Source organism: Labrus mixtus, chromosome 2 (assembly GCF_963584025.1).
Source record: "Labrus mixtus chromosome 2, fLabMix1.1, whole genome shotgun sequence".
NCBI lineage: Eukaryota > Metazoa > Chordata > Actinopteri > Labriformes > Labridae > Labrus > Labrus mixtus.
Genome location: NC_083613.1, coordinates 27,871,006 through 27,943,094, shown reverse-complemented (window position 1 = coordinate 27,943,094; position 72,089 = coordinate 27,871,006). Strand labels below are relative to the sequence as shown.

At 39.8% G+C, this 72,089-nt stretch overlaps 3 protein-coding genes across 4 annotated transcripts in view; 2 read left to right on the top strand and 1 right to left on the bottom strand.

The window, feature by feature from the left end:
* LOC132991230 (serine/arginine repetitive matrix protein 1-like) overlaps nucleotides 1-4,681 on the top strand; it is a 17,458-nt gene extending 12,777 nt beyond the window's left edge. Inside the window, exons 6-9 of one of the 2 annotated variants that reach the window (XM_061059911.1) lie at nucleotides 1-391; nucleotides 628-1,457; nucleotides 1,946-2,182; nucleotides 2,796-4,681. The exon at nucleotides 1-391 is cut by the window's left edge and continues 769 nt beyond it. In XM_061059911.1, the coding sequence (XP_060915894.1) occupies nucleotides 1-391; nucleotides 628-1,457; nucleotides 1,946-2,182; nucleotides 2,796-3,049 (1,712 nt within the window). In that variant the 3' untranslated portion in view covers nucleotides 3,050-4,681. Of the gene's footprint in view, nucleotides 392-627; nucleotides 1,458-1,945; nucleotides 2,198-2,795 lie in introns of both variants that reach the window. The other variant, XM_061059900.1, reaches the window with a different exon arrangement.
* Nucleotides 4,682-17,739: 13,058 nt separating this feature from the next.
* ankrd49 (ankyrin repeat domain 49) lies at nucleotides 17,740-23,018 on the bottom strand. Its single transcript, XM_061059889.1, has 2 exons — nucleotides 22,474-23,018; nucleotides 17,740-19,331 (listed from the first exon to the last, which is right to left on the bottom strand). Exons 1-2 carry the CDS (start codon nucleotides 22,756-22,758, stop codon nucleotides 18,855-18,857), a joined length of 762 nt encoding a protein of 253 aa, XP_060915872.1. The 5' UTR covers nucleotides 22,759-23,018; the 3' UTR covers nucleotides 17,740-18,854.
* An 11,756-nt stretch (nucleotides 23,019-34,774) lies between these two features.
* On the top strand, nucleotides 34,775-49,802 carry gpr83 (G protein-coupled receptor 83). The gene is made up of 4 exons (XM_061027420.1): nucleotides 34,775-35,331; nucleotides 36,417-36,542; nucleotides 47,242-47,375; nucleotides 48,387-49,802. The coding sequence occupies exons 1-4, from the start codon at nucleotides 34,900-34,902 to the stop codon at nucleotides 49,102-49,104; spliced, it is 1,410 nt and encodes a 469-aa protein (XP_060883403.1). The 5' UTR covers nucleotides 34,775-34,899; the 3' UTR covers nucleotides 49,105-49,802.
* The last annotated feature ends 22,287 nt before the right edge of the window (nucleotides 49,803-72,089 follow it).

Sequence of the window (72,089 nt, the reverse complement as noted above, 5' to 3'; positions counted from 1 at the left end):
GAACCTGCACCCCTCCTTTGCTTACCCCTCCACGAGGACAGAACGCAGTGCCAGTGTCTGTGTTAAAGAGGAGCCCGCCTCCTGTGGCAATGTCACAGTCTAGGAAGGGGGGGATAAGGAGGTTTAAGAAAGAAAGAGCAGAGGATGAGGACGTAGAGTTTGAGGAGGATGAGAATGAAGACGATGTGGAGGTCGTGGAGGTGAAAAGGCTCAAAGAGGAGGAGGAGGATGTTGAGTTGGTGAGCCCTCAGTCCTTCATCAGCAGGGCAGCCAAAGACATGGATCCAACAAAACAGGAGGAAGATGAAGAGGAGGAGGAGGAGGAGGAAAACGGAGTGATGGAGGTGGAGGATGAAAGTGGGGCAGAGGACAAGGAAAAGGACTTGCTGAGGTATGCTGAGTTCTTTGACTGAACGTTTGACAGAGAGATGCTCCTAACTACATTTTTTTATTAAATTAATTCAGGGAAATTGGTCATGAAATCAAGGGCACAAATCAGAGTTGCAACTAAGATGGCTAATTCATCAGTGAAATTACATACTTTCTGTCATATGGAAAATATATCTGTCTGTTTCCTGGAAGAGACAAATGAATGTTCATCTTTTATCTCTTTTTTTTTTCCTACAGTGGTTCAGGGCGTCACCATTTGCTGCCACTCCTCTCGTCCTTGTCCTCCCTTGTTCTGTACCTTCGTCGACTGCAGCACTCGGCCTTCCTGTCTCTGTCTCGGCAGCTGCAGTCGGCTGAGGCATGGCGACTTCTCTGCCACTCCAGCTTGGCGCTCCTAATCCTCTACAACCGACGACGTGAGTGTGAGGTCTCCAAGTTGTCCATTGCTGAGTACCATGCTCGTGTCACTCCACAGTGCCCAGTCCCTGTCCCACCTGGTGCCCCTCCGGCTCTCACCCCACTTGAGGCCTCCCTGTCCCCCTTTGAGCGCCTCGTGCTTCCTCACCTCCCTAGAGTCGGGGTACAGGGTAAGCGTGGACGAGTCCAGCCCCTCATTCTCCCCCCTCACTGCGAGCCCTGCCTGGAGCTCCTCCTGGAGACACGCCAGGACGTTGGTGTTGACCCTGCAAACCCATACGTCTTTGCTCGGCCCTATCACTCCCCTGCCACCCCGCTGCGAGGCACCGACCTCCTCCGCAGTTTGGCCCGTTCAAGCGGTACCCGCAATCCTCGCGCTCTGACCCAGACCAGGGTCCGACGACAAGTAGCTATTCTGACCCAGCTGCTGCTCCTAGGGGAGGGAGAGGACCCTGGGCAGCCTGGAGGAAACGCTGTGGAGAGACTGGAGCACTTCCTGGAGAGAGAGTATCATGTGACACAGAACTGTGCTGGGATTGGTCAAGACCCAGGCCTGATGGGCAGAGTGGGCCGAGTTGTGCTTTGTGGAGAGAGAGATGGAGTGCTGTTCCGAGGGATGAGCCTGAACCACATCTGCCTGGAGCTGGATGGTGAGTTGGATTGCAGTTAAACAAAATCCATATTAATAGTTGCTTTTCCCAACATCAAGCTCCCTGCCGGAAGAAAAGTGTTTATTTTAAAAATCATAATATGATCTTTAACGTGAAACTATGTGAAATTGTGGTATCTGATAGGTGCATTGACTGCAGTATTATTAGATACATAATATCACCTTTCAGGTGTTCGCAAAGGCCAATACCTCTCGGGTAGATCTTTTAGAGAGTCTTTGAAAGGTGAAGTGTCCCAAGTGCACTATTTACTACAGGGGTGCCTCAAGGGTCAGTACTGGGTCCCCCTGTCTTTTTGTCTGTCTTTGTTATTTTTGTTATTCTATACTAGTTTTAAAAAAATCTTTTAGAAATGTTTCATGTGGAAGAATTCGGAGAGAAGCGACAGATTAGACTGATCAAGTTCTCTGCTTCCCTCTTTTGTTGCCTCCTCCCTCATTGCCATCTTCCCTTTCTCACCATCCATCCAGTCATGTCAGGAAATTCTGCAGACTCGTACTCAGAGGGAGAATCTGATGGTGAGCAAATGAAGGAGAAGCCAGATCTGGCCGCCCCTGCTCCTGCTCCGACCCCTACACCCACCCTTTTGTATGTGAGGAAGGGCAAGAACAACGGGAGGGTTGGACGACCAAAGAAGCTCAAGAACGCCCAGCTACCCCCTCTGCCTCTCACTCCTCCTCCACCTGCAAATCGCAAGAGAGGCTCAGGTCAGCCCGCATCAGGTGTGTTTTGGTTTCAAGGTTAAGACTAATACAGGTCTGCAACACTTTGATGGTTAATGATTACACAAATGAAAATGACTAATTCCTAACTACTTAACAAATTGATATAAAATTTCAGTCATTTTTAAAGCAAAAAAAGTCTCTTATACTGGTCCCAGATCTTAAAACTGAGAAATTTGGTGTCAACATTTAAAGACTTGACCATTTTTTGATGAATTGTAAAAAGTGTAGTGTAATTTCACAATTATATCCAAACATTTGAAGATAAATAAATGGATAGAATTGCACATGTAAGAATGCACCTGCATAAAATACATACTGTATATATATGATGTAATTTGAAGGTGAAAATAAGAAGTACTTAAAAGAAAGAATTAACTGATTAGAATTTTTCCTGACTGTGAAGGCTATGAAATAGTTTTCTGACTATTTTTACAACAGTCTTTTTTTAAGTGTCTAGTTTTGAATTTTACTGTTTTCAAAGCACACAGGGTCAGGTTCGGGGAGATAGAGAGTAGGGGTATGGGATCAATTTAAGGTTTAACTACCCTTAAGTTGAACAACACATGTGAATCTCATTCATCCCCCTCTTTTGTAGGCAAGCGAGGCGTCCTGAAACGACCCTGGTCTGAGGCGGAGCGCGCTGCAGTTGAGGAGCACCTGACCCAAAACATCACAGAGCTGCGAGTCCCCGCAAAGGCAGACTGTGAGCGCTGTCTCCAGCAGTGCCCCCTGCTGGTCAGCAACCACCGTGACTGGAGAGCCATCAAGTTCTACTGCCACAATCGCATCCAGCTGCTGAAGAAAAACCAGCGGCGTGATAGTGACCCCCTGCCCCTCGCTGTCTGCTGAGAGGTGGGGGAGGGTGGTGGTGTGCGTGTTGTGTAGCAGCAGATTTTCAAATGGTACCCTGTTGTCCAGGAAATGCACTAATTTTGAGTGATTGGTCCTAAATTTCACAATATTCTTTAGCATATTTTTTTTTATTTTAATTGACTCTAATTTGACACCTGATGGCGTTTTTGCTTTTAGCCATACAAGAACAGAAATTTAAATATTTATTGTTTTGCTGCTCCACTTTAAGGTCTTAAAAATTACACTAGAGTCATTATGGTGCTCCTGGTTTTAGTGTTACAGTTGTTGAAAGCAGTGCACTGGGACAGGTGCTGTCTGAAACCGCTCTGTTTGGCTCTTGCCGTAGCCTGGGTTGTGTTGTATATGGACATTTTTTCTCTCCTACCAAAATGGACACACTAAACTGAAATGTAAACATGGGGAGGCAGTTGAACCTTTCAGTGTTGTTATATGAACGTCGTGAAGTAGCATTAGTGTTGATGCACTTGGAGACGTTAATAGGACAAATGGCCTGCGTGGGCCACACTTTTCTAACTAGTAGTTATATTAAGTTATACTTATTAGTTATAAGTAGAGTAGGAATAACTACTGCTAATAGTAGAAGAAAAGCAAGAGCTTTCCTACAACAAGCTAGTTCATACAGCTAACTGTGCAATTCCGACTACGGTTTCAGTATATTTGGACCTTAATTTACATGTAAGGTACTAGTTGAATGAATAACTTACTCTTTTGCAGTTACTATGAAGTTTTCTTTTCATTAAATGAAAAACAACGTAACGATGGAGATAATTTCCCTGAGTGGGAGTTGTGATTTCATGAGCGAGACAATTAAATGGCCTCTGAATGTTGTGAAGTTACTTTTAGATACCTAAGATGTTTAGTAAATCGCAAAGTCCACAAACATGAAAAGTGTTTGAAAAACTTGTTGGCTCAAAATGTCAACGGTTACCTTATTCCTCCGAGTGATGTGTTCTCATTAACCCATTGTTCATGTTTTTTTGTTTGTTTTTTTACTTTTCAGCCTGTCGCACATTTGTTATTCAAAGCAGAAACAAAATGTGCTAAAGGCCTATAAGCTGGATATCACTTTATGTGTGGAGAGGAGACTTTCCTTAGTTGTGTTAAAAAATTCTTAAAAGTGGGCATTTATCAGAGAAGTGATTGTTCTGTGTTTCCATGTTTGTTGCCCGTGTTGTTGTTACTTTCCCAAATGGCGAAAGCTCCTCTGGACCTTTCCACACCACACTACACGGTTTGCAGCTTGACCGGACTTTTGGGTTTCTCTTCAGTGTTGCTGAAAATCTGAGTCCATAGGACAAAAAACTCCACGAAACCTCAAGACAAGATACTTGAAGTGATTTTAACCTTTTTCTTCATCGTTTGTTCTTTCTTGCTCTAGCCTAGCCAGTTACATTGTACATAAAACAAATATATTATCAATATGCTAACTGGTCGTTTGTGCTTGACTATATGTAGCTTTTTTCCATTTCTGAGTTATTGCTATCTGTACATAAGCCTGTTTGTAAATACTCTTCAGAGAAACAAAGGAAAAACACAATGTATGAAATGCCTTGGTTATTGTGTTATGTTTTTTCTTTTTTTTATAAGTCTTATAAAAATCTGAACTCATTTTTTCTTCTGTGGTTATTTATTTATGTATTCATTCCATTTGATTAAAAAGTGAAATATGTCTTCCACGTGCAGTTCACTGATAAAGACACTAGATGGAGATGTTGGCTCATAAGCCATAAAAAAGGAAAGCAAGCCTTTTTGGATGTAAAGCCATTATAAAGTTCCATGCAAAGATGTTATGATTCTTCCATAGGTTAAATGAGCAGCAGAATATTTTAATCAGCCACTGGCCTTCTTTGTGGTGACTCAGCTAGCTACTCATCACACAGTTCATACATATATAGATCTTCCTCCCTTAATTTATCTGATGCTAAAGTGACTAATTCTTCAGCTCTGGTCACACTGACATGACTGGCTTTCACTAGTAGCGCAAAGGCAGTGAGTGAAGTGGAGCTCAGATGTTTAGAGTTTAAAAGGACTCTCTTTTAATCTGCCTTGGTTCAATAAAATTAATTAATCTAAAAGGAGCTCACTCCAAGCTTTACACAAGGTGAATTAAAAAAAAAAGGTTTGAAGAGCATGTGTGTTAATGAAATAGTTGTCAAGTGTTTTTTGATAAAACTCTTACTAATTACAGACCTCTGGCTAGATAAAAGCATCATTTAAATGTAAAAGCTTTTCAAGTATATTTACATGGAAGAGCTGGTTGTCTGTCTCCTCATTATGAATTAGCACTTTTGAATAGATTGAAACGCCAATGTTCTTACATACATACAATGATTCAGAGTGGATTTAGTAAAATAACGTGTTTTACAACATCATCAGATAATAAATAGAAAACTGTGTTTTTCTTCTTTTATATTTTAGCTATTTTTCCTTTGTCCACAAGATGACAGTAAAGGTCTAAATAACCCGTCAAACATTATTGAAACTAATTACATTTATAAAAGAAAACTAAAGTGCAGGTTGGTATTTTCTGTAGTTCATCTTGGAACTTGACATTTAACAAAAAACGATTGCTGCATCTTGTTGCTGAGGTGGATTCAAGCAAAAATGTCATCATCCTTTTGATTTTCTATAGATCCAAACCATCAAATGTGTAGAAGAAAGAGACAGATGTTTATGAAGATGGCAGGTTTCTTCCTCCGCACAATAAGACAGTCTTTTCAAGTAAAAAACATAAATAATTCACCTCTAGATGAAAAAATAATCTATCTAAGCTATCAGCTCAATCATTCATGTAAATACTATACCACTGTATGGAAGAGTGGGTGTGATTATGACACATCTGCAATGTAAACACAAGATGTTTAATATTATATTTATACCTCAAAGTTGCAAGGTTCTGGGCAGACTCTGTGGGCATGAGTTTGGCTGTTTTTCAAAGCTGGATATTTATCTGTGGTTGCATTGAGGTATTTGCTGGGTTGACAGGGAGCTCAGTCCATGATAGCTTGGGATCTTCAGTATAACAATGGTATGAGAGACCATGGGAGTGGATGTGAGTGTGAGTGAAGTGAGTGTTGAAAACAGAGGGGGATCGAGCATTGACCCTTGAGGCACACCTGTAATAAATTGTAAGCTTTGGACACTTCTTGGACCTTCCGAGAGTCTCTAAAAGTTCTCTCTGAGATGTAGGACACAGACCAGCAGGGTAGATCCTGAGATGCCAACCTCAGAGAGTATGGAGAGAAGGATTTGATGGTTTACTGTGTCAAAGGGCAGCTGACAGATCTAGCAGCAATAGAACTAAGGACTGACCTGCAGCTCGAGCCAAACGCAGCGATTCTGTTACCGACAGTAGTGCAGTCTCGAAATAAGATACATTGTATACATTGTGTCGTATGCATACAACAATATTTTGTTGGTGACAATGAGCCCAACACTATAAGATATAAGATAAAAAAATAGAATATAAAACATAAAACACAAGAGTAAACAATGTACAGTATATACAAAAATAAATGAATAGTGCCCATCGGACATTGTGTCCATGTTGCCGCAGATTAAGTGCAGTGCTACATAAACATCAGTAGAAACGTCCTCCAAAGGGTTATTAAAAAATACTTTTTATACTGAGTTTTACGAAGCCTGTACTTTCCTCAATCACTTTAGTTAGTGATAACATCAGCCCACTCGGAATTGCTGTGGAAAAAATAGTATTGGTCTAGCAGTAGAAACTCCGGTTGAAGACTGAGTGAAAAATTTGGCTGTTCACGCATACAGCTCCTCCTGGAAATATCAGGTATTTTCAGGAGTTTCCTGCAAGTGTGAAGGCCCTATTAGTGAGTCATATGTGATGATTAAGAGGGACTATTTTTGGGTTAATTCGTTCTATTGCCCAATTTGTTTTTATTTTTTTAATGTTGTGTGTAATGAGGTTTCTTTTTCCAGTACTGTGTGTCAGGTAGAAATGAAAAAAATCTCCTTATTTGTATCTCCCTCTATTTTCTTTCCATTTTTATTGAATGAACTATGGCGTGTTTGTTTTCTGTACTGGAATGCTTTTACACAGAAAATTTCTTGTATTATAACAGTTTGTCCTTCAAAAGGTTTTACAAGCAAATTGTTAAATATACGCAATTGTCATCTCCCGTCAGACATTTCTATGCAGCTGTGATAGAACAAGCCTGGCTGAGGTTTTTTGAGCTAGTATCCTATCTATCTGCACAGGGTTGTGTTCACACTGACAATTGTTCTTGGGCAATATTACTATCTGAACCAAGTTTAATGGAAACATACTGTAGCCAATATTTGTTGAGATACTTGAGGCCGAGCCGAAGTAACTGGCTGATAACACTTCAAGCCACTGAACCACAATGTTAGCCTGGCTAAACACATTTTCTGAACACATGAAGAAATGCATTTATTCAATGTTTGCACAAGCTCAAGGTCTGTAAAACATCTCTGCATTACAGAGCTTTTCAAATCGATGACTGTTTTTGATCTTCTAAACCTCTGGTGAAAGAGACACATTCAGAAGTATCTCAGGCATACAGGTTTGACATTTTGTGTTTTGAAGTTTTAAAGAGAAACGTAAGACTAAGTGAGCCAGGCAGAGTCTGGGTGGTAAGAGACCACTCATGATCTGGGGCTGTATTCAACCTGTCAGTCATTGAAAGACAAACATTTCAAAAATAGTCCCTGGCTCTCTAAAGGCCACATGTTGCTGGAAGTGGCCCATTCTGGTGATAAATCCAAACTCTATTATTGAGCACTGTAATTGTTCGAAAGAACATACTAGAACTTAAGACCAAAAGAACCAGGGGGGGCCTTTCTCTGTTGATTGTGTCAGTTTTATCCAACACGTGACTTTCCCAGCAGCACCGTTTAGTGTGAATGTTGTTGATTGTGTTAGATTTGTTCTGAACTTGTGGTGGACCTCTTGACAAAGGCTATCTCTCGTTTTTCTTCTCATGCTGGGACTGGCTTAAGGGCTCGTGATCCTGCAGAAAGGTAGCTGGTTAAGAGTTTCGATTGCTGGTTAACCACAGTCTGGCTACAAAAAGCAGTTCAATCCTCATGAGGCCCTATATTTAAGTACCTGAATGTACAGCAGAAATAAATATTACACAGCCTGGTACAAATAAACCGCTCTGGTCTCTTTTATGCAAGACAACTGTACGGGACGATGAGTTTTTGCAAAGCATGTTAACAATATTATGTATAATTGTGTTGTCTGTGCCTTTTGGAGATCTTTTTCATGCATATAGCGGACACATAATTTGGCTATCCCCATCCCAATTTATACAAAATTTGGGTGTACAGGTAATTAAAGCTAAAAGCCGCCGAAGTTATCGTTTTTTTTTTTCTCTAGTTAAGCTTAGCATAAAGACATGCATGAAACATGGGAAATCAGCATTCTTGGATCTGGGTAACGGAAAACAAAACGCACCCACCACCTCTAAAACACTCTGATTCACATATTGTGTCTCAATTTATTTTAAAATATTCAGTAAAAACAGAAACGCCAAAATAAATGAAACTGTTAGTATATGTCGTTTTGCTGGAGGTTTAGGTCCTTTAAAAAGAGCCAGCGGGGGCGCTGGTGGCGCAGTGGTTAGTGCGCGCGCCCCATGCATGGAGGCTGTGGTCCTCCAAGTGGGCGGCCCAGGCTCAAATCCAGCCTGTGGTTCCTTTCCCGCACTCTATCCACTGTCCTATCTCTCCATTAAAGGCACAAAAAGCCCAAAAAATACATCTTTAAAAAAGAGCCAGCTGCTCTAGCTGTTCCTCCATACTCTCAGACTAAATGCTCAGTTTAACCATAAACGTGATATTTACAGTGCATAATGTTGAAGTCGTATTGATTCAATACCTGGCATGAAGTGAGAAGCACCTCTCTAGAGCTGTTTTCTTACGATGGATTTTATCATTTAATTGAAACCTGCGTGTTAATTAACTACACTGTGTCATCTTCTTCTCTGAACACTCACAACTTTTTTTCTTGTTGCTGGCTGGTTGCCCACGGTTAATCAGATACATTTGAAATTATTTCACCTCAAGCTGGGAAACAAAACAATAATTCAGATAACACCAAGATTAGTTGTGGTGGTGTGTTCAGCCTGGGAAATGTATTGTTTATATCTAAAAGTTTCTTTAACATTAGGGCTGCCCTTAAGCAAAACTTACATGTTATGTTTCCTAGTCTCAGGAGCTTCAGGGCAGCTCTGCTTCACAGACAGTCCTACACACTGAATATATTCCACTTCCACCACAGCATGAGAATCAGCTTTAAAGGGAAATATTTTCAGTATTAATGCATGGTCTTTGCTCCACTCCCTTTCCCCACTTGCAGTTAATTAAGAGATATGAACATGTTTTTGTATTTCTCTTTCTTCTAACATTTGCACTTACTTTCTTTTATAACACATTTACCAACTGACAAGGACTCCTAGGAGGGTAACGAGTGGTGGTAGCTGAGGCACTGTGCCCCCAGAAACCCTCAGACAATTTCTTTTATGCATGCACACACAGTCAAACCATTTTAAATTGCCCTGAAGCTGTGGTAATAACCTATTCTGTTTACCTCAGTATTATACGTGTCCCATCCTTCCCTTGAGACAAACTGTGGCTTAAATTAAATTAACCTCTTCCTTTGCTGTACACTCAAGATTTGGGGAAAATTGTATTTCATAAATCCCAGCATGAACTCTCTGAGGACGGATTTAAGAAGCTGTTTGCTGCAGTGAGGGTTGCAGCAGTCAAAGAGGAGATAAAACAAGAAGCATTAGTGGTATAACATGTCACAGTAGTGCAAACTACACGCTGTATATGATTATTTTTGAGTAAATCAAGAACTTAAATGCTGCTTCCTCACTGTAGCTGTGTTTAGGTCTTACAGACATGACTTCTCCATGGAGATAAAAATCTTCCTTGGGACTTCAAACCCTATTTAATATGCAGTCATGTCACACTTTCACGCAACCATAATTACATATCAATCTCCAAACAATAACTTTGCATGCTGACATGAAACTTTGAGATTATAACTGATTTAAAGTTCAGCAAAAGTTCACACTTTGCTCTCTAAAGTCACATTGAACAGTAACTAACACGACTGCAGCCTTCACACTAGACGTGAATGAGTCAGGCACTTAGTGACTCACAAACAGCGTCTGCGGCACGGTGATGCTTTTAGCTTTTTAAAATAATATTAATATTTGAAAATATGTTCTTATATTTGCATTTAATAAAGCTGCCTCATCCCTATAAAGCAAGGCCTGAGAATTTCATTAAAGTCTAATTAGACCAGTATGAAGTATTATGTCAGATATAGACTGATTCCTTTTGATAGAGCTAACTTACAGTGATAATGAAAAGCATCAACACAAGGGGACAGAACTTTCATGTCCTATAAGAAAAGATCAACACTTAACCATTAAAGATCAGAAAAGACATTATTTTTCATCCAATGCAAGTATTTAACTGAACTGTTTTTATTGCTTTCTTAGAATTTATTTTATTATTTTCTGAAATGTTTGAAATGCTTTTTGTGCCTGTGTGAAGCACTTTGAATAGTGTGTGAAAGTTGCTACTCTATCTAAATAAACTTGTCTTGCCATGTCTACATTTAGTGGAGGGCAATAAGACTGTGACTTTACATATCACTACGTTTGCAATGAACTCTGGGAAAATTAAAAGAAAAGTTTGCAGATATATTGACTCAGAAAGTGAATAATTTGGCATTGTAAAGTCTTCATCAGAGCCCCCAGGCACTTTTTTATATGTCAGTGGAAAAACACTACCCACGCACACAAACTTACCAGAAACCCACCTCGAAGTCTGTTCGCTTTTTTGTTTGTTTGTTTTTTTACTTGAAGAGTTGGATTGGGCCAGAGAGTAACGAACGATTAAATCAAGAAAGCTTTGTAGAAAAGTTGGATTGGCTTTAACACTAACAGCAGTATTCCATGGCTTATAAGAGTAATAAAAAAAAGTAGATTGCACTCGATGATGAATATAAACAGAACTTGACATTGAGTGTAACTGCATGTTTCTCTACCACTACTGCTATGTAGTTAGATTGCCATTCTATACGTGAGTCCTCCAATCAGATCTTCATGTGCAAATGAACAAGATTTGTTTTGTCTAAGTCGTCCATGATAATACAAACATAAACATAGACGTAGGTCATCTCAGTTTATGTGGTCAGTATTGACCAATGTTTCGTAAGAGGCTTGTTATTCTGCCATTATGTAACATTTTAATGGTGGAAAGAAACATTGCTAACAAGCTGAGAAAACAGAGACAAGACAATGAAACAATCTGGCGCTCCACATCTCCACATCTCCTTGACACAAACAAGCTTATTTCCTTCTCTACGCAGATCAATATTGACTGTTTTCTTACAACACAATATTGCATTGATCCCAAGAGGAGATATTCTGTACTTTGGTATTTGGTGTTACTGCACTTTTAGGTAAAAACAAACTTTCTGTTACGGTCGCTTTGATGAAGGACTACTAACAGGGAACAAGGATCAGTGATTCTGGTTCAATAACATGAAGCTGGAATCATTTGTCCCTAAATTAAAAACATGAGAGCCTAAGAACTGTATGGAAGTGTATTGCATTTACAAAAGGAAATACAAATCTGCCCTCAACGGCAAGTTTATTATGAACCTACTATTTTGAAGGTCAAGAATGAAACATCATACCTACCAACCATTATCTTGTATTACCTTTAAACCTAACAATGGCTACTGAGATAAATACACAAACACAATAGGTGCACTCAACTTTCTACAGTGTGAGTTGCTTTGTTTTACAGCATTGACTCCTGCTGCAGAAGGCTTCCATCAAATTTGCTATTTTTACCTTAAAAAGTCTGGACTCCCCATGAAAAATCCCATTTGGCAAACAAAAAAGCATCAACACTGAAGAGTTGACTTTTAATGACTTCCCTAACTTCCCACTGCTATTCATCCGGTTTCATGAGGACAGTCAAATGAACCCACCATGCAGCTCCGTCATCTTGGGAGAGGGGAGATGTTGCAGGAACACGACGTTGTAAGCGTGAGCAAGAGCTGAAGAGATGTTTGGGCATCAATTTGACAGCTGGGTCACTGATTAAATGTCAAAGCATTCACCGAAACGAATAATTATATAAATATAGTTGTCATGCCTCAGCAGACACACATGTTGCAGCTGTGTTTGCAGGCAGGGAAGTTGGGCTTTGAAACTCCATGCATGGGAATCCCAGGTTAGCCCTTTAACAACCCAAATACTTAAATAGTTGGGAGGTTGTGTGAAATATAAATAAACACTGAATATGATGATTTGCAAAACATTCATTTCTGTATTGTGGGGGATGCAGAAACAGGCTGTGGGGTGGAGTGGCATTAAGGGGGTGTAAAAAACAATAATACGTAGTTTGGCTAGTTTGAATCAAACATTTGGTTTCAGTGTTTTTCAAATCCCCACTCTGTTTATATTTACATTTTTTATACAATGTAGTGCAAAGTGCAAAGACACAGTTAAGGATTTCATAACAAGAATTTGGCCAAAATGCTGATTCAAGCTTTGTACAGCATACAATAAAAAATGTGCTGCAAACTGTACATATTATATAAATTTAAACCTGTCAATGTATGCACACTGCTTAATTTGTATACTGTAAAAACTCTACCTCATGTAAATTACCCAATCTGTTACATAATTACATATTTTATTTTTTTTAGCATTTTTGCACTACTCACAACTGCACTGTTGTCTTATTTAGTCTTGTACATATTAGTCTCTGCTTACTGTTGATACTTGATGCTATACTGTTGTACATAGAGAGAACAGTCAGTTCACCGAAGTCCAATACCTCGTGTTTGTAAGGATAGCTGGCCAATAAAGCTGATTCTGACTCCGATTAACACAATGCAAAGACAAGAAACCTATAAACCAACTCATGCTAACAGAAGAGCTCCATGCCTGAAGGGAGCATTAGGTGGAACAGCTTTGTCTTTGGTGAGAAATAGTGAAATCAGGTGCTGACTTTGATGAATTTAGTGACTATCAGCACACAAAGTGATCAACACGATGCAAAAGTCATAAAAAAAAAAGAAAAATGTTAAGGAGGCCAAGTCATGTGTCAACACCATAACCTCTGTGACAGTGTACTCTACCTCCTCAGACAAACTGATTTCCCCTCAAACACAACTCTTACTTAAATAAAAACAACACACACACACACAAAGTATTTCTGTTAATGGGGAAAATGTATCTTATTTTATGCAAATAAAGAGCCAGATAATTTGCTAAAGAGCATCAGCAACAAAGCTACAAGAGAGAGAATATTAGGCCTATTGCAAATCATTCGAGGCACATAAGTCTATGAATAATAATGTTACTGCATGGCTGCTGATTGAGTAGTTTCCTGCAAAGTCATTTGCCATCACAACTTTTGCAGAAGGCTTGTCATTATGATAATTATTGACATAATTATACTTGAGCGTCGGCATGTAAAATGTCAGCTTGTTTCCTCGGCCGGCCCAACATAAACCTACACAAGTTCAAATGTTAACCATTTCCAACTTAAAGTAAAACAAGCCTTTGATAACGAGTAGAAAACGTCACTGTCCTTGCACTTCAGTTCAGTTGATGGGTCCTCACAAAGACATAAAAACACACATACAAACATGTTTGTAGCTCACTAAGAGTACTGCTATTATGTTATGACTCTTCTATTTTATCACACCCTGCCACTCATAGGATAAATCACGAGACATGTCACATAATGAGGTGTACAGAAGCAGCATCCAACTGTTACAATATGTCTATAACCAGGTTGTTTAGTGCCATCTGAAGACACATCAACAGGTTGTCCACAGTTATTATTCATGCTAAAATGAAAAGTCTGAATAAGCTCATGGACACACGAATTGCTTTTTATTTGTTTGACTTGAAAGATTGCATGTAAAGACAAAAGATTAAGCTTGGACAGACGTTCGTGAAATTGGACAAGGGAATAATTGTGCCTCTCTGTTTGAAGGTCTGGATGTTGGACTGAGGTGAACCCATCGTTTAAAAAAAAATAAAAAATACAAAAGAATATTTTACTGAGTTTTGAAAATGCTGTTTTAATCAAAGTTAAATTTGTGTGACTGTATGACCTCGTGTCATCCACCAGCACGCTAGTTTACTTATTGAGTTAAGAATAACTGAAAACCAAAGCCACCATATGAACCTAGAAGACACTTGTAACACATGTAGCCCTTAATTCTCTTCAACTTACTTAAATGATATTCATAGAACACTAAATATCATGTCTCTCTTTGTAGAGTTTGCATGTTCTCCCCGTGCATGCGTGGGTTTTCTCCGGGTACTCTGGCTTCTTCATACCGTCCAAAGACATGTTCGTTACGTTCATTGATGGTGATTGCCTGTAGGTGTGAATGTGATTATGGCTGGTGTCTCTTTATGTCATCTCTGTGATTGACTGGCGACCAGGTTGTACCCCGCCTCCCGCCCAATGACAGCTGGGATTCACTCCAGCACCCCAAGCCCCTGAACAGGAAAAGCCGTATATATAACGGATGGATGGATTTATTATTTTAAAACTCATAAGGAGTTAAATAAATACATATATAAGTGTCACAAAAATATAAATGCTCTCTGATTGTAGGTAATGGGTTATCAAACATGTCCATAGTGAAGGTTAACCCTTTGAATGTAAGGTATAATTCATGTAAACAGTATTTTAAAATCAATCTAATATACAGTACACGACCTCTAATCCAGTTTTGAAACGATTAAATAACCTGCAAGGTACTGTACAGGAACACTACAGCGAATAGAATAAAGCATTTCATTCATTCATACAGTCACCTAATTAGTCACTCCATCTGTCAGCTAAATAGGAGCATTTCATCTGAAAGAGAACATCTGTGTGCGCAGAGCTGCCATTGATAACGGGGATGCAAACAACCTCATGGCCGAGCATTACAAAGAGCCCAACGGATGTTGAGAGATAAACTAATGAAACTAATGAATGATATTGTAGACATAAAGTCTGAGGGCAATGAGCAATCCAGGCCTGAATGAAGAGCGGTACTTCCATATACTGTATGTCAATGAATTCATTGTGATGTGATGTACGGTATGATAGATTAAATATCCTTCAGACACACAGCCTTGTCAGAACCTACCTTATATATGCCAACCACGTTCTTGACAACACTGCTGACATTTATCTGGTGACCCACACTCTTCTCCCAACACTTCCTGTCTCTCTTCAGCTGTCCCATTTAATAAAGGCAAAAATAGCCCGAAATATAGCTTGAAAAATTATATTTATATAATTATTTTGGCTACATCCATGCTCCGCAATCCAAGCAAGTAGAGTGGAACAGAGCCACTGACATTGTATGTGGAGAAGCAGCCTTCTCTATTGTCCTCACCCTGACGGCAAAACAACGCAGCAGGGAGCCTTCGCTGAGGAGCCAGGGCTCTCCAGCAGAGACCGACTTGTCTGCAGACAGCCAGTGAGAAGGAATCAGATGATGTTGTGAAACCTAAATGTTACCCTGACAAAAAGAGTGACAGAAGCATTGGTGGTTTGGGTGTTGACGGATGTTCATATACATCCTGTGATCTGCATAAAAACACAAACAGCATTTTTCTGTAGTCCTTTGGTGACCCGCATTACAGAAACCTCTACCTGAGACTGAGCACGACATATTCTCTTCAAAGTAATGATTTCAAACACCGATCAGTACTGCCACACTGTCAGTACTGCTGACATTCAAATTATACTGTTTTCTGAGTCACTCAGTCAGTGGACAGGAAGGTTAAATATCACAGTAACCTGCCTGTGTCAGCTTCTTATTAAAAGACTGATGCATTTTTCACTCCATAAATAAAAACAATAAAGCTGAAAGGTTTGTTCTTATCAAACAGTTGTTAATTAATGAAAAGTATGCAGATATTTTGACGATTCATTAACAGTTTGAAAAGGGAAAAATATGGGGCGCCTGTAGCCTAGTGGTTTTATCGCACTCCACATGTACAGAGGCTGTAGTCCACATCGCAGAGGCCGTGGGTTCAAATCTGGCCTCAGCCCTTTGCTGCATGTCATCCCCCACTCTCTCTCCTCCCAGCATCTCCTGTCACTCATCAGCTGTCCTATCAAATAAAGGCAAAAATGGCCTAAAAAATATCTTTAAAAACTATGTGTATGATTTATAACTTTAAAATACTTGTAAGAACTCATCATCAATACATCTTTAAATCATAAAAAATGAATGAATTGAATTACTTTGAAATCATACGGGGGAAAAGAAGCAAGCAACCATTGAACTCAATCAACAAATCTGTTTTTTTGTAATTTGCTTTTCTGTTTAAAATTGTTTCTTTTCTTTTTGGTAGGATCGGTGGAACGTAATGTCATTAAGGAAATACATTTGAATTAACATACGGAAAATGTCCTCATGGCCTGCTTTAAGAACAGATGTGTCATCTTTCATTGGGAGAAAATAAATGAGCTCGACCACTACAAAGTTAAACTAGGCTTTCGCTTTAATTGACCACTTTAATGTTGTGAGTTCAGGAATGCAGATCGTTGTCTCTATTGAACACAATCTTATTTCTTATTTCTTTGAAGTATCTTTATCACAGGTCATTTAGGTGGTATTACATCTTAATGGTACTGTTTAGTTATGAGCGATAATAAGGGGGTTGATGCAGTAGCTGACATACTGTTGTGTGCTCTTGTGATGTTAAGATGCAATGTGTGTGTTGACCTCTCCCCTTCCTCATGCAGCGTAGCTACCAGCAGGATCCTGATACTGAGTCTATATTTAAATAGAAAGCTACAGTTGCATGGATGAGTACATGCAGGTGTAAATAACCTCCACAATACACCTGTAATAAGGTCAGACTGAAGGTAAGTTTTCTAAATTGACTGCAACATCATAATTAGAAATGCTCCTTTCCATCATGTCAAGAAAAGAAAATTAGTCACAGGTTTGATGAGTATTTTCTAATATCTCCCCCACACAAAAAATCTCTTGAACAGGGTCTGCTTTCAAGGACTACCTACCTACACTGATTCAGTTTAGCAGAACAACAAATGGCTGTTTTGCAGCAACCTCCAGTCAGCCAATGCATAAGTGCAAAACACTGCAGGAAGAAACATGTTTACAGCCTGGTACACGGCTGGTTTTGATCTCTATGGCTCATTTCTTTATGGTTAAAAAGTGAACAGGGGGTGAGGTTTTTTTAATAACTCATCCTTTTTGATTTTATTAGGGTCAAGGATTATGCACACATTTTCACATTTAGTGGCTTGGCTGATTATGACAGGAACGTGGCATTGTATCTGTCAAACAGTTCTTTTATATATGGCTAATCCTCCTCTTATAAATTCAAGGCATGGACAATAAAACATCCACTGTGTCAAGTGTTTCAAGTTTTACCTAGATACACACACATACACAAAACAGCACAACACTCAAACGTTTGTTTCCAGAGCAGTCAGAACTAAACACAGCACGTCATTGGGTAAGCAGACCTGGTTTTAACTTTAAAGACATTCTGCTGTAAAAACACAAGTCGGTATGCGTTAAGCAATTTGGTGCTATTTATGAATCCTTAAAAAACTTTGTAACATTCATCTGACAATGCTGAGCATTTATGTTTTTATTGAAGTTCCCTTGTATAACAACAACAACAACAACAACAACAACTACAGAAGAGGCTGACAACCTTCAGTGCTCAGAGGGTTGTGAATGGTATGTGGGAAGTTGAAAGTGCTGTGAAACATCTGACTTAACGTTATTGGGATATAGGGCTGTTTATTGTCATCTGTGAAGAGGTTGGTGCAAAACAACTTGTGGTAATTCCTTTATGGGAATATGCTGAAGAATACTTTATAAGGATAACAAATACAAAAGGCCTTGGGGAGCTCTATAGCATGAGGGAGGAAAGCAAGTAATCAATAAGATGCTTCAGATAACATCTTCTCCATGGTAATCATCTTGGAAATAAACACTCATGAACCTGCTGTCCATTAAACTTTGCATGACGAGAGTAGAAGCATTAAAGATAGAGTCAGTAGCTTTTTCCTAGAACATTAAATACAGACTTGTATAAAAGTAATGCCGCTCAATCATCATGTATGGGCCCCCAGAAATGTGTGGTGGTGACTGCCTGCAGAGACCATGTCCTCTGCCTGGATTCTGATGTTTTGGTTTGTTTAAGTTGACTTAATGGTTTCTGGGTAAGGGAGCTAGTGTGTATCCTCCAGCCAATGACAGCCCACAGGTGAGGTTTTGGAGTTGATATAATTCAGTGATCGCTCAGATTCAAACCAGCAAATATAACGGATGCGGTTATAGCGGCAAAGAAGAGAAAATATAACCACAGTGAGGCAAAATGGAAAGCGTATAAAGCTCGTTCCGTAATGAGGGTGAACCTTCGGTTTGGGTTTCGCACGCGGATGCAGAGTAAGCTGCTCTCTTTTTGACAGGCAGGTGCAAACCACAGGCGGTTAGCATGTGATAGCATGCAAACATATAGGCTTTTTCATTACAGCAAATTGAATCGGCCTTTTCTCAGGTAGCTTGCAGTGCAGCTACAGGAAGTAAACGTACACACTCAGTCCTGCAGTGGGCGCACGCTTCTCTAGGGGATGAGCCCAGGAGGAGGGGTCCAGTTTGAACGTTGTGTTTACAAGCTGCTACGAACATTTCTACTGACTCTTTCTTTAATGCGTAGAAGATGATCGTGAGCACCTGTGTTCATGAACTGGGTAATACGTTCACACAGTCCTCTACCATCTCAAATAGAAAGTGATGCGGTCCACTCCGACGGGCCACCTCGCTGGCCGTCTCCCCGCTGCTGCTGCGGAGATTAGGCTTCAGGTGTCGCTGTGAGAGGAGGAGCTCTAACGTATGAGCAGAGTCTGTTTTTACAGAGCTGGCGTGCGAGGCAGCGAGGTGTAGAGGTGTGAGTCCCCCGTTGGTCTGGGCGTTCAGCTGGGCTCCATGTTGCAGGAGAAGGCTCGCCACAGTGACACGGCTCCAGCGGCAGGCGCTGTGCAGGGGGGTCCAGCCGTCAATGGTGTGAGGGTTAACACTGGAGCCAGCAGCGAGCAAGGCAGAGACCACGTGAACGTGGCCGCTGTATGCTGCGCGGTGCAGAGGCGTGTAACCGTCCTCATCACAGCAGTGCACCAGAGAGGGGTCAGCAGTCAACAAACTTTGGACTGTAGAAAGCTGGAGGAAAACAACAGAAAGGCGGAGCATCAAGAAAAGATTAGGTGGCATGTTTAGTTGTTTAAGGTCCTGAAACTATAAGAATTTAACTTTCGTCTGATTATTTGAATCCTGCTGCAGCCTTTAACTTCCTGATTTGATTTGTTATTTGTGTCGTTGCATTGAAAAGGTTAAGACTGAATTTTCTTCTCTTTTGGAAAAGTATTTTCAAAACACGAAATGTATCAACATATGTGACAAGGGTCCCTTATTACTAAATTTATATGGAAAGAAACTCTGCAGAAATATCTTCCAACCCTTTGAGGATACTCTAGCTATTTAGTTTGCACTTCTCTACATTTGATGCATCTGAAAGAGAGAAATTGAAAGAAAAAAAGGGGCATTTGATAGGGACTACATGGCTATACAGTGTGTTTTGCATATTTTAATTGCCCAGTTTGCAGTGCAGGGTGTCTGTCATACGTTTGAAGTCAATTGTAACAAGCTGAAATTATGTTTTCATACCGAACTAAGCTCCCTTAAGGCTACATACTGAACAGGTATTTTTATGACCTGTGGGCTACTTAATATGATCTACATTTTTAAGTATGCAAGTGGAGAATTTTCAATGCCACTCGAGACATGCACTACCTCACTTATGGTTTAAGACAAGTCCAGGAAAAAGCTCTAGGGGGAGTAGCCTGTGGCATTACTCTAGGTCATTCGCTCAAAGGCAGAGTGTGCACAGGAAGCAAGGATGTAGGCACGACCTTTATAATCCCATGATGGAGATTTTCCCGTACTGATTTCTGTTAGGACGTGAAAAGACCTTCAACATATAAAAAACTTGTATACAAAAGATTGTGTAACCTTCCTTTCTAAATCAATCTAAAGGCAAAGTGTTAATCACAAAGCAATGGCTGACATAACTACAGTACAAAACTACACAGACATCACACAAAGTTATCATATAACACAACATTTCACATAAACAAGGCAGAGAAAGATAGAGAAGTCCGTAATGAAACTATTTTTGGCTTACAATACATTTGTAAGATAGTATTTTAGAGTCGAGGAAATGTTACATGGCAACAGAATTATTATGCTTAATAAATAGTAATTCAATTAGGACTGAATCACTGTTTATCTACCCATAGTGCATTGTGTTTTCACGACAGAAATGACTGAGAGAATTGATGATGCATTAAATTAAATGTGTTCACTCTTTTTTATTATTATTACTGTTTATTGGGTCGTGTTGTGGAGAGTGACGCAGCTTTTCATCACGCAACCTGATTTCTGATGTGTGCTCTCCTGGGTTTGATGCCTGCTTTCTTTGTTTTGTTTTTGTAATTAATCGAATTAAATGCCCCTTTTTTTCTTTTACATTTCGAAGTTAGAACAATAATCCTCCATGACCAAACATGTGGTAAAACTAGGATAAATGTTAGAGGTACTTTTGAAAGAGGAGAGATGTTAGAAGGCAGAAAAGTTTCAAGACCGACGCAGAACTGGCTAAACACTGAAGCTTCCGTTACTGCGACATGGCAACCTGTGTGTGCATCAACTCTAAGAAGGAGGGGTCGGGGGGGGGGGGGGGGGGGGGGGGGGAGACAGCTCTCTCCAATAAATGCCACGTGTCAGAGTTGCATATTGCTCCTTTACATAGGTGATGTTTAACCAATTCTATGTTTATTTATTCTTAAATGTTTAACAAATGACAACTAACTGCAACAAAACAGAGTCTAATTAACCCCCTCTCTCCTCCATAGTTGAAGCCAAGATCAAATAAGGAAAGTGTTAAAACATTAACAACATTCTGTATATAATCCCCTTCATAAAGAACACGTTTGAGATAAAACTACAGAGTATAAGTGAACCGGCAGAAAACTGCTTAGGATTGTTTTTTTTTGGTTGATTGATCATTCCAGTTATTCTCAAACTAAAAACAGATACAATTCTCCCTTACAGTACAGCTTCACCAATTTGGACATGTGCATATATATATATATATATTTTATAAAAAAGCACAGTTTGGTTTTGTAGTGTTGTTAAGAAAACAAAAGGAAAAACACATTTGAAATGTATCAGCCAGCTCTTGGTTTAACATTTGCTAGATCTGTTAATCTGTTATTCAAACAGGACACGGTAAATGATCAGAATTAATGAAGCAATTCTGCGTATGTTATTCCTAATCAGCATTCAAAGCAGCTACTCTCTCTCTCTAATATGAAAATATTAGTCTCCAGTGGCCATCAATTAAATATAATAAGCTGAAAATATAAAAAAGTAAGTAAACAGAAAGTATCCAACTGCCAGGGTTAGGGTTAGTTGTAATACACACAGTGTGTGGAGTGTTGGAGATTTATTTTGGCACAGTATTAAAAGCAATGGTTTAACTTCTCAGACAAATGCTAATTGACCCAAAGGCCGGACAATGGGCAGGTTTTTGATCGACTTTGTATCCCATCCATCCATCCATGATCTCCCGCTTATCCGGGGTCTTGGAGCAGCAGGCTAAGCAAGTCACCCCAGACGTCCCTCTCCCCAGCAACGTTTTCCAGCTCCTCCTGGGGGATCCCAAGGCCAGAAGGGATATATAATCCCTCCAGCGACCTCTGGTTCTACTCCTCCCAGTTTGACGTGCCCGGGGTTGAATATGTTATGTGTTTAACCATTGAACATACAAGATTCAAAATGTTGATATGGGCTTCAAAAATCCAGTATGAATTCCAGTTTTTACCAAATGCAATTTGTCACACCCAAAATGTTTTCATAACCACAACAATGTGTGTCCTTACGGCAGTGCAGCATTTTATAAAATGTCCAAATAGCATTAGGATTCTAGTTTCTCTCTTCACAAACTTGTTGGGGTCACCTTGAGGTCCTCGTAAAATGATGCTGAATCTTCATGTAAATCACAGTCTGAGCTTTCTCATTGTTACTTTTTAGATTACTTGTCATACTTGTCAAGGAGACAGAGAAAAATAACAATGGGCACAAAAGAACAAAAAGGTGGGACTGCTGGAAATTAATAAGCTGCTTGGTTTGATCCTGTAGCTGTATTGACCAGCTCTACAACTCCAATTAAATCTTTTTTTTTCCACTAGTGGGCAGCAGGTGCAGTTTTTAAAGGGTGCTGCCAAAACAAAACATCACTCACCCGATTGGTTTCAGCTGCCCACAAAATGAGCTCGGTTGGTTTGTCTTTGAGAGTCTCTTCTTTTTCTAGATACCACTCCTCACTGTGTTCCCCCTCCTCCTCCTCTTCCTCCTCTTCTTCCTCCACCTCCTGCTCCTCATCCTTGCTTCCTGTCCACAGGCTGCTGGCCCCTCGGGGGATCAGGTGTCCATGTGTATTCAGGAGCTCCAGCTGGTTGAAGTCTTCTGGAAACTCCATCACTTGTTTCTGCCAGAGGATGACAGACAGAGAGAGGAACAAGTGCATTAGACGGACCTAACGGAGAGAACATTTTAAAATTTGGTTGTGGGAAGGATGGTTTTTAGAGAATGATAAAAACTAAACAAAAGGTTGAGCGTAACTGGAAGTGGGCTAAAGAAAAAGGTGCATAACTTCAAAATCGATTCTCAGACTTGACTCTGTGGAAAGGGTTAACATGAGCCAAATTACAGCTGATAAAATGTTCAAGCCAGTTAATGAAAAAGATATGTTACACACACATTTATAACACATCCCCTTTCATAACTCGTTAATGTGTTGTCCTACATTCTTGTCTTTTGTGCTGCACCCTTGAACTAAGCAGAGTTGTTTGTTCTTATTTCAACCAGTTCTTATCCCTGTAATTAGAGGCAGCTCTCTCTCTCTCTCTCTTAAGCGTTTATGCATGTAAATGCATGCCAGTGTTTCCCCTAGGTTTACAGCGTTGGGGGGGTGGGGGGGACAAGCCGACATAAACACTTGAAGGAATCCTGGTGTTCATGTGTTACTTTTAATGACAGCTGTCCTTTTCTGTCGGAAAGGTTTCCTTAAATGACTTCTCTCCCTGATTTCCGACTCTAACCACTATCCTATCTCTACAATAAAGGCTCAAAAAGCCCAAAAATAAATATTATTCAAGTAAAATATTATTTTACTTGACTTTCAGGGAAGGGGGGGGGGGGGCCCCGCAACAGTATATATATATAATGGTAGGGGAAACACTGCATGCAGATACTGCTATTGTTTAGTCGCTTTTAAAATTAAAAATTGTTGACAGATTCATGGATTTAATTAGGCTCAAAATGTGTTTCTAAAGAAATCAATTCATCTGTTGTTTTACAGCTGAAAAAACGAATTACTTAATCAACAATTATTGGCAACGATTATATAATTGCTGAAATGTCTAAACATGTTTTACAGCAGAATTGTAGACTTCCATTTCAGCTTTTCAATTATGATTCACTTCTGTCTGTCTGTGTTTTATATCAGGGTTAATTTAACACCAATAAATTAAACAAAACAAAACAAACTTCCCTATGGAGTTTGAAAAGTGATGGAAATTACTACTTTCTGACTTTTTGAATATCAAACATGTAATTGATAAAATAGTTATAACATTTCAAAATAACTACTAATAAGATAAGAATTGAGACAGGCAAGATTTTAGCTCTCGTTTCTAATGTTTGTCTTTTATATAATTGTACTTACACTGTGCAGTGTGTCAGGACAAGACACAGACTTAAACTACAATGCATGAATGTTGTTCTATTTCCATAACAGTAAGAATAGACACATTATTAGAAACTCTAAGCAGTATTAAATACAACAGTTCTACATCACCACAAACTACTCTAAATAAAACGTGATATATAGATATATAGTTTCATAAAAAGCGAGCAGTATAAGCATGTCTCTTAAAGGAGATTGACACACAGCTTTAGCTCAGTGTCTTGTGAACTACATAACGCTAAACACAATAAACATTAACCTCACATTTATTAACGTCAGTGTCGCAATATTGAATTAACATTTTCTTTAAACACACAAACCTGCGTATTTCATTTACTGCTATGGTCAACGTTGCCGTAATTCCACGACAACCTTCCAGTTTTTGCGGGTTCACAACAAACCAAACTCATCTGAGGACACATGGGATATGTAGTTGTTTACCGCAGAAGCTTAAGCGACGCTGTCGGTGAAGAGACAACACTACCCACAATCCATCGCAGTTGCCGTTGTCTTCTTCTCTAGCTGAACGCTTAGTAGTCCAGACTGCTGTGTCATTCTGTTTCCGCCATCTACCGACTATGTCTGAATTATGGCAAACTAAAGTGATGAAAAGCCGACAAAGAGTGTACTCTATAGTACAGTGTACTATATCACGTGACTGTATTATTTTTTTCACTATGATTTTTTTACTATTTTATCGTCCGACAAGAATAAACTAAATATTTTGCAGCTGGAGACTGTAAATAACCTTAAGTGTTCTTAAGACATCATTTATGAATCTTGTTTTTACTTTTATAACTAATTTTACTCTTTCATTTTCCTCTTGTCTTATAATGCATGACTTATTTACATTTACATTTATGACTTATTTATGCAAAAACAGTAAACACACACTGGTTAAACTGATCCTGAAACTAACAATAGCAGTAACAATTGCTATTGCTCATCAATGTGACTAAGAGGAATACAAATATGATAGTAATTGTAGGAGCCTTATTGCTCATCATGTTAAATTTATGGATGCATGTAATACTTTTTGGTAGCTGGAGAGGTGCCAGGCCACTTCCTGAGCACTGCCGAGGTGCCATTGAGCAAGGCACCTAACCCCCCCCACAAGCCCAGGAGCGCCCGCCGTGGGCAGCCCCCCCACCCTGAGACCCCTCCATTAGTGCATGTCCACAGGATCCTGTTTGTGTATTTCAGTTCATGTTTACTAGACAGAGTGTAAAAACGAATTTCCCCTCGCGGGATCAATAAAGTATAAATTCTTCTTCTTCTTCTTCTTCTTCTAGTAGAGAGTGGAGCCACACAGTCTTTTTTGTATAGTTTTGGATTAACCTGCATCTGTTTTTTGTTTATTTTTGTTTAAGTAAACATTTAAACTTTGATCATTTGGTCCTGTGGATTTTTTTGGATGAAAATTACGTAAGAGAGGAGTTTTGGGAGCGTCAAGCTACGGCTTCATTCAGTGGATACCTACAGTAATAGAAATATGATCATCATAGTCACACTAATAGAACAAGAAATACACAACACAGCAAGGACGAATGATGGGTGAACGGGTCATGAAGGAATAGGCTACAGATGGCAACAGAGAGGAGGAGAGGGGGGCTCTGTCGATCAAGTCTCCCAGCAGTCTAAGTCGTTAGCTGCACCACGAGGGGCTGGTTCAAAGCAAATGCTTAACCGGTGTTCTGCTGAGATGTGCTCCCTTATGAAATAATGCTCCCAATACATAATAACTATATTTTGAACCACTTCACACTCCAGGTGAACGTAAAGGCAGACAAAACCACTGCTTTTGAAACTCTAATATAAAACACATATTTAAGATTGTAGATGCATGACCCCTTTTAAATAATGTGCACAGAGCTGCTTTGTAGCACATCGTGATGGGAAGCGCTAGTCGATGTTCAAACTACAAGCTTGATTAGAAAATAAAAATTGTTACACCAGGCCAATCACCATGGCCAGGGCCGTCACATTATTTTTAAACAGAGGCACCTGATCGGCTTCATCAACCATAAACGATCAATTATTGCACCCCCACAGGAAATATAAAAAATAAAAGCGAAAAGTTGACTCAGGTTGTAATTAGAGAGCAGATATCCAGAGTGCCTCGTGGGCGAATCAGGCATCTTTTATTCACAAATCACATCTACTACAGAACAATGGAGATATATAGATTAGAGATATCGGAAAGAGATGTTTGCCCCAATCATCCATCTGTTTTCATGTCTGTACATAAAAACATACAAGAAAAGCAGCCCTAAAATGATTCATTTTCAAACCATTGTCATTTTTTCCCCACTACCTGTAGGTAATTGGTTTCAATTCAAATCAGTTAAAGTAACAACATACAGCCCTTATATAGAAAATCCTTCTCTGCACAGAAATTGAGAGCCATTGAGGATTATTCTAAAAGCTGAATGCACAAATAATAAAGTGTACATTCACTTTATGTTCAAAATACCAAATTGTTTCATGACAAATATATCACATAACCGGTCCTTTTCAAATCTATTTTATTGGTCATGAGGAGCAGATATGAACATTTACATGCCCTATTGTCCCTGTATGATTATTGTGTTTAGCTCCTGAGCATCATTGACCCTGATTAGATCCAGCAGCACATCTGAAATGATATAATACTCACTGACAGAAACATATGAAACCTCGTGAAGTCTTCAAAAAAGATTCTTTAAAAGCCTGGTGGGAAGACAATTAAGGGTAACTTGGATTTTTGAATATGAATGTGAGTGTTTACTTATGAAGACAGATAAGATGTTTTTAAATGAGTCACTGCATGAGCCACATCTTGTCCCTCTGTTGGAAAGGAACATTTATAAAAAAGATTAAGTGCAGTGTCTCTTGGTCGACTTAATGTCATGGTGTCAGAACTTCCTATAGATCTAATGTTTGCTTATGTTTCTGCAATGAAAACATGACTTCAACGGTTTGTATAGAATAGAATAAGTATTTATTATCCACCAGACATGGAAAGCTGCCTGACCTAAAGATATGGTCTATGGTACATTTTTATTTTCTAGTCTTCTGACTACTCAGAGCGTCTTTGCGTCTACACCGGAGGTCACACCGACACATTCATACCCATTCACACACGAGGACAAATGCTGCCACGTAAAGTGGCCATCAGTATTACCTAATCCCATTAGTACACATTCATACGCCGCTGCCGAAGCAACGTGGGAAACTTGGCCCAAGGACACATTGGACATGTGGCTGCAGGAGCTGGGGATCAAACCCCCAACCTTCCGGCAGCGAGACCTGCGACTCTACCACTGAGCCACAAAAAATACAGTAGAAACAGTTCATGTCATGGTTCGGATCAGTCATTTTGTAAGGTTCACAATGTTAATCGCACTAGTGATAAATTACTTCTTCAATAGATTTTTTAGTTCTCAGTAGGACTCTATTCAACCTCCCTGAGCTCTGAGGCTCCAACTGGCAGAAGAGTGAGTGGGAGTTATCTGCTAGGATACTCTTTGCTTTCCTCCTTGTCCTTTCAGTAAATAGTTGAGACCTAGGTTTTTGTGGTTTGCCCTCTATTTGCCCCTGCGTTGACCCAATCTTCGAGAGTTAATTCTTTAATCTACAGCTCAAGTGATCTTTCCTAGATTTGCTGACAGACACCTTGACCAAGGCCACTGACTTTTCTAAAGAGGTTAAAGTTGCAGAGAGCATTTCTAGAAAACATTCTCTGTATATTCAGAGAAGCTAAGCTTGCATCCCTGAACTGTGCCAAGGTTTTTAAGGGTTTTCCACAGTACAAACACGTTGGCCGTCTAGTGAAACTGGTTCTGTTTTGAGATCTTGTTCAGTGCAGATGATTACTTCTTTTATATTGGCCCCATTCATTTCTAGCCTGCTAGAGCGACACCCCATGTCTCCAGGCCTTACCTTTGTGTGGGGTTTAAATATGCAGCGTCACCGGAAGGGTCATTACATTCTGTAACAACAAGGGCTGCGTACTTAATTGATCTTATATTCACCAGTAAATCGAGAAAGCACCCAGGGTAAAGAACACAGCCTTGGGGGCAGACATTGCTCACTTTGTTCACATCTGACACAAACATAGACAGAAAATCTATAATCCAGAGAAGTAGCCCTGAGTTGATATTTAGATCAATGAGTCTTTACAGGAGAATATCAGTCTATATTGAATTAAAGGCCAAACTAAAATCCACAAATAAAACCATGGCATATACCCTTTAGAAAGTCAGTTACAGCATCGTCTGTGCGTCTGTTGCTTTTTTATGGGAATTGGAGTGGGTCTGAAGGTCTGTATTTTTACAGTCTATGGTCTGAAGTGCCACAGAGGAGGTCAGGTGACCAACCCTGCTCCAAAGTTTTACACAGTATAGAAGGTAATGCAATAGGACGAAAATCATTTGGTATACTCGCACCTGTTTTGTTTTTTTGGGCACAGATCTAATTATTAAGTAACTTCTATGCCTTTGGCACTGTGTGCAAACCTAAAAGGAACTGAAATAACCTTCCAAAAAACACCTTTTAATTGAGGAGTGCAGTCTTTAAGCAGATGGACTTTCAAACTGTCTGGGCCAATGGTTTTATTTGGTTTTAATTCAAAACGACTTGCTGCAACATCATGCTCATTAATGTTCCATTAGGGGGGAAAGTATGGTTGCTTTCGCATAGACTTGATCTTATAGAACCTGACATTTCAAGCGATCCCCCACCTTGTTCCCCCATTGTCCTATGCTAAGCTAACTATTTTCTGGTTGTAGCTTAATATCCAGCATAGAGGCAATAGTGGCATCAAGCAATAAAAAAGTATTTTCCAATAAGTAAACGCAATGTCTTATTTTGAAGGTGAAAAGTAAACAAAAGACAGCCATACCCTAATCAAATGTTCACTTTAGATCAAATAAAGAAATATGAAGACCAAAGATAAGATGTCCCCTGACTGCATATACTCGTTTTCATCTCGTTTAAATCACTCTGCAACAGACAACTCCATCTGCTTTAACATGACAAGCTACAAATGAGGAATTTGACAGAATGATCCACATTAGATTAAGTCATGAGGTCAGGGGAACCAATGAGTAAGATCCTGATGTGAATTCTCAAATGTGAATTTGATCAGGTTTCATAAATGATTTGTTGCATAAAGAATTAATAAAATTCAGACTAGATGAGTGACTCATCAGATTGAACTGTGGGCTTTTGTCAGCTGTTAACATTTACAGACAATGACACCATGTTATATACTCAAAAATCAAAAAGCTCATGTGTACCACTATGGGCTGATGGTATATATATTTATTTTATAAATGTAGAGAGAAATACAGAATTATTGACATAAGCGGTGGGAAACAGTCCCCATGTCCTCACACTTACTACACTTCCTTTCTTCATCATTATTCATCGATTCAGCTTGGATCAAATGACAGAGACATCTTTGAGTGACTGGATGTGTGAATGGATCTCACACTGTTATAGTCATGGCTTTTGTACGGAATTGTCATGCAAATTATTTGTTGTTTAATTAAAAAGGATCAAAATTTGAGTCATCAAGGATGAGTCTGGGGCCCATAAGTCATTCTCAAGATGACAATTTAAATAATCAAATACACTTCCTTCATCATGATCAGCACACATCCGTTTTGTTACTGTCACAGCGCTGTCAATTTCTCAATCAATTTTAACACCAGGCAGCAGAACATCAAATCTTACACCCCCGATTTGATCATTATAATCAAATTTAATCACTTTTACAGAAATCTCCAGATGTTAATGCAATTTTAATTACAGTTACACTCCACCCACCAAATTATCAGTAGACAAATGCTCCTTCCTTTAAAACAAAAATGATTAATTACATTTCTGACATGAATAATTTGGCAACATAACGTTAAGAAAGATGGGTTTTAAATGTTCTACCAAAGGAGCAGAGCGACCCAGCCTCAATCTGCAGTTAGATTGTAGATTTAAAGTTCATGTTTCTCCTGCACAGTAATGGCTGACATCTGTTTCTTCATCAACACATTAATATATGAACAAGTTGAACTGCACAGTAAAAAAAAATTATAATTTCACTACGCTATAAATATATTTTAAGAATTCTTCTACAGCATGCTCAGCAGACATCAACATAGCCTACACTGTAGATTACTCTATATTGCCCAAATGCTTTCAATTTATATTTGCATCTTACACATTTATACTCACTAACAGCCCCTCAATGTAAATCTGTAAAACTAACCTATTGCAACATTCCTTATCACATTTCTAACATACTTCAAGCCAAGGTACTACAATCAATGCATTAACACGAATCAATGAATAAAAATTGTGCTTCTGGATTGTGAAAGGTATGCATGTGCATACACTGGTACTTTATGTCAGGGAGAGATCAAGATTCTTTGGGGCCCTGGGGCATAAATCAGCTGGAGTTTCTTTGCCCACGGCTCATTTCTCCCACTTTACACGCCATCAAGGACAGGCCTTGATGTATTTTCTTTAACACTATGTTACATGACAGGTTGATTGACTTTAGTACAGGTAATATGGATCCCTTGAATATGCTTTAACTGGCTGTCACCAGTATTTACTGTGGGCAAGGCAAGTTTATTTATATTGCACATTTTAGAAACAAGGCAATTCAAAGTGCTTGACACAAGCCAGTTCTGTTTAACATCCTAGAACGTCTTCTCAAGGTTTTAGAGTCACAGTTTGTTCTGTCTGTGTTGGGCACAGCCTTAAGGTGCCCTGGAAACCCCACCAAGGGGTGCTGTGGTAGTAAGTGTTCATTAAATTGAATTGAAATAATTCATTTAAAATGTTTTTTTTTTTTAAAAGCCCAAAATATATTTAAGACAGGTTGAAAATAAAAAAATAACAGTTACTGTAAGATATGACATGACACAAAATAAATAATAAGCCTATTAATGAAGCCCAATTCCAAGAATGAAGGTAAAGTAGGTAAGAAGAGTCTGAACTGATGGGAAGGCAGCAGTTAATAAAATGTATTAATTCCTGTTTTTCAAAGAACTAATATGTAGAGATGTATGGTTTCATGTTCCACAGGAAAATGTTTTTTCCCCTGCTTGGTTCTGATTCCAGGAACAGTGAGTAAATCTGTCTCAGAGGACCTAAGAGGTCTTGATGTCTAGTAAGGGACTACAGACCATTTAATGTTTTTTAGACGAGGAGCAGGATTTTAAAATATATCCTTTGACTCACAGGAAGCCAGTGAAGAGATCTGAGGGCTGGTGTTATGTGCTCGACTCTCTTGGTGTTGGTGAGGACTCCGGCAGCAGTCTTCTGGACGATCTGCAGCTGTCTGATGGTTTTCTTAGTCAGACCTGTGAAAACACTGTTACAATAATCAAGCCTGCTGAATATAAAATCAGTTTCTCTGTGTCCTGTTTGGACAGAAAACCTTTCATTCTTGCTATATTTTTAAGATGGTAATAGGCTGATTTGTAACTGTCTTCATATTGCCGTTAAGGTTAAGGTCTGAGTCCATAATTACACCAATATGGCTTGCTTTGTAGATTTCAGTGACATGGAGTCACCTGACCTTTAACCTTTCTTCTTTAGGGCCGAATATGAGTATTTATGAGTATTTTTTTTCTTTATTTAACTGTAGGAAATGTTGGCACATTCACTCACTGATTTCTTCAATACACTTACTCAGTGAGTTTAAGGGACTGTAGTCATGATTACACTGCGATATATAGTTCTGTGTCATCTGCATCAGCATCGTAAGCGATGTTATGATGTTCCAGAATCCGAGCAATCGGCAGCATGTACTGTAGATGTTAAAAAAGAATGGGCCCAAGAAATGATCCTTGGGGAATGCCATATTTTATCTTTCTACACTGAGATTCATAATTACCAAAGGACACAAAATAGTCCCTCTTGTAGGTATGTTTTGAACCAATCCAGTACACTACCAGAAAGTCCCCCCTATCGTTCCAGTCCGTTGAGCAGTATGTTGTGGTAAACAACTTTTGCCGCATTACTGTAAGTTTGATATTGGCCTATAGTTGTTTATCGAGGTTGGACATTTTTAAAAGTAATTAAACTACAGCAGTCCTCAGGCAGCATGGAATAACACCTGACTGATGAGAGCTGTTGACTATTGGTGGTGCTATGCTGGTAACAACATTCTTAAAAAGGTACCTGGCAGAGTGTCAAGGCGGCAGGTAATTTGCTTTAAGTGATGTACAGTCTCTGTTCGCGTATCTTCATCTAGGAGGTGCAACTGTTCCAACAAGAGTAAATGGAGGCACAGGTGACATTACTGATTTACCCAAAATGAAAATAGAATAGAATGAAAATAAGTCATTATGCAAAGTTATTACCTGATTTGGTGGACAAGAGTTCCTGAGGGACTGAAGATGTGGGGTTTTTCAGTCTCTCTACAATATTGAATAAGGTGCATGCATTATTCTTATAAGTATGAATCATTTCTCAGAAATTACACAACATATTTTAAAAGCTGTCTGCCTGAGGGTGAATAGTTCCTATTTACCTTGTGGAACCCAATTACAGGCACAACAAGGACATGCACACACCAACGCAGACTCACTCTCTCTCTCACACACACGCACGCACGCACGCACACACACACACACACGCACACACACACACACACACAGAGGGTTTTTGCAGAGAAAAATTATGCTACGGAGGCTAGGCTATATACTGCTGCATACGGGGAGTAACTATGTAAGTGTACACTATATTAAGAAATGTCAATGCTATTCTTTACCATCAGTACATCTATTTAAGCACTTTGGTGCACCATAGCCTGCATGTTCTTCCACCTACATTGCACATGATTAGATGTTCGGCTGCACGCTTTGAAAGAGACAACAAATACAAATCCAACCAAACTAAAAAAAGTGTAATTTTAAAAACCGATCAGATATGCCATTTACTGTGGATACAAGAGAATACTGGTTTAGATCAGAGGAAAAACATCTGCAGGGGGAGACTTATCAGGTCCGAAAGAGAGAGGGGGTTAACTTCTATGCAAACTGTAGGACAGGTGATTCCAATTCACCTAGTGAAGCAGGTTTACAAACTTTGAGCCTATATCCATGAACTCAGAGAGCTACAAGTGGGACTTATTCAAAACAGCAGCCTACTTCAGGATCTTTCTGAATCAGAGGACACCAATGGCTTGCATAATGCCTGCTGTCTGCATCACTCACCCTCAAGAGTTCCCTGCCGTATTTGAACGCTGCTGTTTTATGGACCTTGATCAAAGTTTCATATATATATATATATATATTTTTTTTTGCATACACGACATGGTAATCACTGCGTGCTCTGTGTACACAAGTGTCTCCTGTCAGCCTGCTGCCTTTAACTGGCTTGACTGGTTTGTATCCTAATTAGAGGCAGGCGTTCCCAAACAGCGTTTATAATTAATCTGTTCTGCATGTTGCAGAATCCTGCAATATCATGTGTCACTGTCAATATTTAATATTTCATATGCAAGGAACAATACCAGATTTGCATTTGTGTCTAGCATAGTATCAGCTAAAAAATAACTGATTGGTTGAAAGCTTCACTGAAAAAAATTGTAATGCAGCAAGTAAAAAAATAATTCACATATTAAATTGGACAAACCACAATCAAATCACATTTTCAGCTTGCACAGTTTTTTTTTTATTGCATATTTATACAACACATGATCCGCAGGTTATGTTTACCTTATAAAAATGTACCATGAGTATGTTGTTAGGAGTAACAAACTCTACAGCCATTAATGTTGTTTCAGCCAGATACTCTTTAAACATCTGTTGCTTTATCTCATCTCAAACTGGGATGTGATAATATCAAAATTCATAATAACTATCTGTCTATTAGGCAATATTTTTCTATTTGTTTAAAATACACTCTTTTATCGAGTAAAATTAAAGGGTTTTTTGCATTTAGTGTTGATTAACTATTCAGTGTGTGTGCAGGGGTGGGTGGATGGGTGTGTAGAAACGACTTGTAACACTTGATAAATGACTAATCAGCTTGAAACTTTTAATTAAAAACATCTAGACCAACACAAATACTTTCTCTAACCCCTAAAAATACAGCAGTTCTTTTCACGTCAATGTTTAGTGCTCCTCCACAAAATTTCTAGATTGACGCAAATGAGATGACCCCTGCCGTCATGCAGAAATTTATGTTTGAACATGATCAAACGGCACCCTGTCGTTTGGCTGCAATACGCAACGCGCCCATTCCGCCATTGCTTCTTCAGTGTAACCTGAGAAACAATAACAAGAAACAATCTGTCAACTGGTAAACAAGCCGCATATTGAAATCAGAATGAAGGCTATGGGTGGAAACTGTGAATCAAAATGTAGAACTACATCTGGTCAGTCATCCTTCTCATTAAGAGAAACACATGTGGAACACATCACCACCTGAAATTAAAAAACTGACAGAGTTCAAAGTTTTTCAGACACAAGTAAAACAGTGGCTGATACTGTGAGCAGGTTCCTCTTATAATCCTTATTTTAATGTGTGTTCCTATTTTACGCTCTTATTTCTATTGCTTTATAAAATATGTATTTGTGTGGTATCCTAAAATACAGGGAATGGGGTTGAAAATGGCCAGAAACCTGTATGAACATCTTTGTCATTTAAATGTGAATTGCATGTGTGCCTTTTAAATAAACCAATACTAATTTAAAAAAGGCTCGAGCAATATTCAGTATGATTCTCTCTCTCTCTCTCTCTCTCTCTACACTGTACACCTGTGAACACTCCAGGTTTGAAACAGCATTGTCGACTTGAATCCTTCAACTTGTTGCTCGTGCTTCAGCATCTCCCCTTGACTTGAGTGACACACGGGAGCGAGCAGGAGTCCGGTTGACGGTTTCACATACTATCAGGTGGGGGGACATAAAAACGGACAAAATGAGGATTTTAAGTGTTTGCTTTCTTGTGGTGCTTTGGACTGGAAGCCATGACCGGACTGGAGCTACGGCACACGGACTCAACGACTCCTCTCTTGTATTCTCTCTCACGGAGCGCTTCCTGAATGTTTCGGGGCAGGCGAATAACCGGACGTCTGGGTTTTTTCTCCTGGACTTTGACGAGGGGACGCTGGAGGACTGGAGGTCTCTGGCCAGTAATAAGCGGCGGAGCGGGGAGTCTCAGGACCGGAGTGTGAAGGCGCTGCTGGTGGCCGCGTACTCCCTCATCATCGTTATCTCCCTCTTTGGGAACACGCTGGTGTGCCATGTGGTGGTGAAAAACAAACGCACCCAGTCTGCCACCAGCTTGTTCATTATGAACCTGGCTGTGGCAGATATCTTCATCACTGTGCTCAATACGCCCTTCACCCTGGTAAGACGTCCTTCAGCCTAGACATCAATTTACTTCTAAAGCCTTGAAATAGGTGTGCAGGTGTTTAATCAAGAAGAGTCACTCATGGGAAAATAGCACAGTACAAAGAGCTAATGTCGGTTACACTTTAAGAAGCAAAGTGGCAAGACTCTGGACTTTTGACAAACTGGTTAAATATGATGAATGTTTTTCAATAGAGCCATGAGCATTTTTTTTTTTTGCATAAATAAATTGTCATAGTAGCCAATTTAACTTTTATTCCACTTTTTTTTTTTTTTTAAATTTTGAATCATTATTATAAAAAGAGAAGAAAATGTCAGAATACAGTAGCCTCAACATGAGTTATGTGTTCATGTGTTCCTATGTGTTTGAAGGTCTATGTGTAAAGATAATGACTGGTTAGGATTAATTATTAGGCAAGCACCAACACAACCTAAAGTACATTTCTGACCCACAAATGTTCAATGTAAGAGTTCATTATAGGCTGCTGTATAAGGCTGAGTGTGAGCTGTGAGAGGACCCCATCCGTTCTGTGTTGATGAGTATTTTCTTGCTCTGGTTGCAGCGCGTACAAATCAATGGCACTATTTTCTCCAGGTAGATTTATTTTTTACAGAACTCTGGACTAATAACTCTGAAGCTAACATCTCAAAAGTACAATCAGTTTGCTGCACATTGCACACATTGCACAAGTTTACTTTTTCTTTAAATTTAATTTAATTTAATTTACCATTTTGTACCTTTTGCACAATTTAGAATTTATTACTGTAAATATAATTTATCTATTTTACCTTATCTTATTTTATCTTATTTTGGTTGTATTGCACCACGGGACGGAGACAAACGAAATTTCGATTCCACTGTATGTCTGGCATATTTTGAAATTGACAATAAAGTTGACTTTGACTAGATTGGCAGTGACTATGAATGCTGGTTCTCATGTCTTCAAACGTGCCATGGAAGGAGATGTAACTCTGACTCCACCTCTCTGTGTGTATGGAGCTGACACAGCCTGTTTACTATAGGCAGCCCTGTGTATCTGTGTGGGCCAGTCTGTTACTGTGTGTGTCTGTGTGTTCCCTCAGGTCCGGTTCGTGAACAGCACATGGGTGTTTGGGAGGACGATGTGTCACATCAGTCGTTTTGTGCAGTATTGCTCCCTGCATGTCTCTACTCTGACCTTGACTGCCATCGCACTGGATCGACGACAGGTTAGTGTTAATCCGGGGATGCAGCAGAGACGCTCTTTTCCCCCTTGGAGAGCACTGTGGCTTCAAAGTTCAAACACCTGTTTGATGTGCTTCAGGCTATACTGAAAGCTACTGATGCTGGATAAAACAGAAGTGTATAAGCTAGTGAGGAAACTACTTTTAGTTAACCAGAACTATTTAGAAAGAGAAGTTCCAAAATACTTTGTTAAGTTGACAAAAAGACGATCTTAAAATGAAACAACTTTGTAACAAAATATGATACAAATTAAACTCTGGTTGTCTGCCAACAAGTTGCAGTTTACAGAAATCACTGTTTCCTCAGAACAAGCCTGTTTCCTGCACGAGGGGTTGTTTTTGTATATTCTATATGTAGGTCTTTTTTTATTTGTGTTTGTTGTTTTTTTTAACAGCGAACTGAAGAGAATGCATCACAGTAGTTTGAAGGGGTGGCCTAAAACTAGACATGTTCCTGTCCCTGTGTTTCCATGCAGTTATTTATTGCTAAGGGTACATGAGGGATACATACAGCAACAAATGTTCCCTCCATTGATTGCAGATTGCAGATGTCCTCCTTCTCTTGGACAGAAACAAACCATTCTAGCTGATGCTGAGAAATCAATTTTTTTTCTTTTCAAATGGGTCTGATATGAGGTCACAGTGACCTTGACTCTGACCTTCACCACTTAATCTCGTCAGTTCACCCCTGAGTCCAAGTGGATGTTTATAGCTACTGCTATCGTCAGCACTGAGGCATTAAAAGTCTCATTCCAGCAGAGCATGCCATTCAACCATGTAGTTATGCCAAAAAAGTGTGCCCTCATGTTTACAGGTCACACAAAACAAAACAAAAAAAAGCAAATACATCAATAAAATGACCCACAGTATTTGTTAACATTTAAGGCATGCTGACTTTTGCATTGTTTTCCGTCTTCAGCAAGAGTCTAGTATAGGGTCTGTCCAGTGGTGTAGTGGTGCCTGAAGAAGTGGGTATACTCTTAATGTTTCCCTATGATGTTTTTTTTTTTTTTTTTTACAAAGTTCCCCATCCAGCAGAGGATTAACGGCATCTGTTATAAATAGTGACAACGAAGACTCCTCTTGCATATTTAGTCGGTGCGTACTAGCCAGAGTATTGAGGGTCATCTCTTCACCATCCCAGGAAAAAAAAATTACAGCATACTACTGATTTTTGCCGATCAATTATTGTGAATCAGAGGGGATTTAGAAGTGGGTATACCCTATGTAGACTGAAAAATAAGTGGATATACTCTGTATACCCTGCACTACACCACTGGGTCTGTAACACCATGCAAAGTAACTCTTTTAGCTGAGTTAATGCAAGAACACCAAACATCAAGTTGAACGTTGATTTAAATAGCATTAATCAAAACATATAACTGTTTACAAATCAAAAAAGAGGTGTGACTAGTCAATACTGTAGAAAGGCAAATGGTGAAACGCTACTAGTAATTCACTTCTTTCCTTTTGTTTTGCAAGTTTACCCTCATTACGACCTTTATGTTGAGTATTTACAGTTTCTTCAAGGAATTCAAGGAATATATCTTCATGAAATGTGAATAATAGCCTCACCACCTACTGTCTGTAAGCGTCTTATTCTACTGCACTTCACAATGATGATCACATGTTCAGCGATTTAGCATTTAGACTGGCAAGAAAAAAAACTTCCCTTTAAGAGGCAGATACCCCGAACAGAGCCAGACTCACGTTGAGCAGCCATCTGATACTGAAACTGTGTTGGGCTCGGAAAGTGGGATACTGTGGCAAGACTGATTATGTTAATTATGGAGGTTGAGGTTGGGCAACTCTAAGTGTCACTTTAATATTTACAATAATGATAATAAATGTAAGGTTGATATTATTCAATTTAGCAGTTGGAGTCAGGAGGTTGTCCTCAATGATAACAAATATGGTTAAAAAGCTTAAATGGTGCATTAAGATTTATAGATAGTGACAAGCACTCATATGACTCATCAGTACCTCATGTTCTATGCAATACTCCAGCACTTTTGCACGTAAATACTCTGGCACTTTACATCCAGTAGCAGGCACTTTTAGCACTTCATGCACTCAAACTCTGTAGGAAGGTCACATTATCCTGGTTAGTTTTGATTAAAATTGCACAACCAGTTTTTTTTTATGCTTGTATAAATGTGTCTCTGTCAACTAATGTGCATTTTATATTGTTATTTGGGGGGAGGGGGGGGGGGTCTGAACACCGAAGGCTCTACCTCCCATAGTACTTTTAGAGACTGTAGGTTCCACGAGGAGGCCTGCATTCTGGGAGCGTAGGGTTATACGACACTATTAGCTCTTTAAGATGAGATGGTGCCTGACCATTAAGAGCTTTGCAAGTGAGAAGAAGGATTTTCAATTCTATTCTAGATTTTATAGGGAGCCGGTGCAGAGAAGAGTCATTTAATCTCTTTTCCTAGTTCGAGTAGTACTGTGAGCTTGACGTCACTGTAAATGAGGGAAACCTCAGTGTCAAGTTAAAATAAAGGTTTTGAATTGTACGTACACGAGCTGCAGCATTTTTGGTTGTTGAAGAGTCTCACCAAGCCAACCTGATAAAAGAGAGTTACAGTAATCCAACCTGGAGGTAACAAATGCATGAACTAGTTTTTCTGCATCTTTTTGCGACAGGATATGTTTAATTTTAGACATATTAAGAAGGTGGAAAATGACTGTCCTTGAAGTATGTTTTATGCGAGAGTTTGTATCAAAACGTCTCTCAGAGGTGTTTGGAGCCAAGCACAATAACGTTGGCCTTGTCTGAGTTAAGTATCAAAAAATGTCTGGTCATCCAGGTCCCAATGTCCTTAAGGCATGCTTCCAAGCTGCTCGGGAACTACCGGCTGAGAAGCTAAGCTATGTCGGCCCGCACCGGCTACAGGGTCCTCTATTCTGAGTGGTTATCCTAATGTCTGCTTGTTTGTCTTTTATCCGCCTTCAACTTCTGGCCAAATAACTTCCATTCATGTTACCCTCATTCATGTCATAACCGCAACCATGAGGAGTCATGAAGTTGTGCTAATGGTTAGTCCAATTTCCAGGGACATCAACAACAACAACGAAAACAAATAAAAAAAATCAAAAAATTGTTTTTATTGATTGATATTTAGCTCCAGCTATTTAATTATTATATAACACTAGTCAGATTGACCATAAATTGCCGTTTCAATATTTTGTCCCAACCCTACTTAATGCATTCAATTAACCATCGTTAAACCACTTTTTCATACGATTCACAGTTTAAACATTTAAACACCTAACAGTATTCTACATTTTTCTGACAGCAAGAGAAATTAGATATCATCAAGATTTAAATATATAAAACAAATTACAAGGCATTGCGAAAGACCAAATCAGTGGTTCCTGAACTTTTGGTTTTTATGGATTCTCTTGCCATGTTTCAGATGTCTTTGAGTCATATGCTGTTTAAAGATCAGCAGAGATCAACAATGGCATACAAGTATGAATTGTTTTCTTCGTTCCATTTTCAGGCAGCTCTTGTTATGTCGCATCCTGTTTGTTTGTACTTTTTAATGCGTCTCTTATTTCAGACCACTTAACTTCCTTTCCACTTTGTGTGTTTCCTGCTTGTGTGATTGTGTGCCTACTACTCTATTTGGTAATACCTGTGCTTGATGAGAGGGTTGAACATTACAGTGTTTCTTGGACAATTGCACTGCATGTGACCTTTGTTTGTTCTGTACTTCCGTTTTTCTGCCTGCTTCATGGATACATTTACCTCTATAGGGCTGCTTTCTTGTATTCAACCAACGCTTTCACAATTTACATAAAGCATTATGTTATACCCTTTTAGCCATTTTTTTTGCCTGCAGAAGGCTTCTGTATGGTTCTCTATGTTGTGTTAATGCTTCTGTTTTTGTTCCATAGTCGACAGTGCCAGTGCCAGTGCATCAGGCTGTATTTAAACCACTGCCCCCCTCCCCCCTCCACATTAATGACATGAACCTAAAGTCTGAAACCATCTGTTGATCAAGAAAAAGACACCCAGTTATGTTCTCCATGTTTATCATTTTAACAAGGGAGAGCAAGCCTTTTTTTTAATATAATTGATCTGTTATCTTCATTTAATATTATTTTTCAAAATTACAACACATTTAACATGTATCTCCTTAAAACAAGCTTTGGCCCAATGAGATCATTATGAATGGTAAGAGCAAACACTTGATGGATGTTCTCCACTGTATTTAAAATGATTAGACAGAAACCACAAAATAACTTTAGTGCCCATGTCATTACATCTGTAAAAAGTTAAGATACATTTATGTGTGTCTAAGGAACCTTGAGGCACTTTCAATATGTCTGATTTTAGTTGATTTGTTGCTCATGAGATGTGTTAAAAACATGTAAGTTTGTATTTGATTATTTTTATTACTAAAGGGAGAGGGAAACAACATATTACTCAAACAAAAGTCTGGGTTTACTAAATCAATTAATTAAAGCTGGTGTACCCACCGTGTGTCAGGTCACACTTGGTGATACAAGGTTCTCTTCGGTGGGTATTAGAAAAACTCTAACATTCAACCAGCTCACCTCCGGGTTGTAGTGGAGTGGTCTCTTAACAGGCACAGGCACTCTTGTGTGAGAGAGGTTGAAGTGGGAAGAGAAAGAAAAAGCAGAATAAAAAAAACATCAACATGTTTCAGCCTTCATCAGGACGTTGGAGTACTGGATGGAGTACTGCACTGGTGTTGCTGGGATAGAAATAGATCCGGCCCGGTTACTGTATGTAGTGGTCAAAAAAAGTGCGGTCATTGTGGGCCTTCGTTATTTTAGTGTCATGTAGTATGTTGGTTCTGTCTCCTGCGGTGACCCTCTGGCTGGCTTGTGAGATGAGGTAGGGTCTCTAGTGGCGCTTTCTGGATCGATCAGGCATGATAGGTGATTGAGCCATGAAGTCTTTGTGGGATGTACTATGACACATTTTTTCAGAAGCTGTGATTGGTTAATCGAAAATAATTGAGAAAAAAAAGTCAATCATAGAATCTAGTCAGACATTGTGTAATTATGAAGACTATGAAATTAGCATCTGTGTGATCATTTGTAAGACGTACTTCACATGCTGATCGTTACACCAGCATGTGAAGAGCCTTAACTAGAGATTGGATGCGTCTGTGGAGGAAACCACATGTGGAGAAACTCAACATGCATGTCTCACTTTGTACTGAAAAAAAATCATAGATGCATTGAAATGTCTGCACAGACATTTTAGTATTTTCAAACTAAGAGTGAAAATCATTCGTCATTCAGTGTTTGGAGAACATTTCTTAATTTTCTCCTCAGCTTGAGACACTCTTCAGCCTGTTAAAAGTCCTCCTCACTACTCCAAACAGTTTGACACCTTAGGAGCTCGTTTAAGGGTTAAGAAGCTTCGTGAAAAACTTCCATCTTTACGAAGGATCTAGTCTTTACTTTGAGGGAAAATTCTTAGAAAAGTTCCTGATTCTAAGAATTTTGTCACTACTCTTACTTACTTAGGAGGCTTCGTGAATACGGCCCCTGGTCAATGTGAGACAGAAGGAGTGGATTAAGTAGTTTATGTATTGTTATGCTGGTTCTGTTGGATGAGATGATGGGCCTGCCTGAGGGAGTTCTTTGGGCAGAAGGTAAAAGAGAGCATTGGTCGGGTGTTCACAGTATAAAAGAATTCATTCATTATTCTTCTTCTCTAGCGTGGCTAAGAAAGCTGTGACAATCCAGTCTCATGGGTGCAAGAGGGTTTATTATATGCTATGATTGAGCTGCAGTGTGCGTCTGTGATGTTCAAATTTGTCTTTGTACATCACTACAATTGCGCCTCCCTTGTCGGCTGGCCTTATGATGTTGTATACATTTTACATCCATTTTAGCAAGAGCATATCAATCCACATAACAGAATCACCAGCACTAAAAACAGGAGCAGGGTGTTTGCAGATAAGAGAGGAGAGTGGTCTTGGAAAGTTGAAAAGAAGAAATGGATCTAAGTGAATGGGGCAGATTGTTCCAGTCTGAGGGATCTTTAAACTGAAAAGCAGATCGTCCTGTTTCTTTATGAATTCTTGGAAGAAGTTATCTGTGTGTCGCAAATGATACTGTGATCTATATGGAATTAGGTATTGTTTTAAATAGGAAGGATAATTAAAGAAAACACATTTGAAAATGAACAGCAGCCAGTGGAAATGTCTTCTGAGCTTAGCCAATTAAAGAATCGTACATAAAACAGTGATGGGTTCTTTATGGACATCTTAGAATAAATCGACAAAGCTTATTGTAAACGGCATTAATGGGATGGAGATTGGTTTCTGAGGTGTTCTGATAAATAATATCTGTATAATCCATTATTGGTAGAATGAGCTGTGTAGCAATCCTTTTTCTCATTGGTAGGGTAAAACAGTTAATTAAACGATATAATAAACTCAAGCTGCATACAAACATACATAGACACAAGTATAAATTAATCTCTGATTCATAACCAGCTAATAATTTCCTCACAGCACTTTGAAGGATGAACTGATTTGAATTAGTGGCCATGAAGTGGTCACATTTGTCCCGTTCTAGTGACTGTGTTATATCTCATCAACATCGAGTTTATTTTCCACCGACTAGGGGGGAAAAAAACATCTTCCCTCGTCAAGTACACCATCACATCTCACCCTGAACTATACCTTTTTATTTTTGCTCTGACGAGAAGGGTCTACTGCCAATTACAGTACATGATCTGCAGCCACACAAGGACACAGTGAGCGATGTGTCTGGCGGCTAACAGCGGTGTGTCCTGCAATCATAGTTTTGAAACGTGTTAATGCGTCACTTTCATAGCAGCACAAGAGGTGTCTTGTTGCAAATAGAAGTGCTCAGTTCTCATGGAGTTGCACTTCAAGCACTTCTTGTCCACACTGACTCAAAAGTTGAAGGTTTTGTTACATTTTCAAAGGAAATCTTACTGTCCCTTGAAACTGACCGTCATAGTTCAGATTCATGACATTTGACCTCAACAGTAAAATTTAGTTGACCCTAGCATCAGACCCTTGATATTTAGTACGCACTACAAATTTAATATTCTCCCTTTGCCTTTGAAATAACAGCAAACAACAACATACAATTTAAATAGTTTTTGTTAAGTGGATCTTAAAAAGAAAGCCCCTTCTTTTTCTTACTTTTAATTGAAATGTTTAACACTTTTTAATTCCAATGTGAGCATACTACATATTCCACTTATTTAAAGGCAGGGAAGTGTGCAGTGTACTGCTGCTGCCGGAGCTGTCCATGGTGCTGAAAAACTGTCTCAGTGGCGCCCAAATGGGCCCATTAGTGGTATGTTCGGCCTGAACTGAATAGTTTTGAATGGAAATCAATGTGAATGAGAGCAGTCTGGTTTAAAGGTTAGCAGCATTTGTAAAGTCAATGCAGTCAACACATGGTAAAACAGATGTGTTTGAGTTTAGTTCATAATTTGAAAAGCCCCTATCCTTGAAGCCATTGAAGCCACAGACAGAGAATATTTCACAGCAATACAAAAATATCATTAATAAGGCTAACTGGCCTTATTTACATATACAAACATATTTAAGCACTTGGAGCCACTGTTATGTTTTCCTTTAATTATGATACATAACAGACTTTATATCCCTTTAGGAATTAAATGAAAAAACATGTCAAGAAAAAGCAGGGCCTGTCGTGCCTCAGCTGTAGTAGAGCACTTCTCCTCTGTGGGTCTGTGCTGTGAAGGTCCTGGAAGACTCTATTAAACCCTTAAAAAGGTAGAGTAATACTAGTGGCGAGTCTGTTGGGACCTTAGGCAATAATTAATTGGGGGGCCCTCCATCCAGCGTTCATCACCATCCTGTCTGCAACTGTCCCATCGCTTACTCCTCTTTCTCTTTCTTCCTGTTTCTTTTTTCTCTCCTATAGGCGGATAATTCCTCTTGGGGGAGGTTTCCTACTGTCATTGCAAAATCTGCACATTTTGAGCCGCTGCTGTGGTTCAAAGTGTGTGAGCCCTCAGGGGGCCCTCTACTGGTCTGGGGCCTCAGGCAGTTGCCTGCCTTGCCTGTTGACAAGCAGTGCCTCTGTCCATAACTGTACAGCAAGAAGTGATGACCATTGTAATTCTTAAACACAGGCAAACACAAGTGGCCCAAGGGCATTTTGACAAAAATACGAAAGAGTAAAGAAACAAACTGTGTAAAAATAATGGTAACACATGGAATTTGCAAAGATTAAAATTCATGTGAAAAGACAACTATTAATGGAGGGGTTCATTCGACTGCCTATGTCCAGAGTCCAGAAGCAACAAATTGCCTCTAATGGAGACATTTAACTGATTTGTGTTGCAGGAATTTGAGCACAGAGGGACCTTCATTTGTATTGGTAAAATGAACAGATGGTGAGGCAGAATGTGAACAGAATGTCTCAAATGTGTCTTTAAAAGGTTTGGCATTGGAAAATGTTGCCTCCTCATTATTTGATTACCATGTTGATTTTAAGTCTGTGTTGTACCAGTGTATCTAAAAAACATTATCTCTCAACTGGCAGTTATGCCTTCAACTTTGTCCCTCCTGAAAATACCTAACACACATGTGCATAATTGAGAAAGTGCAACTCTTCACTGAATTATTGTGCAGCTTTTGTGCCCACTAAGCCTCTGAAAATTACACAGAAAGGCATTGTCTAATTACCGAAGCACATACAAAGAGTTAAATGTAGCCTACCCCTAAATGGGCTACGGAACAAATAGCGTCTCTATGACCTGGGTGGTTTGCACATATTTAAACTAGACATTAAGCACTCATTTTGGCCTAAAATTATCTCCTTTCTATGCAAAATAACCTCTTTGCAAAAACTGTCCATTTTCAAATGACGCAGTAATTGCCATGTGCCAAGAATCTTCTATGGAGAATAGCTGGTTACAGGAAGTATTTATTAAGGATGCCACTCACAAACTTTTCAGTGTTCAGAACATCAATTGCCCATTTGTGATTGAAAACATATACAGTATTGTCAGTTAAGGAAAAGTCTTTTAATATTACTCTGACATCACTATTATCACTACTATAATATAATCAAGGGTTAAATAAGTCAAGGGCTGGCATGGGCTCACTGTCTAGATGTGTGGAGACAGACTGAGACTGATTTTTATGTGGATGAACTACTTAAGATTGAAACTTTTAAACACTTTACTGCACAATACACTGGAGGGTGTCCCCTCCCTCTCCAGCTTATTGTCTGTATGTGGACAAAAACAAATATGTGCATGATTGTGCTTGAATAGCTTTAGCCCAATATGCTTTTTGAATTGGACATTGAGACAGATGAGATAGTGGGCGCAATTTTAAAAAACAATGCATGGAGCTCTTGGCGGCCACAAATCTTTCTCAGTGAAATTACCCCACAGTGCTAGCTGCTGGTGGGAATGATTCAGAACGGTGATTTGTCCCCTCTTGATTTGTGGCTTAGCATTTTACATTACTAACAAGCCCTGGGAGAGTTTCAGGGGCTTACACCCAATGTATTGTGTAAATCCACTGGTGCACAAAGGCTTCTTTTTCAATTAATATTTCCCCAATTATGTGGTTTATATATTTATTTTTCATTTTAGTTCTCTTTGGGTGTGTTTTAACATTGGAAGCAGAGTTCTCTGCATGTATTAGACAGAATGTGCATTAGAGCAAACACATGAAGGAAAGCTTTTGATCTGTCTCAGCTTGACTCTTGGGCCGTGTGCGGCTCGAGTAGGATTCTGTGTAGCAGGCATCTGTAAGAGGAAGCCTGGAGGCTTTCCTCGTATTCTGACATCACCAGACCGGGCCACATGTCAAAAGGAACATATTGATGACAGAAGACGAGGAAAACAAAAGCTTCCTGCCCCACCCTGCTCTCTGTCCCATTTAAGGCTCCATCTAAATATATTAGCTCCCCCACTGAGGAGTGTTGGAGCTGCTGTGACTCTCTATGTGTGTCTAACAGGCAGAGTCTAAGTCTGTTATGAACTCATTTATGTATGTACTCCTTTCTCGTGCCCTCTTAACAGGAACATACTGCACAATGGACTTTAGACTTTGGACATGGTTTTAGTTGGTTAATGGAACAGTCGATTTCTGCTTCCTTAAGATGTGCCTGTGATCACACCTAATTTAAAGACCAACACCCATGGGTTGCGTTGATGGGGAAACAAGTTGACTTGCTATTAGGCGCTGGGCGTAAAAATGACAACTGCATTGGGTGGAGAATTGGAAAGACACTTGTGCTGCAACCTTGTACTGGCATTAAGATATGTTGCAAAAACTCATTTATCAAGGGGCTGAAGCCCTCATATTGCCCATGTGATAGAATAACACATAATCCTTTCCATACTCTCTTACAGCAGTCATGTAACAAAGGACATTTGATAAAAGCTCAAGTGAATGTGAATGCATAAAAGCAGGAATAATATTGAGTCTGAGCTTTGCCTCCTGTCATCTGTAAAAAAATAAGTGATATTCTTAGTAAAAAAGCAATATACAAAGAGCCCTCTTTTTATTTATTTAATTTTGTAAGAAACAGAATAGGTTGTGTATTTTTTTGTATTGATCGTGTGTATGTGTGTATGTGTGTGTGTGTGTGTGTGTGTGTGTGTGTGTGTGTGTGTGTGTGTGTGTTTGTGTACAAACATTCACCTCCATGTTTTCAGGTGATTTTGCATCCGCTGAGACCTCGCATGTCTCCAGCACAAGGTGGAATCTGGGTTGCAGCGATCTGGATAATGGCAAGCTGCTTCTCCCTCCCACATGCAATCTACCAGAAACTCTTAACTATAACATACAGGTAAACAACACTCATACATTTCAGTTAAACAAGATGACTTGGAAGATGGATGTGTTTTTCTGAGGTTACCAACAGCATAGATGATGCTGCTGCTGGTGGTGGTGCAGTTAGATCCCACATGTCACAGTGGTATCAGGCGAGGGGGTTGGTTGCCCAATCTTAGATCTAAAAAAAAAAAAAACTTAAAAGAAAGAACATTCAGGGAACATATCATCCTTTTATATCCTCTGAATAAACTCATCTCAAGCAAAAAAATAACATATTTATTGATTTGACAACAACCAAATCGATACCCAACTCTTTTGAAAATGACTATATTTGGACTGCTGGTTGGACTGAAAAAGAAATTCAAACTACATCACAATTGGAACTTGGGTAAAAATCTGTAATTTAAAGGGATACTTCACCCATTTGCATTAAGCTTTGTATCATTAGAAACCTGGTAGTATTTTTGAATGGTTGTGCATGCAGCCGAAAGACAAAACCGGCCTGTCGGCAGCAACCGTCTCAAAGCAATATTGCTTGCCTCCACCGGCCGCAGCTGGCCGCTGCCAGCTCAGCAGCTGAGACATAAGGCCTGCCTGTCGGCGGCGGTGAGGACGAGGAGCCGGGGCCGGCTCGAGCTGGGGCGGACTGGTAGTGTCGGTGCTCTCACTGTTTGCCTATGGACACAGACATTTCTGCCAGGAATTTCCAAGATGCTATCTCGGAATCAGTTGAGGAAACGGCCTTATGTGTTGAAGTAAATATGTCTGTAAACCTGACCTTAGTGGGCACCAACTTCAAAATGTATTTCACATTTCTACAACATATATGACCCAATGTCAATACAGATTTATGTTTCAACGGGTGAAGTATCCCTTTAACTATTATCTAAAATTCTACAGACAAAAAAGTATAATCGAGAAAAAACTATTGTTTGTTGAAGCCCTACCCAAACCTGTGACTTTATTCTCACCTGTTGAACTAATCTGCCTCTCTCGGTGTCTGTGCTGTAATTGTCCTCACCAGTAATGAAAAGGAGCGCAGCCTGTGTGTCCCAGACTTCCCTGAGCCTTCAGATGTGTACTGGCAGTATATCGACCTCCTGACCTTTGTTTTACTTTACATGCTGCCCCTCCTCATCATCACTGCGTCCTACACCACAGTGGCCTGCCGGCTGTGGCGCCACAATGCCATCGGTGACACAACGACAGCACAGCACGCCGCCCAGAGAAGAAAGAGGCGTCGGACATTGGCCATGCTGCTCCTAGTGGTCGGGGTGTTCGCCGTCTGCTGGTTCCCACTGAACTGCTACGTGGTGCTGCTGTCCAGCCAGGCCATTCACCACTCTAATGCAATCTACTTCTGCTTTCACTGGCTGGCTATGAGCTCCACCTGCTACAACCCCTTCATCTACTGCTGTCTGAACCCCACCTTCAGACAGGAGCTGAGGCTGCTGGTAGATATGTGCAGGGGAAGACGCAGGGTGGTCGTCGGCTTGGAGCTAGAGCCTCGCCCCGCAGCTGCCTCCGCTCCACGACACAGGGAAGCCTGGCCCGACAACCACCAGTCCTCGAGTGCGAGGCGTGCCTTGTCTCACCCAGGCCACGCCTCCTCGCAGCAGAGCCACACCTCCTCCAGTCAGTCCCACAATCTAAAAGACACGCATGTTCTTTTCGCAGCCAGACAGGCCCTAACGGGAAGGACTGACATCCTCTCAGTGGAGCCCATTGTGGCTGTGAGCTGACTTAAAACAACATGATGGGATTTTTATTTTGCATTTTTAAACCTATTAAATAACTCAAGTTTCCAAAGAGGACAGGAAATCTGAAAACCTCAAAGAAGCATGGCTCAACCCGCAGAAGGACTTTATCAGAGTATGAATTTGAAGAAACTGCAATCATAAAAGGATAGCCCCGTGATTGTAGATGTCCTATTCAATTTCCCCAAGTTCCATATCTCTCGCTCTCTCTCTCTCTGGTGCAGAGGTTGACAAACTTGTCTGTCTTAAAATTGAGGGAAGAAGCTCACTTTATGGTCTATTGAACATCTGTTTGGGAGCATTTGATAGTATCTCACATATTCTTTTGCAGACTATGTTGGCCCTGTTCATCTTTAAATTTAAATTTTTTAATAATGGTCCTGTCAGTGTTGTGGCTTTGACACAATGATACACAAATCAGTGCGCTTGAGTTTCTTTTCTGTTTTTATACTGGCTGATTCGACAGGGACATATGCAATGAACATTGCTTCAAATGTAAAATACACAGTAGATCCCATGCATACAGGTTTTTAGCCGTGGCTAATTTGCAAACCCTGTCCCTTGCTACAGGTTTCTAGTTGCTTCATTTGGAAAGGATGCAAATTGACACAGACTTAGCTCATTCATCATCTTTTTTGTTGGCCCCAGACGACAGGATCGGATGTCAAAAGAATCTTGTGAATTGTCAGTTCCTTCATTCTTCTAATCTCCAAGAAATAGTGAAAAAATGTAACACTCTGTTCTGACAGCATCTGTTTGCCTTCACAGCTCTGCCTACGAGGACACAATCTCAGTGGCTATATGAAACATGTTGGGAATGAAAACATGTGAATATTGATTAAGGGTATTTAAAACCTGTCCTTTTCCATGTTGTTTCCTGGTAATACATATGTATACCCCGAAGGATTGTCGAGTATGTATGTCGAGCAGCAGTGTGGGTGACTCAACAATCCTCAGCAATAGCTCACTGTTCACAGTATTCACCGTATCGCTCTGTAATCCTTATTGTTCAGTCTCTAAAACTTCTTAAAAGCCCCATTGGTACTGTGTGTTCTGAGGATATCTGAGATGAAATTCAGAGGGTCGTTTAAAGATCACACTGTGAGTATGAGGCCAGGCTTGTGACCCTTTTATTACATTGGATAACTATATCAAAAACGGTTCAAACGGTTTTGTTCACTTCCCTCAGTCTTTACGTCATATATGATAATAATCAAGGGAATGAAATAAAGCTCACCGTTACTCGTTCACAGTTTACAATAGAGACAAAGGAAGCTATGAAAGTTAATTATACCTCATGTTAAGCTCAAATGCAGTTACCTTCACGACCTCTTCTTTAGTGACTCAGTGCAGCCATCATAGTACCATTGCTATTAGCTCTTCACAGGCCGGAATCATGTATCCTTGAATAATAAACATGTGCCAGTGAAAGGAAGCGAAACCATGATCATGACAATCCAGACAGGTTACATTGGTACACCAGAGTGTTCTTGCTATTCATCATAGAACCATCTCATTCTGAGAAGTGTACAGATGATTGAAATGGGGAAAAAGCACTCCTTCAAGATAGTTCTGTGTCAGGCCTATCTTTTCTACCACTACTTAGAAATATAAAGTCCAAGAATCTCTGATGGTGTTTAGCTCAGGCAGCTGCTGTAGTGAAATGATCTCCATAAAAGAAGTGCAGATGGTTTACAGAACATGTGGACTAAAAGCAAAGTAAATCTTCTGGCTGTAATAGGGTTATTTTTTTCCACATGACTCATGAGTATATTAGTTAATATTGATACCAGGTAAGTTTCCACAGGAGGAAGGGCAACAGCATGAGTTGTGAATTAATGTGTGTTAATGAGTTTTATTCAGACAGAGAGTGCTTTATTGTATCAGAAAAATATTGGGTGTGATAAATAAATGTTAAAAGAACACATCTGCTTTGTCCTCGTGTCAGTCACAGTTGAACAGAAAGGCTTTGTTGTGAGAAGAAAAAAGTGTAATAAGTGTTAAAGACTTGATACTTGTGTTATGAAGTTACATGGAATTAGCAGCATTCATACATCCAGTGTTTGCAGGGCAGTGAACGCACCACCTGTTAGAGTCTGTCAGTGTTTCTTGTGGACGACATATCATTTAGGTTGTAATAAAGACAGTGAAGTTCATGTGCATGTGTAGTGGGCGGACATGCACACTTTGATGTAAGAAAGTAAAATAATGACTTTTTTTCACTGTTTTTTTTTTTTTTTTTTTTTTTTAAATAATTTATTTGCTTAAAGATTGTTGAGGGAAAAAGATCAATATGCCAAAACAAAAATCTTTGATGTAACTCTCCTCTTTACAGGTTTTAATTCTCTGTATGTGTGTTTTGAAAACCTGTTGTTTGACATGTTTTTGCTGTCATTTGTAAATGTTAAATATACAATTTTAATAACACATTTATTAAATAAAAATGACTGAGCTTGTTTTATTCAATTTTAATAATCCTTGTGTTTTATTTAGTTTTACCCAGAATAATCAGTAGCCAATCAAACTGGCTGGTATTGATTGATCAGTGCCTTTAAATATAAATGGTAAAGTGGCTTGTGTAGCGCTTTTCTAGTCTTCTGACTACTGAAAGCGTTTTGACACTGCAGGTCATACCTACACATTCACACACTGATGGCAGAGGTTTCTATGTAAAGTGTCCATCAGTATTAACTAATCATTCATACACATTCATGTGCCACCGACAAAGCAGCAGGAGCAACTTGGGGTTAAGTGTCTTGCCCAAGGACACATCGGACATGTAGCTGCTGAGCCGATCTCCCAACCTTCCGGTTAGGAGACGACCGACTCCACCAACTGCACCACAGTCGCCCCTTAGATTAGCTCAAACATACAGATGCCTGTGCTACATTTCAACCAAACTCTACCTTCAAGGGAATGGATAATGGACATAGGATGTGTTCAATCCAAGACATTTCCAGAGACAAAAACAGAATTTGAAACATTGGACCTGGCAGGTGTACAGTTTCCTTAAGGGTGTTCTAACATTGATGAATACATGATGATGGACCCCTAGAAGGGTGCCCTTTCAGAGGGGAAACTGCAGTGTGGTACCATTAAGGCTGCCCTGCATGTGAGAGAAAATGGTATGCCCTTTACATATTTCTGCATGCAGATGGTACCATACAGATTTTAACACAACTGAGTAAACAACTAAACACTTCTATGTCTGCTGTATTCCTATCAAACATACGAAAGCTGCTGTGTAGATACATACCTATACACTTAAAGGCACACATTTCACCCCTTGTCTAAAGTAGGGGCTTATAGACGTCTGTATCTGTTTCTGTTCAACCAAAAATGTATGTTTTGATGTAAAAAATATCCATATCCATCTCATTATCCATGACTTTCCGATTCAGTCTCATCTCTAGCCTAAAGCCTGACAGCATGAAGAAGAAAAACAGCCTCGCAGAAATAGCTGAATGCTTCAGATAAGAGTCCATCCAGGGGGGGGGGGGGGGGGGGGGGGGGGGGGGGCACTCTCATTTAATGGACCAGAGTAACGCAGGAAAAAGTAGAGCAGTGGTTCCCAATCACTTTAATTGTGTATCAGAAAAGCTGACCAACCATGACTCACATAGAAGCAATGCTGTAGTGTCAAAATAAACAGAGGGTTTACGGATACCTTATTATGGCAAGAAAGGTTTGATTGTAACTGCCGTCAACATTTCGGATGATGGCTTTTGGAGTGACTCGAGGTAATTGTCAAGACAAGCAAAGTTTACAAAAGTTGTTCACCTGGTGTAGACCAAAGTATCTTTGGATTCAACAACCACTGAGAGCAAGGACATGTGTGAAGTAGCAGTAGGCAGCTAACTAGTGGGGCCATTTGAACATATAATTAATTTGGCTTTTCTTGACAATGAACAGATGACATGATTTAGTCGTCAACAGTTAAATGTACGGTGTGTGTGTTGCATCAGGTTTGTTTAACATGAAATTAAAGTTGACTCATGTGATTCCACACCCACAGAGTGCCAGTCAGCTGAAGAGAGACTGGTATAAAAATGAAGTTGTAAAAATACACAAAGGCATCAGTAGAGGCTCCCACCCCATCTTCAGAGAGAAGCAGTCACATGATCAAATGACGATGGTATTTGGGGAAATTCTTTTTGATGAAGCTGCAGAAAAAAGATATCCAAATTACTGCTTTCAAACAAGGCTGTCATCTGCATATTGTAATGGTTATTTTTCTGTTCAATATAATCGGCATTAGCAGTGATCTCATAATTTGGGGGTGAGAGGGAAAAAAAAGAACCTCAGGTAAAATGGCAAGAAATTCTGGGACATTATATTCTGGCACTGAAGCTAAAGCACAAACTGTAAGTGTGCATCTTGTGTTTGAAAACAGAAGAGTTTGGGATGTCTGGTGTAATGCTCTCTCCCTGCACAGTATTACAGTCTGAATACTATAACCGGTCTGTAATCGGGTTATGTGTGTTGGTGCAGATTTAAATATTAAGGGTACCAGAAGCATCAGCCTTGAGGCTGGGAGCATGCTGGGCCTTACAATGACATGAAATGATTTTTGTCCAAGCTTTGAACCAAAAGAAAGAAACGTTGGGTGCACAAGTCAATGGTTGGACAAGTCAATGGTTATTTCAGTAAAAGGCCTGTAGTTGCCTGCTCGGAGCTGATGAAAAAGAGGATTATGCTTTTTGAAATCAGTCAACAAAGTTCATTTTCACATGCGTTTCAAGAGTCTTACATTGCAAATTACTTTTTGGTACTTTTTGCTTAGAATTAATATATTTTATAATTATTATAATAATATTTGTACTTTGAAAACAAAGGCACAGTGTTGTATACACAGTGCACAGACTTAATTGGCTTGTTTCTGTCCATCTGTCTTCTGAAACCACTTTGAACTCTTTGGGATTTCATATAATACATTCAATGAAAAACATTAAAAGCATAGAAAGAAAGTACAGCATCTAATTCCCCTCCACAAAAATGAAGCTTCACAATTAGGAGAATGTGGACTTTGGAAATTGCATGTACAGCCATCAATAACTCTGATTGGGTTTGTGTTTTCTCATACAATGTTGTGTACAAAGCGCTTGGGGAGACAGTAAAGACATCATTAAGCTAATAAGGAAGACATGCTCACTAAGTGTGTTCTTGCCAGACACACATTTTCACGAATCCATATCCACTGCAGAAGCCTTTGCTCATCACTGCCACTGTTTCTATTTTCACCATTGTTGAAACACAATGTCCTCGGCTGTGCGGTGAGTTTTCTATTAAGTATAATGAGACGACAGCATACCCATTGTTGATCCCTATAACAAAAAGAAGGCGAACATTTGTATGGGATGAGATGGAAAAGGAGGCACTTTCTGTCTAGTTAATGGGTAGTTGATTTTGCGTTGTTTGTATAGATAAATGTCTAATATCAGGTTTTGAGGTTAAAGTCAATAAAAAACACGAAGGCAGCGACAAACAGGATGAGAGAGGGAGACAGTGCATCATTAATATCTTTGTTCAAACCTTTTGAGAGCCATCGTCATACCTTTTCATGAGAGAGGAGCATCCTTTTATCATAACCACATAACCACCCACACATGTAGGCAGACAACTCAAGACTATTATCCTCAATAAACTCCTTCCAATTTGTGGTCTATTTGGCTGCAAGATTTCTGGTCTCTCCCTCTGCTTATTCATTGCCAGCTCTAACCAGTACTGTAATCTTGCTCAACTTTTCTTGCCGTACAGACACTACCGTTTTAGCCCCACTTTTTCCCCCTTCATCTCTCTGACCGTATTCACTTTGATCTGCATTGCAAGGCGTTCTCTTCACTTACACTGTGCACAGGTGAAAATTAAGAAGACTTAATAGTGGGCGAGTATCTCACTTAATGTAGAGGGTATGAAGAAGAACGTTGCAACCATTTCATAATGCTACCCAGGCTGCATTGCAAGTAAACAACAATGGTGGAAGAGGGAAGAGGACTCTAACTCTGCCCTGCAATTTCAAACTTACAACTTCCACAAAGGAACTGAAACATTCACTCAACTGCTCTTCCAGAAAAGGTGAAATACTACGTGGAAGCTGCAGGATTACCTTCAAATGATTGCACCCTTCTGTCACTGATGGAAGACCTTTGGCATTAATGGAAACGTGGGCAATTGTTATGGTTCACCCATAGAAAGCTCCTTGCTTCCTCTTGTATGTTGTTAGTTTCCCTCTGTCTGTCTGTCTGTCTCAACCCTCTGTGTCTCTCCCCCTGTGTGTCTGAAGTGCATGGCTGTGTGTGTGAGTGCAGGTGGGCATGGTTATCTCCATTGGCAGCCCAGGTGCAGACAATCTACCTCACCCTCAAGCAGTATATCTACTCCGGTCTTTCACCACTCGTCGCCTGAGTATCCTATATCTCTCCCTCCCCTTGCCCCTTTTTTGCACTGTTGTCCTTCAGTTTTCAGAGTCTTGTTTTTGGGTCCTTACTTTTGTGCCGAGTCGTAACAGCAATGCCAAATGTGTTATATAAGATCTAGAGCTGAAAAGGTCTCTCTGCCCAGGAATGTCAACACAACGCCATTTATAGAACATAACTGTCGCAGGTTTTCACTTAATGCAAGGATGATGTGTCAGGACTGGGTAACACTGCACTCTCTGTGTGAGTCAGCCTTTAATTGATTGTTCAAGCAATGTCCTGCAACACATTTGGCCATTACAAAAATGTCACAAAGCAGCTTTTTAGATTTTCAGCGTTGGAAACACTTAACACATAATTACAGCACTAGAAGTACCTTAAAAGCGATTAACATCGAGTAAGTAATCTCCTCTGCAGAGTCCTTACTCTGAATTACCCCCTCTGATTCCCGTAGAGACATTTCAATAATGCAGCGACCAGGAAACACTTTGTCACTGGAGAACTCTGCCACCTCCAGTGGTATAACATATTGATTCTAGGTCTGTCAGTGTTAAATCAGTAACACATGTGATTAAATCAGCAGACCAAAATGCATTCATAAGGAAAATTAATCATATGACATTCATGCTCAACCAGGACAAAACAGAGGTTTTAATCATCTGTTTGAAGGCTCAGAGAGAGAAACTGACCCCCAAATCACAAAAAAATAGGGCTCAACCCAAGTCAAGAAGCACGGAAACTTGGGGTGATCTTACTCGGATTTTAATTTTAAAAGGGTGTCACAAAAACAGCATTTTACCACCTGAAAAACATCACCAAAGTGAGCCAAACAGAGAGTACCGACAAAGACCAGAAGGAGAGCACACATCACACCTGTTTTAAAATCTCTACACTGGCTGCCTGTTAGTTTTCGTCTTGATTTTAAAATTATTTTATCAGTTTCTAAAGCACCAGATGGCCTTGCACCAGACTACTTATCAGAGATGATTTTAGTTTATGAACTGAGATCCTCCAGTTCCTCTCTTTTAGTTGTTCCACAGAGCAGGACCCATGGACATGCATTAGTGGAGAGATGTCAGAGTGGGGCTGCTGCACACTGCTACGAATGGAGCTCACCAGAGCAGTTGGGGGTTCGGTGCCTTGCACAAGGGCAGCTCTGCAGTACTCTGGCACCACTCCAGCTACCAGACCAACTTCCATATTATAGTCCGCACGGGGACTCGAACCAGCGACCTTCCGGTGCCCAACCCAAGTCCCTACGTACTTGGGTCCCTACGGACTTGTGTTCTATCCAAATTTTTTGAATCTCTATCAGATGTATTCCTTAGCACTGATAAAATAGTTGTTGAAGTTGTCTTCTATATCAATGTGTATAGTGATATAGTAAATGATTGCCTTAGCACAGCTTTCATGTCATTATTAGACTCTATTGGCTTCAACCAGGGTGTAAACAAACCTGCTCATCGTTTACTTAGATTGAGTTACAACTGAACTTTATTACCTGCATTTAGATCAGTCAATTTAAACACCTTCGTCCGACTGGAACACTGTGGGTTTCCTTCGATACTGCAATCCAACCCAGACCCTCAGGTCATCAAGTGAAGGTCCGTTAGTCACTCCAAGAATTAAATCAAAGAGAGGGAGCCTTTAGTTACTGTGCTCCTTCTCTCTGGAACAAACTACCTGCTGACCTGACTGTCCATCACAAACTGTCTCTACTTTTAAAGCTAAACTCAAATCCCATCTATTCTCTCAAGCATACAAATAATTACTTTGTATGTGTGGGTATGTGTAAGTGTTTGTTTTTGTTTGTTTTGTGTTTTGTTTTGTTCCTATATTTGATTTCTGTATCATATTCATGATTGTAGATAGCTATTTGTCTCTCCTATGTTGTTATTTTTTTTTATCATCAATGTAAAGCACATTGAGCTTACCTGTAATGAAATGTGCTTTATAAATAAACTTTATATTCTATTCTATTCTATCTGATAGAAGTCATGGTTGCCTTTTACATCAAACACATTATCCTTTCATCAGTGCGGGACCAGTGAGAGTTTTACCACGTCTGTTTGATGTCGGTGACAAAATGAATAGCTTAAAAAAAAAAAACAAGATTGAACTAATATAAAACCACCACAAAGTGAAACCTTCACAATAGTGAAATATTTTGTTTGGTATTTTATAAAAGGGTGAGAAATATAAGATTTTTGATTGAGCAGAATTTCTTGAAGTCATGTCTGATAACTTTCTTTGATGATTCAGTTGTTTGTGCAGGGGGGATACTAGTGTGTTACGTGTTGCCTAGACACCATGGCATATGGCCTTGAATTAAGGCACAAAGAGCAATCTACAATAAGGAAAAAAAGAAAGGAAAAGGGGAAGTGGAAGCAACCTTTTGTAACTCAACAATAATAAGTGCAGGTGAGAAGCACTCAGACTCTGAGGACTTGAGCACTGCCAGTGAAAAATACTCTCTAAAAAGATGGACAACATGTTAAAATATTGGGAGCTGACTGGCTGAACAATTAGGTCATAAACTCTTCCTCCTCTGTGTTAACATGTGGCATGGGTCAAACTATGAAGTCAATACACATCAAATAAGTTTGATCCAAACATGGATTCTGCCATCACAGTTAGTTCTTATTGTGCTGATTTATGTCCAGGTGTTCCCTTTTCTAAGAAGTGTTCATGTGTTATTTAATGTGAAAGAAGCAGATGTTATGTCATGATGACAGCTCTGCTGATCAATGCGGCTCCTGCAGTATTCTTTAAAGGATTAGCAGAGGAGAGGAGGAACCATGAACTTTCCTTGAAAGTGAGTGTCTGCTTCACACTTACTCAGATATTAATTCTGCTTTGGACTGAACTGACCTGAAAGATCTATGCCGTTTTAGCAGAAAAGATAAATTATGTTTAAGTAAGCAGAAGCAGCAAGGTAACGTTTGATTTCCCTGAGGGGACATTTGTATTATAGCCAACAGTTATTAAAGCAAAAAAAAAAAAAAACACTGAGTCTCATACACACAAAGAACACTGAAAGACACACTTCAAGGGCATCAATGAGTCACATGAAGCTGAAGGAGGTGAATGGTACAAGGGACAATGAGTTCTTGAATCTATTAGTCCTGCACATATGCAGAGTATATCTAGGACCAGACAGGAGCAGCCTGTTTTATTTGTGCATTTTGGCCACAAAGGTGTCCAGAGGATACAAAAAGACTAATGCAATGAAATCAACTTTGTTGCTAGTCTTTCACATATCCAAGACTCTAATCACCATTCAACTAATAACCTAGCATTTAAAGGGTTATAAATGCTATGTGTGGTAGTTCTGAGCAAGTCAGAAGTTGTTTAACTTCACAGCAGAAAAATATAAATGAATTTGAGGAGGGCACAAGGGTTAATGTTCCAGCAGTGGTGTTGTCTTACTTTGATATAATGTAGAAGAAGAAGCTTGTCACCAGGCAGGATGCTGCTCTCCAATGTGGAGGCGATCAGCTCTGGAGCCGACTCTTTGTCCAGCACGAAGAACTCCACACTCCGTACACTTCCCTGTCAAAGTCAGTTCAATTAGAATGACTACGGCCAAAACCAGCTTAAAATGCAGTCGGAAAAACATCAGTGATAAACGTGTAAGACGGACGATGCAGTGAAGAGATATTCTCTGTTTTGAAATAAAACTTGTAAACTAAAAGTCGTGGAGAGAATATATTACCGTCCTAATTCGTGCCAATATAACTTATCACATCCCCACAGTGGCGCTTATGACGTTAGCGCCAAATGTCCCTTTGTAAAAAGTTGAGTTCAGGTGACAGTTCCTTTTGTTTGTTTTTAACAGTCCATTTGCTTTATAAGGTTAAACATTACACCATGAGTACTTTACTGTTAAAAGTAGTTATGAATATATCGTATCTCATCATGAGTTCACCTGTAACATAACACAAGTTTTTATTTTATCTATTTGCTGTGAATCATAAAAGACACACCTTCTCAAAGACTGTAAGTGAAAGTCTGCAGTCGTGTTTCTTGTGCAGGTACAGCAGCTGTCGGAGGTGGGACACCAGGGACTTGAGATTCTCCACCTCTTTAGAATCATAATTATCCTCCTTAAAAATCAATCAACTTTTATTTGTATAGCGTCAACTCATAACAAGTGTTATCTCGAGACACTTTACAAGAAGCAGGTAAAAGACCTTACTCATTGTCTGTTAACATTACAAAAGAGCAGGTAAAAAGACCTTACTCATTGTTATGTTACATAAAGCAGGTAAAAGACCTTACTTATTGTTATGTTACAAAGATCCGGCCTATCCATCATGAGCACTTTAGCAAAGCAGCAAAAGTTACAGTGGTAAGAAAAAACTGCTTTATTAAAAGGCAGAAATCTTCGGCCGGATCCCCGGCTCATGACGAAACAGTCTTCACAGGCCTAGACTGCGCCGGGCTTGGAAAGGGATAGGGGGAGAGATGGGATAAGATGCAGGAAGAGGGATAGAGAGCAAGGGGGTGGGGGGAGGCAAACCGTCCATCTTAAAAAGAACAAAATTAAAACATAGGTCTGGGTAGGCTATAGGGCTGCGCAAGTAAGTGCAGTTACATTGTTATCCCAATGAAAGGATTTGCAACAATCACATCGCTATAGTAAGAATTTATCGCAAGAAAATGTTATTTATGCAGACAAGCAATGCTTTCTCACTCAGCATGTGTACATTTTACTGTGGTGTGGACTTTCTCGCTCCATGCCCAATATTTTACTGGGGGTTTGTAGACAGACTAGGGACACATATTAGAGTAAGAAAATCATGGTAAAGGGTATTTTGCATAATATTTGAACACAGAGCGCCCTAGGCAATATTTCAGCGGTTGCCCCTTATATTGTAGACAGTATACCAAAGACAATATTCATAGACTTAAAGAAAACTGACATACATCTTTATATTTAACAGAATTTATTTATTTTAAAGGGGCTATATGTAACTTTTTACATGTATAAATAGTTTTTAATCGCCCATTAATAAGCGAACGGTTAACTGTTGTGAAAAAGTAGATGTTCACTGTCTATCTGTGTTGCCTGTATAAAAAGTTTCCCCGGGTCGTATTTTCCGCAAAAGCTCCAGGGAGTGACATTTTATGCACGTTCTCAACGTCCTCCTCACTCCGCTCCGCTTACAGAGATCAACAGTACAAACTCCTCACACACTCCCGCTACAGCCAGAGGCCGCCTTCCACACACTTCTATCCGCTCTAGAAGCTCTCAAAGGCGGACAAACTCCTCACACACTCCTGCTCTCAGCCAGTGTCTGCAGAGACCGTCGTTTGTAGGATGGAGAATGAATACAGACACGCAGACTCCTTCACAGACTTTCACATGTGCATGACCACTTACCTCCTATATAAACATTATGCCGGTAAATATCCAGCGTTTCGCGGCTGATTATGATGCTCGTTTGTGTACGTACGAGCACGTATGACGAGCACACGATGGAGAGCGAGCAACAGGTTACTGGTGCAGTGTCGCTGCAAACGAAGTATTTTTGAAAGTTGCATATAGCCCCTTTAAACATAAAAAATATTTCTAAACAAACATGAATAAAATGGTAATAACTCTAATATTTCTTATAAATAAATAAAAATAAGCAGTGTAACAGAACAAACAATATCAAAAAGTGCAGGGAGCAGAAATGGTCACAGACGGCCCGGGATGACTTTAAATGTTTTATGACTGCATCTGGAGAGAGAAAATGAGCATTTGTGAAACATCTCTCAGTGATGCTAATTCCTGCATACAAGCCCCTGCTGATCAGGAAAAACCCCACAGTGAAGCAGGTGAGGGCCTGGCCATTACAGGACTGCTTTGACTGCACGGACTGGGACATGTTCAAGGCAGCTGCTATGGACAATCATCAGCCGTGTGTGGAGGAGTATGCCGAGTCTGTGTCTGCATACATTCAGAAGTGCATGGAGGACGTTAGTGTGATCAAGAACATCTCCACATGGGCCAACGAGAAACCCTGGATGACCAGTGAGGTACGTGCAATGCTGAAAGCCCGGAACAACGCTTATAAAATCTGGCAACATGGTGGCACTAAAAACAGCCAGAGCCAACCTGAACCGTGCCATAAAGGTTGCAAAGCGTTGCTCACAGTCAGAAAGTGCAGGACTTCTTCGAGGACCCCACGAACACCAGACGAATGTGGCAGGGCATCCAAGTCATCACAGACTATAAAGCTACTCCTCCCCCCTGTGACAACAACATCAACTTTTGCAACGACCTCAACAACTACTTTGCAAGGTTTGAGGCACTCAACACCGCTCCAGCGAGGAAATCGATTCCTCGCTCCGATGAGCAGCCAATCAGCCTGGACACAGCTGATGTCCGGAGAACCCTGAGGAGAGTGAACACCCGGAAAGCAGCGGGCCCTGACGACATACCGGGACGGGTGCTTAAGGAATGTGCTGACCAGCTGGCTGGGGTTCTCACAGACATCTTCAACACCTCGCTGATCCAGGCTGTGGTACCATCATGTTTAAAGACTGCCACAATTATACCAGTGCCTAAAGAAATCCACAATCTCCTCACTCAATGATTACCGCCCTGTAGCACTAACCCCCCATTATGATGAAGTGCTTTGAGAGGCTGGTAAAAGACCAATTGTCTCCAGACCTCCCCCCACATTCGACCCGTACCAGTTTGCTTACCGCCCTAACCGCTCCACAGAGGATGCCATCTCCTCTGCACTCCACCTGGGCTTACAACATCTGGAAGAGAAGGACACACATTCAGCTCGGCGTTCAATACGATCATCCCGCAGCATCTGCTGAGCAAACTGGCCCCCCTTGGTTTCAGCACCCCCCTATGTGACTGGCTGCTTGACTTCCTCACAAACAGACCCCAGTCTGTGCGGGTGGGCAAGAACACCTCCAGTGTCATCTCCCTGAGCACCGGCTCCCCTCAGGGCTGCGTCCTGAGTCCGCTGCTGTTCACCCTGATGACCCATGACTGCTGCGCCAGGACCACTACTAACCACATCGTGAAGTTCGCAGATGACACAACAGTAGTGGGCCTCATCCGTGATAACAACGACATGGACAACGACATTCACTTTCTGCGTCGGATGAAGAGAGCACACCTCCCTCCTCCTATTCTCACCACCTTCTACAGAGGCACTATGGAGAGCATCATAACAAACTGCATCTCTGTCTGGTCCGGAGCCTGCAGTGCCTCCGACTGGAAGTCCCTGCAGAGAGTGGTGAGGACGGCGGAGAAGATCATTCAGACTCCACTTCCTCCCATCCAGGAGATTGCAAAAATCCGCTGCCTGACCAGGGCTCAGAAAATCAGCAGAGACTCCTCCCACCCCCACTAAGGACTGTGTTCGCTGCTGGACTCTGGAAAGAGGTTCCGCAGCCTCCGAAGCAGAACTTCCAGGTTCTGTAACAGCTTCTTCCCACAGGCCATAAGACTTTTGAACACAAAAAAAAATAATTCCTCCATTCCCCCTCAAACCCCAACACAGGACTACCTCACTGGACTGTAAAATACAATATAACATGCATCACAAACGTGCAATATATTTATCTGTATAGTAATTTTTATACATAGCTTTTCTTTTTATATCTGCACCTTATTTTTCTATGTAAATACTTGCTGCTGTTTTTATCCTGCACTAACGAGCCAAATGCAACAAAATTTTGTTCTTATCTGCACTGTAAAGTACAAGTTTGAATGACAATAAAGAAAGTCTAAGTCTAAGTCTAAGTCTAAGTCTAAGTCTAAGTCTAACATACTGCTGCAGGAAGAAAGAAACCCTGTGGTCTTACTGGGCGCGACAATATTTGGTGTATGTGCTCAGTTCACTCACAGTTCACAACAAATCAAACCAACTCGTGTCATGTTTTTGTTTTGTTATTTTTTGATAATTCATTTCAGACCCAGCACACCCTCTAGAGCAGTCTTTCCCAAACTTTTTTTTTTCTGGTGACCCACTTTTTCGGAGGTACAAGCCATGGAGATCCAATCTAAAATATGTCTAATCTACAGTATAAATCATTATAGAGGTTAACTGTGCTCAAAAAGGTTCTTAAATCATGTTTCTGCATCATCTCACATTTTTCTTACCAGCTAATAGGCCTATGAGATATGTTAGACAAATGCATCACAACTTTGTTTTTGCACACATTTTTGATAGGCTTACACTTTTAAAGAATGGAATAAAAGCATTTAACAGGTCCCCTGAAGCCACAGCTTCAGGGACTTTTGAAAAGCAATTACATGTTTCCAGTTCGGGAAAACATTGTTGCGGTGTCCCTGCAGCTTCAGATTCAGCTCGTTGAGAGATTAAAATATATCCGCCAGATATGACAGTGTGAGAAGCCAATCATCAGTGAACAAATCTGCGAGGGGGGACTTCTGGTTGAAGAAAGCATGATTTTCGTTTCTTAGTTCATACACTCTTGTAATAACTCTGCAGATGCTTGGCCCTGTGGGACTTCGGTAGCTGTCTTGTCTGGAATAAAGTATTTACTTTTTATTAGCCAACCATCCACGACGGTGACTTAAATTCTCTTGCCATCTAGTGGCTGTGCTTTATTATGGTGGAGAGGGCAAGTGTGACGTAGCGGAGCTCCCCCATGTGGCTTGAATTTGTATTGCAGGAACAAATGTCACATTAAATACTATAGCATAAACATTCTGAAAACTAATTTGGCAACCCATAAAAAAATCTCTGGTGACCCACCTGTGGGACGTGACCCAGACTTTGGGAATGATTGCTCTAGAATGCCCTAGCCAACTAGGCTCTGCCGGCTAACAATGTTTTTTTCTCAGAGAGTATTACAAACATTTCACAGCTATATCTAGTTTTTCTGTCTTTTGTAAATCTACAGACACTAAGGACGGCATAACAAAGGATACAAACGTCAGTAATAGAAGATGAGGTCGTCCTGGAGGATCAGATCATTCAGCATGGCATGAAGGACTATTTGCATGGTAGTTATGCTCATGGGTCTGCTGTATGCAATTAACATTGACTAACAAAAGGAAGTGCAGAATACATTTCAGGTCGAAGAACCTTATGAATGAATATCGGTGGTGACCTCTGCCCCCCTGCAAGGTTCCATTGGACTGAGAAAAAGACTTACACTACACTACACTGCACTACACTGAGGTCGGGAGTTTTCTGAAAGCTGCCAAGAAATATTTGGACATTGTCTCACAGATCTTTTCTGAAGTGTTTGTTTTACGATCACCTCATTAAATGTGTAAATTATTGATTCTATACGTTTATTGCATCTGAAAATGCTGAGAAAAGTGACCGATAAATGGAAAATGCAGCAAAAGAAAGACAACTGGTTTTAGCACATTCTTGGGTGGAAATGTTTTACCAACAAGCCAGCACAGTATTTGAGGTCAAACATTTGAAAATGTTTAGATGTGCTATTTGATCTGATCTTCTATTAAAGGTTGAAGAACTAAAGTTGGTTGGTTTCTAAGATAAAACGAAACACCTGTAGAGATATCTTTTTTTTAATTATTATTTGAAAGGAAGTTGAAAGATTCCATAAAAGCAATGAGAATCACTAAAAAATGTATAAGTTTACTAAAATAGAAATATATATTCAATTTGAACAACTAGGTTTTCTTTTACAGTGTGGCCATCTCTGTTCCTTGTTCTCAGTAACTCTGAAAAACAGCACCAGACAATCATAACTGTAAGAAAACCTTGAAAGTGCAACATTTTGTGGAAAAAAAGTGGAAACGTGCCCTTCGGGGTGCCCCTCCAGAGGACAAAAAGTGGAAACGTGTCCTTCGGGGTGCCCCTCCAGTGGACAAAAAGTGGAAACGTGTCCTTCGGGGTGCCCCTCCAGAGGACAACAAATGGAAACGTGTCCTTCGGGGTGCCCCTCCAGAGGACAAAAAGTGGAAATGTGTCCTTCGGGGTGCCCCTCCAGAGGACAAAAAGTGGAAACGTGTCCTTCCGGGTGCCCCTCCAGTGGACAAAAAGTGGAAACGTGTCCTTCGGGGTGCCCCTCCAGAGGACAAAAAGTGGAAACGTGTCCTTCCGGGTGCCCCTCCAGAGGACAAAAAGTGGAAACGTGTCCTTTGGGGTGCCCCTCCAGAGGACAACAAATGGAAACGTGTCCTTCGGGGTGCCCCTCCAGAGGACAAAAAATGGAAACGTGTCCTTCGGGGTGCCCCTCCAGTGGACAAAAAGTGGAAACGTGTCCTTCGGGGTGCCCCTCCAGTGGACAAAAAGTGGAAACGTGTCCTTCGGGGTGCCCCTCCAGTGGACAAAAAGCGGAAACGTGTCCTTCGGGGTGCCCCTCCAGTGAATGTAACTTTATAACCACTTTCTCCAATGACTTTTGGTTTTCTTTCTTCCAAACCTGAGCGAACAATTGATCTCAATAGCTGCTAAATGTATCCCTGTGTTCACAAGTAAGTTATCAACTATCTGCTGATTCTGAGTAGGTAGGGAGTACAATGGGTTTTTGTTAGCCTATATAATGTGTTCACCATTGTTCCACCGGATTTCCTTCACACTTTTCTGCCAGGCACATTCTCTTCCTTGCTCCCTGAGGATTGCAGCCTCCTTGGCACCCTGCCTTGCCATTTCAGAGCACATAATAGAAATCATATGCTGTTGTTCCTTCCAAGCATGTTCCACAGCTGGTTATTGTATACCTCAGAGATCTCAGATCATTTTAACACTTTCTTATAGTAAGAGGTTGAAAGCATCTGTCTTGCCTGGGTTCTATTGACGATCCCCTACAGAAGTTAGTTCCACCACAATCCAGTTATATTTACTGATTCTTCTGTACTCATGCATCTCAATACATATAATTTTGGGAATTGACCGAGAAGAAAGACTTCTGCCTGAGGATCTCTGGCTATGTGATATCTGCTGCATGTTCAGAATAAATTATAAATAGCTTTGAGAAATGCAGTGGAGAACCTAGAAAATCAACAGTTAAAATAGCTTGAAGCCAAAGTGAGGTTGCTAAAGCCAAAGGAGTGTTTTGGTTATTTGTCAAGCCTTGGATAAGGGCATTACAGTCTCGTGCCAATAAAAATCAATTTTCAGTTGCCGCAGGTGTAGAGAATGAATAAGTGTTGAGACAAGAGAAGGGGTGCAGGCAAAGTGTTCTCTGAGTCTTTGAAATATATAACTGTTACAGCAGCACAGACAAGAAAGCTCAAAATACACATTAAACAGAATAGATAAGATAAATAAAAATAAAAATAAAAATAAAAACAGGGGGTATATACAGTACAAAATGAATGATGAAGTTAACTGGGGGGAATTGAGAATTGAGACAGTAATGTACTCCAAGGAGCCATTTCAGAATATTTGCCTGAAGTCATACTCAAAGAAATCTGCAAAAGTAAAAAATGATTACCTTCATTAAGCCCTCAATTATGCAGCACACATTTTAGATTCGATTGCACATAGAAGGTCAGCTTCCCTCATTTTATTTTTTTAACTCAGCTCCTTCTTTTTCTGTTCCGTCTTTCCCCTTTTCCTTTCCCTCTGATTAACTGATGTCTCCATCTTCCTTTCTAGCCCGAGGCCATAGAGGACCTGGCGCTCTTCAACGGAAAGAAAAAAATAATCTGACAAGAAAGGAGCAAGAAACATTTCCCCCTTTTCTCCTGAGATACAAGCCCTGGTACATATATCCCAGGCCTGCTGCCTCTCCTGATTATTTTTGAATTACCAACTGTTAGCCTGTAAAGCCACAGATCACAGCCCATTCATGTTCCAGAGCAAGCCAGGTCAAGCCTATACATCGTCTGAAAAGCCAAGGAAGGCCTTTTGGCAGAGGAGTTGTTTTTTTTTCATAATCTTATACTCACAAATTAACTAACCAGTTTCAAGGTAAATTATTTTATGTTTTGGGTGCAATTATTTGTTATCCTTGCAAAAAACAACTTTCTTATCTCGAGATATGAACGCAATTAATTCAACCACTACGCAAATGTTGTGCCCTGAAAAAGGGTAAAATGAATAAATGGACTCAGGACACGATGCTTCCTCTGTCAGCGTCATGCAGAATGATTTAATTTATCTTTTTCAAAATGATCCACATAGTCACAATGGTGCTTTCTTTTCACAGGCAAATATGATAACAGGTAAGTACAATAGAATAAAATAATCAACAGTGTTGAAAATACAAACAAAAATATCCTGTCTGTCACTTTACTTCATATTTCTTCTGTTGAACAATTTCTTCCTAACAAAAAAATATACGTGCTCACTGACACGATTAAACATGAATATTCTCAACCATGACTATTCTTATAAACACTTTCAGATTCTTAATCTTAATATACACACACGTCCAGACCTACACACGCGCTCATGCCAACACTGACCTCGTGTGGTGACATGTGGACGACATACAACACGGAGCTAACCTAGCTTAGTGTCTTACTGAACTTTCATAAAATGTAAATACAACATTTTAAACATCAACCTTTCTGTAAGTTCCTAACAATAAACACGAAAACATCTCTAGAAACATCCTTTGTAGATAAACACAGATATATATTATCTTTTTACCTGAAAAAGGGTAAAATGAATAAATGGACTCAGGACACGATGCTTCCTCTGTCAGCGTCATGCAGAATGAGGCATCGCGGCTGAGAGCTCCCCTTTCTGGCCTCGGCAGGCATCACTAATCAATCACATGCATTATCTCTTGATAGACATTACAGGTAGATGACAGATTCATAAATCTTGGCAGACATATCTGTATATTTCAAAGGTTTTTAACAAAAAAATAAGTTTTAAAGTGTTTTAAATCCTTCAGACTGAATCTGTTTTAACACTGATATCTTTTACAAATTATTAAACTTAAATGAACTTCTACAATTGTTTTATGACATTTTTTACAAGAATTCGCTGTTTTATGTCACTAAAATCATATTTATTTCTCCATGAATTTATTTATAACTTATCAGTTATTTCAAATAAATTACACCTATCACACAAACACATGGCACAGCATAGGAGAGCGAGCTCTTCAGGACAGGATTCTGCTGTCCTCTTCCTACATCTGAAGGACAAAGGACACTTCTTTGAAGAAGACAAAGTTCACATCCTGGCCAGGGAAGACCATTGGTTTGAAATGGGTGTTAAAAAGCCATCTACTTTAAGGTGGAAAAACCATTCCTTAACTGCGGTGGTGGGCTGAGTCAGCATCTTTCACCAACCTCAAATGATGTTTTGAGCCCCAGGCCCACCTTGGAACATGTGACCCCAACTACCTACTGACAACCGGGAGGGTTAACGACTCTAGGTGAAACTAGGCCAACGACTGTGAGTCATCCCTGATCATTAGCATCCTATTGATCCACAGAGGCTTACATTTCTAGCACCATCCACCAGTAAATTTAGAACTGAAGAAGCCTTTCAGACGAGAGGGGAAATGTCTTCAAGATCTTCAATTAAGTCTAGTTGCCTTTGGATGAAACTTCAAATTTACTATGACCTGGATGACTGAGAACCTACACAGACGTAGTTAATTCATGATCTTGAGATAATGATAAAAAAGGAAAGTTACCGAACCACACGACTCCTTGTCCTTCACTGATGTCAGAGAGAACAGAAAGAGCTTGGGAAACCTTTAAGCGATCACATTTGCAAATAGAGGAAGGTATCCCTTATTTAACGCTAAACTGGTTTATGGTGAAAATTGTCTTGATGTAGCAGGATACGATAAGATACGCTACACTTTATTGTCCCCTTGTGGAAATTTGTCGGGATGTGAAGGCAGAATGATTATTTAATGGAGAAAAGGTTACTGATGTGCAGCTCAAATGTGATCACTTTTAAGATTACATTTTTATTCTACTATCTTCTATCTGCTGTGTATTAGAAGGTCAAGGGAGTTTAGTGTATAACAGGAAAGTTTTCCACACTGAAGTTTACAGAGATGGTCTGATCAGTGGAAGCAGATTTATAGGAGGAGGAAACACGAGGTGCATAATCTGGCGACATATGGATACATCTCTTATTCAGATGATGTCTTTGGCCTCAGGCCTTCATCGAGATCAACTAATGAGGGAGATTGAATCCAACTGTTATAATTAATATTATCAGTTATCCCTTACTCTCATAATTATAGTTGTTAAAGCTGACACGTCGACTCAAACTTTTATAATTATTTTCATCAGTCTGTTATCATCACTTTGCTCTTCCTGCTAATATTACACATACTTTTACTATTATTGGCATTGTGCCCATAAGTCCGTACTAGCTGTTTTGTTGTTGTTGCTCTCTCTGATTGTTTGTCTTTATCCATTTCTTATTTTCTTTCTGCATCTCCCTCTATCCCACCCTCAACACAGACAACACAGTCTCAGTAGAAGGCTGTTACACATGAGTCTGGTACTGCTCGAGGTTTCTGCCTCTTGCAGCTCTTTGGTAAATATTGACAAGTGCTTTTCTCACGGTGGATTGACTTTGGGTTTCTGTAAATGATATGATAAAGAGTACAGTCAAGACCTGCTCTTTTTTGTAAAGGGAGATTTCATTTGTTAAGAATTTGCACTATACAAATAAAAAAAACTATTTGATTTATTGATTTTCTCAAGGAAATAAAATGAACTCACACAATGCTTTTCAGTGTGACATCAGCAAGTAAACCTGTTTTTATATTTAACAGGAGAAGAAGCATTACATTCATCAAAGAATACACGTTTTGGACCCTTTATCTTGTGATAATGGATCAGGATTTTATAATGAGATCATTTCTAATAATTGCGAGATCATGATCTCATAATTACAAGTTGTTTTTACACTCATTATTTATTTTCTTTGGTGAATGCAATGGGCTTCTGTAATATAAGCTTGTGAGTGGGAGACTAAACAAAAACGTGTATATTGTTGTTATTGAGCATAGCCCGGCACATGTCACCCACAATTTTTAAAGACTAACTGGTTTCCAAACTAAAAAGCTTTTGCCAAGACACAAAGCAGCATAAACTATAACATGTCTCATGGTAACCTCTAACTGAGATAAACAAACCGTTTTCTTCTACTCACTTGGGCAAAAAGAAAAGGAAAAAAAAGGTTTTACGCTAAATCCCATTAAGCATAGAAATGCTACCATTAAAGGTAAAGTGCAGGGGAGCTTTTATAGGAGAAGTGAAGACCTCTTTTCCTTGTTCAAGTGAAGACACGTGCTACAGCATTTTGTACAGGCTGATTGATGGGTCTTTTCAGACCCATATGAACACCCTGATTATAGGAATTGCAATAAGCCGACCCAGATCGAAGCCAATTGATCCAAATCTGAATTACCATTACCTGGATGACTAAGAACCTACACAGATAAGCCAACCTGAGAGTAACTGAAGCATGGGCAACGTCTCATGCACCGTTTTGGGACAGAACGTACCTGATTTTTAACTGTTATGTCGGCAAAAAAAGGCCTTGAAATATGCTTTACTTGGGAGTTTTAATGACATACCCTGATTAAATATAAATCCTAGATTCCTTAATAATAATCCTTAATAATCTTTATCATGAATTAATGAATCTCTTGGGTATCATACAGACAAGCACAATAACTAAAGTTTTGTTTAGGGCCAAAATACATTTGTGACCTCTTGATTAACTACGAACCATTTAGACCGCTCAGGTCGTCTGGTACAGGTCTGCTCTCTGTCCCCAGAGTCGGAACCAAGCACGGAGAAGCTGCATTCAGTTTCTATGCTCGTCATATATGGAACAAACGCCCAGAAAACTGCAGATCTGCTGAAGTCTGACATTTTTATTCTCGCTACAGAGGAGTGATATTTACCGGGAAAACTCAGGAGAGGCTCATTGCATTTAAAGAGACAGACACACCAAAACGGAGCGTTCTGAGAGAGCTGGTTTATACAGGGTCACAAACCTCCTCTGGTGCTTGATTCATGTTATGTTTTGACCAAAGCACAGCACAGATGTTTCATTTAGACCACAGGGGACTGATAAATTGATCAGTACTTCTGAGTTTCATCTGCATAAGAAGCATCTGTCACAGTGTCACTTTAAAAGACAAAGGACAAATATAGCAGGGGATTTTGGCCAATTTTTTTGGGCGCTAACCACACGTTTAGCTGTGTTGCTCATTCCACGAATTCACGATCCTTACAAGTTGAACCTTGTTGTAAAGGTGACTAACCAGGCTTTCCAATGATATATAATACAAAACATATTAGTACTATTAAAGGGGCTAAATAATTGACCGAAATAACGTTTCCAACCTTTTTTTGAGGAGTTTATATTGCTATTTATACTTTGTTCTCAAGTCCATGCACATCTAGTGTTCTTGTTGCTGTTTTGAATGCAAATGTTTGAATGCACATGAACTTTTTGCATTCGTATGTCTGTATTTGTGTTTGTATTTTCTATTTATTTTTTTAACTATTGCAGTTTGCACTGTGGTTTGGAGAGAAACCAATTAGATTTTTCTGTATGACAAGTTCTGTATATAGGCCTATGGCAAAAATAGACGATAAAGATGACTTGATAACAGTGAACATTGATGGAGTATTTTCTCATG

Bases quoted from the DNA above. Each gene is read 5' to 3' on its own strand.
- gpr83 (XM_061027420.1), top strand. From the start codon at position 34,900: ATGAGGATTTTAAGTGTTTGCTTTCTTGTGGTGCTTTGGACTGGAAGC. The intron at 35,332-36,416 runs GTAAGACGTCCT...GTGTTCCCTCAG, and splicing joins TCAATACGCCCTTCACCCTG to GTCCGGTTCGTGAACAGCAC. The intron at 47,376-48,386 runs GTAAACAACACT...TGTCCTCACCAG, and splicing joins CTCTTAACTATAACATACAG to TAATGAAAAGGAGCGCAGCC.
- ankrd49 (XM_061059889.1), bottom strand. From the start codon at position 22,758: ATGCACTTGTTCCTCTCTCTGTCTGTCATCCTCTGGCAGAAACAAGTG. The intron at 19,332-22,473 runs GTGAGTGATGTT...GTTTTCCTCCAG, and splicing joins GGGCAGCTGAAACCAATCGG to CTTTCTACAGTCCAAAGTTT.